The sequence below is a fragment of the Coloeus monedula genome, assembly GCF_965178545.1.
Source record: "Coloeus monedula genome assembly, chromosome: 14".
Classification (NCBI taxonomy): domain Eukaryota; kingdom Metazoa; phylum Chordata; class Aves; order Passeriformes; family Corvidae; genus Coloeus; species Coloeus monedula.
The window spans coordinates 11,582,427-11,653,430 of record NC_138794.1 but is presented as its reverse complement, the minus strand read 5'-3'; the positions used below and the strand labels follow the sequence as shown (position 1 = coordinate 11,653,430).

General features: G+C 50.6%; 1 protein-coding gene across 2 annotated transcripts; it reads right to left on the bottom strand.

The window, feature by feature from the left end:
- Positions 1-18,289: 18,289 nt before the first annotated feature.
- Positions 18,290-57,069, bottom strand: SMAD6 (SMAD family member 6). Of its 2 annotated transcripts, none has more exons than XM_082290976.1 (4): positions 55,650-57,069; positions 52,948-53,004; positions 51,129-51,239; positions 18,290-19,116 (listed from the first exon to the last, which is right to left on the bottom strand). In XM_082290976.1, the coding sequence occupies exons 1-4, from the start codon at positions 56,404-56,406 to the stop codon at positions 18,575-18,577; spliced, it is 1,467 nt and encodes a 488-aa protein (XP_082147102.1). In that variant the 5' UTR covers positions 56,407-57,069; the 3' UTR covers positions 18,290-18,574. The 2 variants fall into 2 exon arrangements, with proteins under 2 accessions (XP_082147102.1, XP_082147103.1); XM_082290977.1 differs by having other exon boundaries at positions 51,162-51,239.
- Positions 57,070-71,004: the final 13,935 nt, after the last annotated feature.

The following is a 71,004-nucleotide window of genomic DNA, read 5'->3' as shown; positions in this document are numbered from 1 at the left end:
GCCAGGCCTGTGAAGAACAAACCGGGGTTTCAGAGCCCAGCCTAGACAGGAAGATAAAACCAGTTTTCAAAAGCAAGATACCCTCTCCATGAAGAGCTCTGGGACCATGTAACATCACTGATCCCGTCTAAACCCATCAAACTCCTGCACAGCCCTCTTATCCCTGGCCAGCTCCAGCCTGGTGTGACCTGGCAGCAATTCCATTGTGGTGTCTGCCCTGGCATCCCTGGAAAACCTGCACAACTCCAACCCCAGCTGTTCCAGCAGCTAGCAACAAGAGCAGAGTCTGGAGCAACTCAGCTCCAGAGTGTTCCAGCAGGGAGGAGAGCCCACCCTTGCCTGGCATCTGCTGGAACTGCCAAGTGGGGAGGGCAGTGAGCAGGACCCTTTCCCCTGCACAGGGAGAACCACAGGTGTGCTCTCAGTCTGCCCCGTGCTGTGGGAACACGGGATGGACACCATGGGAATGATCAGCCCAGGAGCAGGACACAGCTGGGGTGGACACAGCAGCCAGGTGATTCTGAGGAGAAGGTGGTTGCTCGGGTTAAGCTCCTGATTCCCAATTAATTCTTCTGTGCATTGCTCAGAACACCTCTCCCTCTGCTCTTGGAAAAACGGCAGCATCAGATTTTCCAGCAGGACAAGCCCTGTGTGTCAGGAACGTTTTCTTTCAGCAATGTGCTAAAGAAGTGCAAAGGGTCACGGGAGCTCTGGGATGACATCAGCCTCTTTACTATTAATCCTGTGTTGAATATTATCCAGGAGAGAGTAATTTTTAATGGGGCCCTGGTTTGTCTTGTTTAAACTTGCACATACCTGAGTTACTTTTAGGCCTAAACCCACAGAAAAGAAAATAATGCAGTTTGGCTTTAGTACAAGCAAGAGAAGTGCTAATTCCACCTTCTTTTATCTCCACATTTACTCAGTAGTACAGAGTAAATAGACCAAAATGGAGATTGTTACGTTAAGGCACACCTAATAATACTACACCGTCCTTAATGCCAATTAACTCTGGGGCCTTTCAACACTGCACTCAGAGCACACTTCAGATAATACAGCTGATAGAGGAGGTGAAAAAAGTGGCGTGATCAGCAGCAGCAGGGGAATCTGAGCTTCTAGGAGTGGAATGAAAGTGTTTCTCCTAGCTGCACATGAAATTTTTGTCCTGCAGGTCTTCAGGGCTTTATCAATCTCTAACCCATTTCCAACCCCGCCACACTCTTATTAAATACAAGAGATGAGCCCCAAGCAGCAGGAAAGGAATTCAGAATGCAGTTTTGGTGCTAACCCCAGATTTACAAATAAAACTGGGTGTAAAGGAGCTGAGCAACTGTGCTAGGCTTGCCCAGAGAGTCACAGAATCAGAGAGTGGTTTGGGGTGGAGGGGACCTCAATAACTGGCTCATTCCACTCTCCTATGGTGGGCAGGGACAACTTCCACTGCCTCAGGTTGCTCCAAGCCTTCTGCAACCTGGCCTCTCACCCAGCAGTGAGGAAAGGAGGGAATCAGGCATCCTATCCCCAGCATAGCCCAGAGCTCTTAATCCATAGGAGCAGAAACTGCCAAAGGAGCCACAGCCATTTGTGTGAGCAAAGGACCAAACTCCAGCCCATGTAAAGGACACCAGGGATGGATTTTCCCTGCCAGGATGGAGGTTACCCAGCTTTCCAGCCCATTTATTAGCAATGGGCCAACAGCTCTCTGATGGTGCCCCAGGAAAGCCTATGGGAAATGTAAAGTTGTATTAATAATCCAAAGAGATTTAAAAAGGATTTTTGTTTTTTAGAACCATCTGTCTGCTAAAAATGGCAGAGTCCCCCATGGAGTCCAGCTCTGATGCCCAGTTACACAGCTGGACACCAGCAGGAGTGCCAGCAGTGCCAGCAGAGGAGACTCTGGTCCCCATGGTCCCTTCCTCACATTCCTGCTCCCAGATAACTCACAGGATGCCCAGAGCTGACCAAGAGGAACCTACAGCCAAGTGGGGAAACCATGGCTGACAAACAGGAGGCTGCGGGGCCTGAATGCTCCACAGTTGGAGAGCGAATTTTTAATTTTCATGCTCTAAAATAAGTCATCATCGGTTATTTCTGAGATGGAAGGTATGATCTCCCTTTCTAAATATACACCTGGAAGGCTGCCAGGGAAACACGGGCCTCCAAAACCAACAGGAATCCAGCCTGGAGACCTCAGGAGCTGCTGGAAAGGTCTTTTCCACAGCAGGGAGAGGAAGCCTTGGTCGAATGGAGGATCAGGAGAGCCCAGGGTCCTGAGGCAGAGCAGCAGAGCCCTCAGGGCAGGGAGGAGCTGAGGAGGCACAGCAGCCCCGCAATTCAAAGGAGCCGCAGAGCCCTGGATCCAGAAGGCTCCAGGGGGGGACGGGAGGAGCCCTGAGGGCTCTCACACCTCACATGGGATGAGATCAGCTCCTTCTAAACCTGCTCACGGTAGGGCTGCCGCTGGCATTGACTCCCCAGGGGGACAGGAGCTGTCAGACAGACTCCAGGCTGTGACAAAACCCACAGGATGAGGGCCTGGGATCCTCACAAGGGTGGGAGATCCACCACACCAGGGGCAAGGCAGTGTTGTAGGCATTGCAGGAGGCCTCACAAAACAAAACTCCCAACCATTTCCTTGCCCATCAAGCCTAAAGAGTGATAATTAATTAGGAGAATGAGTACTAAGGAAAACACTTGGGCACTGGTACCACCCAGAGCACCAGAGGAAGACAAAGGTGAAACCCTCAACAAGGAATTCTTCTCACACAGCCAAGAGGGACATCAGCCCATGGGACAGGAGCTGCCTCCAAAAGGCCTTTCGAGCTTCATAAAAATTCCAGCTTCCAAAGTCACTCCGTCTCTTGCCCTTGCCCCAAAAATCCAAGGTTTCCAAATCTTGAGTAACTCGAAATTTTCTACTGGGAATCATAGACTTAAGGCTGGAAAAGATCTCCAGGATCAATTCCAACCATTAACTAAATGGTTAATGGTTTAGTTCCACCACTAAACCATATCCCAAAGCATCAAAAAACATTTAGGGAAAAAAACCCCCAAAATGAGGATTATTGAAAAAAAGCATTTGATGGGGTGGGGGAAGTGGCCTGTGACACTGATGCCAGGCACAGAACTGGCTCAGAGTTCACAATCAAGCTTTTAGGAGTCACTAAATTTAAGAAAACACCTTGTAACAAGTTATAAAGGCAATTGATTAAATCACAGAACCTGACACTGTGGAAAAATCGCGAATTGCTCTAAGGGGAGGGGAAGAATTTTTTTTCAGATGCAAATAAAACCAGGCTGATTTGTGCCAAGGAATTTTTGATTTCCAACCTGCACTGTTTGTTCTGTGGCACAGACCAGGGAAATCTGGTTCCAGCCCATATTTGTGTTTGGTGTAGCACCGAGGCTCAGGAGGGAAGGGCTGGACCAGGGGATGCCACCCCACAGAGCACGGTGTAAACCAGGCCTGTGCAACCAGAGCAGCAGGAAATCCATTTTTACCTGGATTAGCACGTCGGACAAAGGCAATCCAACTCATTGCACCAGGATTTTCCCAGTTGCCTGTGTTTTATAGGGAAAGGAGCCTACCAGCAGGAGACACAAGTTAGAAGAGCAATACCTGTGAATTTTAAAGCCATCTGTGCTGCCTTTTATCTATATGTTGCTGAAAACATGAGCAGGATGATGGCAAATCAGGTCATTTCACACCACAGAGCCAAAAATGGCTTTCTGGGTGTTATTGCTCCAGTTAGAGCTGGTTCAGGCAGAGCAGAGGGACAATCCACCAGCCCTTCCCAGTGCTAATCACAAACAGCCCCATCCAAATGGGAGGCTCAAACCAGTCCCTGGGGCTGCTTTGCTGAAGGAGCAAAGCCCATCTGCAGGTTTCAAGTGAATTTTTCACCTTTTCTATCAGGCTGGATCTAATTAGGAAAGGAACAGCACCAGCAAAAAGGCTAAAATTGAAGTGTCCCTCAAGTGGTGGAATGTTACTGGGAAAGGGGAACCTCAAGCCACCCGTTTGTGTCCATTTCTTTGGCTTGGCTCTCCAGGAGCACCAGGCACTCCCCCACTTCGTACCTGGATGATAATTTAATCAAATCAGGATTTCAGCAACAAAATTGGTAACTTTCTGGAAAATGCAGGAGCAGGGACAGTGCATGGGGCACTGCCCTACAGCCAGAGCTGCTCCTTCTCCAAGAGATGAAGGAGGAAGGTGTGGATGTGGCACTTGGGGACACAAATCAGTGTTGAGCTTGGCAGTGCTGGGGGAACAGTTGGACTTGCTGATCTTAGAGCTCTTTTCCAACTCAATGATTCCAAGATCCTGAGGGATATAAAAGGATTGCTGGCCGTGCCAGTGCTCCTCTAGGCATGAGGAAGAAGAGCCAGTCTGGACCCAAAGCACCCTCTCCCACCTTACCCCAGGAAGGAACCTACCAGTTCCATGATAAAATCGTGGCGATTTCACCCAAACCCACTACAGTCATGACAAGAGGCTGAACAGGTTTAATCACAGCTCCTGGATTTGTCTGGTGCTGCCAACTCCTCAATCCTGCAGACACAAGTTCATCTCCACAGTGCTCATGAACATCAAAAGGCTGAAGGTGCCAGGGAAAGCTGGGGATTCTGATGCAAATACATCCAGAGCCCCTTCCAGAGCTCCAAAGCAAAGCTCAACCAGAAATGCAGCTTCTTCAGACCAGGATCCCTTGCAACAGCCAAGCTTTCCTTCTTCTAGTAAGATCTGAAATTGCCCTGGAAGTGCCTTTCTGAGGATAGTTCAGAAAACCTTTTTATAGACTTCTCCAGACACACATCTCCAAAGAAGGGCACAGGAGACATCCCATCACCAACCTCTCCTTCCTTCCCCAAATAAGAATCCCCTCCAGATATGCTTGTCCCCAGGCAGGAATCATCATGGGAATCCTACAGAGATCATGAAATTCCAAGTATCATCTTCATTCTACAATTCCTTAAAAAGAAGGGACTTGCCTGAAAGCAGACTTAGGATTTGGACCATAACCCATTAGTTCCCAGTTTACCAAACTGAGGCATGGCTCACTCCAGATTTCCTATCACAAACAGCAGCTCCCTCCATTCATGCTGAAAAAAATTTCTCCTCAATGTTTGAAAATGAGTTACTGTAATGAAGAACGTGTCCATATTTCCATAAAAAAACCCCTATTCTTCCAAAAGATGGCTGGATTTATAAAAAATGGCCCCAAACATGGGTAAGAGACAGGGCCATTCCTGCTCTCTGCTAATGGGGTGTTAAATTATCCCAATTACAAGTGTTGCAATGTCACATCTTTAGCTCTGTAACAAGCAGTAAAATCTTGGCAGAGCTTTTGGCCAAAGGCAATTGCTTATCAAACCCAGTGCCAGAGAAAAATGATAACTATTTCCTAGTGCATCAGAGGAATGCTGCAGTGGGATGCAGAGCTTCATTAGCCAGAGACAAGCCCATTGTGGTGGCGTGGTTTTCATCGTGGCAGGGAGGTCTGCGGGAAGAGGCTCCTGTTGGAAACGAGATGAGCAGAGCCCAGCCAGGGCCACGTGCACTGGGGTGTGTTAATTCATTCCCTGCTTCTTCTGATTTATTTAGAAAGCTTTGGTTTTGTATTCACTGAGCTGAATTCAGAGAGAGGCCGCCAGCAGCAGCATGGAGAGGGTTTCTAAGTGGAGCATTTATGGAATCACAGAATCCTTTAAGCTGCAAAAGACGCCCAAGGCCAAGTCCAACCATTAACTAATGGCAGCAAAAGCAGCCTGGCTGCTGATTCCTCAATCAGCAAAGCTGGGGTGGGTGTCCCAAGGGCTGTTGCCTCCAGCAATCCTACAGCACCAAGCTCAGCCCCATCCCTTCCAAGCACCACCTGAGAAAGGAGGGCTACAGATCCGCTACCCCGAGCAACATCCAGGTCTTTGTAGGATACACAACACACAAATTTATCCTGTTTGGAGAGCCAGGAGCACATCAAGACTGCCCTAAGTCCCACACACTCTCAGATTTAGGTTAGGTTTGGCAATCCTACAGCAACAGCTACAGCACTCCAGCAGCTCTGCATCCCAATCCTGCCGGAACCTGGATGAGTAAAGCCTGCACTGAAGGGAAAAATAACACGGGGGGGGGGGGGGGGGGGGGAAGAAGAAAGTCAGCTGAACTTTGTTTAACCCCACAATGAGAGCAAAGGGATTTCTTATTTTCTTCCCTCTGGTTTGTCCATCCCTAATTAGTATCTCAGAGAAAGCCATGTCAGAGTTTCGTAACCCCACCAGAGCAGGGAGGCTCAGCCAGGACTGCCTGGGGTTGCAGAAATTCAGAGTTTATCGTCTGTCCTCCCAGCACTTCTCCCAGGCCAGACCATGGGGTGTGCCAGGGGCCAAACTGCCAGACATCACAGCACTCTTTGGCCCAAAAAGTCCTCAAAAGGCAACCAAAACAGGATCTGTGAGGTGGAGCTCCCTGGCCTGAAACCAGCACTAGGAACATGCTGGATTGGACAGGCATGGAGGTATAAGGACTTCACCACCCAAAGACTGGCCCAGAAAAGACATAACTATGGCCTGCAGCTCCCAGTGGGGACAATTCCCCTACATTTTGTCCATTTAATCTCAAGGGTGAGGAGCTCAGCTTTGGAAGTTGCATCCACCTGAGACACAGCTCCTTGAGGTACAGGAGCAAGAATGCAACCCCCTCTCCATTCCAAAACTCCAGGGCCAGCAGCTGTCTCAGGGAATGCAAACACTTCTACCATCAACCACTAAAACTCAGGATTTCTCATCCCAATGGGTATTTATAGATGCTTCCCAGGAGCACTGAGGCAGGGAGCCATGGACACAGCCTGGAAAGCTTGGGGAGGGCTGAGGCACACTGAGCTGCAGTCAGGTTTTGAGGGCTATTTCCTGGCAATGGGTGTGTCAGGATTATTCATTCGTAACAGCCAATTCACACCAAAAATCCCAGACTTGCCATTAGATGTCCACAACAGAAGGCAGGGCTAAGAGCTCAACCAGGCCAGGGAACAAGATCAGTGCTAAATGATCCATTATCCAGCCAAGGGAGTTAACTAAAACCACCATGACTTCCTAACAAGCCAAAATATGAGACTGCTCATGTAGAAACCTTTGATTCTAGAGGACAACAAATGCTTAAAAGGAATCTCATCCATTCACCAATTCCTCCCACTCATGGGCTACCAAACCTGGCCAGGACATTCCTTTGTGGAGAGATGAAAATTTTACACCAGATGTTGGAGATTCATCTTCAGAGCACCAGCAGGGCTTTAACAACAATCAGAGCCTGGCTCTCCAGGACACTGTGCTGCCTGGAAGGTTCCAGGGGTGTCCCCAATCCATGTCACCCCCCAGAGCACACCCACCTCAACAGAGCTCACGGCTGGCTCCTCCTGGAGCCATGAACAGCCAGAGGAGGGGGCTCCATGGGAGGGATTTACTCCAAAGGAGACACATCCTTCCTGATAATGGGTTCCAGCTTCCTTTTCCCTATTCACATCTGGGGTGTATTTCTAGGTAGCCAATTTAGCTCCATGGTTCCACACATGGTACCGCAGCATTGCCTTCCCCACTCAGAGAAAAACCTTCCTCTGCTGAGAAACCACCCCCAGCAGTTTATAAAGCTCGACAAGGAGTGGCCAACATGAAGAAACAACAGAGGAGGGGAAAAAAAAAAAAAAAGGAATAAAACACTGAATAAAGCAGTGCGACAGCTCTGGAAAAAACCAAGCAGAAATTATCCCATTTGTATAAGATATTCCGAGAGCCGGTGTCAGTCCATCATGGTTTGTATTAAACCCAGATGGAGATCATCTCCTCTTCAAAGAGAAGTGGCTGTAGTTGTTACAGTCGGCCAGCTGGTTTTAAGCTCCCCTTTTCCCTGCAGTGTAATATATCCCGTGCTCGTTGGAGCTCACGTCCCATGGAATATCTGTGCAATTTGTAACCAGCACACAATGCGGCTCAGCTGTAATTCCATAAATCACCCCGCAGCCTCCGTTTAACAATAAATCTTCTGATAGCTCTGGACTGCAAAGGACCAAGTGAAGGTTTGAAAGGGTTTTGGGTTTTTTTTTTTCCTTGCTTTTCAAAGAGAAAAAAGAGATTCAAAGACATTTGCAAAATCCACAAGGGGTCAGTGTCTTGGCAGAAATCCTCCGCCAGCGCTGAGGAGCACAGGCATGGCCTCAGCTCCAGGATGTTTTTAATACTCCAAGACAAGGGCAGGATTTGTGGGGGCAGGGGGTTGATTTTGATGTTTCTCCCTGCCTCCCTTTTTAATGAAAAAAAGCAAGTCAAGCAGCAATTCTGCTTTGCTGCACTGTTTTTCTGCTTCGGCACGAGTGACCTCTGAGGAGTGGGAGAGCCCTGGAGGGGGATGCTGACCTTGGACCTGCCTTGCTCAACCAGGGTGGATGCTGGGGCCGGGCAGGGAGGGGGCTCAGCCCCAGCAGCTTTCCCAGTGCTCAGAAACATCCCCTGTGGGCGAGGGCAGTGCCACAAAGGGACAGTGGGATCACAGCCCCTTGGATTCACTCAGTCTCTCCATACTGGTGCAGCTCCATGGTGAGCTCAAGGCTCTCCATGGTTCCCTCGTGCTCCCCAGTTTGGTGGTGTCACCCCCACCGTGCCTGGGGACATCAGCCAGCCTGGGCATGGGGCAGGATGGGGCAAGGCGAGGCTGCACAGACAAATGGAAAAGGGTCAGAACACCCCAAACCTCAGCCCAAACCCACATCCCACTGTGAGGCCAGTGTTGCACTGAGCTTGTGCACACACAAAGCCTCAGAGCCTTAAATAAAGTCCAATCCCCCCATCCGTCCCTCTCCTGATCCACCTGAGGAGTTTGATACCAACACCAGGTCTAAAGGAGGGGATGGAAACTACAGCATCTTTAAGGTCCCTTCCAACCCAACCCGTCCTATGGGGGAACTGAGCATTTCCCAGCCCATCTCAGAACAATGGCCCCAGAGGTGTTTCTGAAATAAATGAACATGTCCTCCAGTGTTGCTGCAGAAGTTTTCATTCTCTACCATGTAAGAAGTAGGCTGAGCTTTCCAAGTCCATCTGCTGCATTTTCCTGCCCACATGGAGGATTCAGAGTTGTTTTGCTGATTTTCCATTGGCTCAGGAGCTGCTGCTCCAAGAGGTGATGCCCAGAGGCCTCATGAGCCTTGACTTGGTCTTCCTTTCTCAGGTGTGTGGCACCAAATCAGCCCCAACCCCCAGGAGGGGTCTCTGAGGGGCAACTGTAGGTTGGTGAGAGAGGAAGGATTGCCCAAGTGTTACTCAAGGAGCAGCTCTGACCTCCCTCCCATCACTTATCTTGGAGGAAACATTTCACATCATCACATTAAAAAATGTGCTTTTTTTTCAGCACTTTCTTTTATATTTAATAAACTAAAGTTTATTACCATTAAGCTGCTATCAAAAGCCTTCTGGAAACCTCATCTCAGCTTCTCTAATTTCAGGCTAAAAAGCTCCAACCATGTTGGTTAACTCCAAAAATCACCACGCAACCCCTTTCATCTTGCTTGATCCCAACCCACGTGCACATTTTTGTGAGACGTTTCCTGAGCAGGAATTAGAGGGTATCAAGTTTTTTTAAGGGAAGAGCAATAGTGAGCTCAGTTCCCATCAGGGCACCACACACTCAAAGCCACTGCAGGTGCTGGGAGACCCCTGCCCAAGTTCCTACACGTGCACTGCAGTTCCACGGGTTACTGATCCCAACAGCAACACAAATCCTGCTTGTCTAACCCCAGCACAGGGGACAGCTCTGAGCCAGCTGGGTGATATCTCTGATTTCAGGGATAGGTAAAACTGGGAAGCGGAAAGAAGTTCTCCCATCACATCCCCACAGATGGAGGGCAGTGTCAGAGGCTCCTTGCAGCCACTTTCTGCAGCAGAGCATGGATCCTATCGGGGATTTCTCTGCCAACACAACCAGCTGGAGGAGGGGAGGATTTGCCCTCGTGAAGCAGCAGAAGCCACGACCAGAGGGGATCTCATGAAGCAGAAACAGAGCTCAGCAGGGACTTTCCTGGTGGGAGATTCTGAGAGCAAAGTAGAACATCCTTTGTGACCACCCTCATGCTCCTGCAAGGGCTGCAAAGAGATCTCCTGCAGACCCAGCACCAAACCTCACATCCAGGAATTCACAAGTTGGGCAGCTCCAAGAAGCAATAATGGGTTAATTATGGACTTGCCAAAGCTATTTCTAAACTACTGCTGTGACACAAGAGCTGCACAAGCTGTTCCAGCACCAGCTTCCCTGGACTGATGGTCCCACTCAATCCCCACCATGAGAGCTGCACCATGGGCTGGCTTACAGAGTCCTCAGAAGAAAGAGAGAAACATGCTGAATTCCCCAGCATTTGAATCACGGAAGTGTTTGCCAAGAATGGGCCTCCCTCGTTACAGTTTCATAGCTCTTCAGTGCTCTCAGCCCCGCTCAGACCCCGTTTGGGTAATAATTAACTGTTCCCAGCGCTCGGCGCCTGCTCCATGCAGCCCTGCGTGCTCCGGCTTGGCACTCAGACCTTCAAAATTAACAGCACTGAGAAGTTTATTTCTGTTAATTATGCTATTTTGGAAAGAGAAGAGGAAGGAAAGCAATTTCCAGAGACACGTGGGGGGTTTCTTCTCACCCTTCCCCCCAGCATCCTCCAGGAGAAGGCACTTCACACCCACCATGGAGCTCCCCCAGAAATGGGTTGTGGTTTCAATTCTGCATCCCCAAAGTGAACACAGATCCCTGCTGCCAGGGGAGGAGGCCCAGCACTGCTCCACACAGAGCCCACGGGGGGTGGTGAGTCAGTTCCCTTCTCACAAGGGTTTGTGCCACCAGCCTGGAGAGCCTCATGTCCCAAATGCCACCCACAACCTGACTCACCCAGTGCTGAGACTGAGACCATCAGAGATGGACAATGACTGAGGATGTTGGATGGAAGAGACCAGCAGGGACAAGGTGCAGAATCTTCTCCCTCCAAAACCTGCAAGGGAAGGTCTGGGGACTCTTCCCTTTGCTTCCATCCCTGTTCTCTCCCACTGCACATGCTCTTCCCTGGGATGCCAGGCTGGAGGGCACAGAGCCAGGCTGTGACCTGCTGCCACTGCTGCAGAGTGACACAGGCAAGTCATCAAAAATGTTCTGTGGCCATTTTATTTGGTTCCTGCCCCATCATGGGGTGCAGAGACACTGGGGACCGAGCAAGTGCCACTGTCTCCTGCACCACTATCACACGTTCTATGGCACTGGCAATTTCAAACCCCATCTTGGACATTCTGGGAAGAGGCAAGAGGTCAGAGACACTTTATTATTAAAAGAAAATTTAAAAATCAATCAATAAAGGAGTTTCTGCAAGTGTTTCACATGGAGAGAATGATCTCCTTTCCTCTTTCCTGTGTCACAGGTTGATGTCCACTCTCTGTCAGCACAGTGGAGCATCCAGACAGTCCCACCACACCTGGCACAAGGCCACCAGCTTCTCACCCAACCCAAACTGGCAGCTGGAGGGTGCTGAGGCCAGCACTGCCAGGGCTGTGGAGGGAAGGAGCTGGGAAGCACCAACACACAGAGGAGGAACCTCTGAGGAAACTCCTGGCAGCAGTTTTAAAGCAACAAGGAAACCATAAGCTCTGGGGTTCCTTTCCGTGACCACAGGACAGGGAGATGCCACCAGTCCATGGCCCTGGCACTCCCAGACCACCTCCCAGTGCCAGTGCTAACCCCTCCCACAGATGTGATCACACCAAACACAATCCCATAAACAGCATCCAGATGTGATCTGGGAGGCTCCATAAACCTTCTCCCGACAATGGTGCCCAGAAGGATTTGGAAAGCTGACAGATAGCTTTGAAGTTTTATGCAATGTGCTTTGGACATCCACAGCAACAGCTCCATCATCCCATCCCACCAGGCTGAGCACCCTTCCCACATCCCAAGTGCTGCTAGGACAGGAAACATGAGCCTGACATTTGCTGCGTTCGGGAACTGGGGAGCTTGGAGGCTGCTCCGCCCTTTATCTCCATCCTGGGGGGCTGGAAATCACCCTGGCATTACCCGAGGAAGGCAGCACTTAGGACATTTCCTCCACATCCCTGTCCAGGCTGAAAATACTGTGGGAAAAATTATTCCCAGAAAAAAATTGGTAGCTCCAAGCCTGGCCCGGCAGCGAGTGAAAAGCGAGAGGCAGGAAAAGCAGCGGAGCAGCCCTTCCCAAATCCAGAGCGGAGCTCGGGGGGGGGTCATTTCTCAGCTGAGTTTCCTTAGGAAACATGGGAACGAGCCACCCTGCCTGTCCATCCCCACAATTCCTGAACCACTGCCTTGCTTTTAACCAAAACTGTGTGAGGATGAGCCGTTGCCAGAGACATTCCATGGGGTCTGACGTGCCATCCCACACCCCCTTCCTGTCCCTGTGCAGGGAGAGGCAGCAGCAGGAACAAAATCCTGCTTTAAAAAGGAACTGCAAGAGATGTCCCAGCCCCAAAGCCCATAACCAGAGCCTCCATCTTCTCAGGCAAGCAGGAAAATCCAACCTCCAGGTGCAATTCCATGGCAGCTGGAGCCCCCAAGCCCCTCCTCAACAAACACCTTTATTTTCTCCGACGCTTTGCCTCTCCGTCAGCCTCCACAAGTGGGATGCACTTCCCACCACCCTCCCAGAGCTCCATCCCACTTCTCCAAGGTCCATTTTCAGCTTCATCCCCCTCTGCCCCGTGTCCCCCTGAGCCAGGGCTGGAGGGAGGCTGAGAGAGTCACATTTCCCCAAGAAATTCCGGGAAAAGCGCTCCTGCTTTTAATGAGAAGATTTTTTTTTTCTCTGCTCTCTTCCATAGCCAAGCTAATAAAAATGGAAAGCAATAAAAAATTCCAGCAGAAGGGAGGTGCAGGGGAGGAGCAAAGGGAAGATACCACTCATTGAAACCTATCCTAAACAGAAGATAATTAGCCACATATATTCCAGAAAGAATAGGAACAGTATATGCAATTATTGGGAATGCACACTTTAAGAGCATTTGCCAAAAATGCCTGTTTTTATTAAAAAGGAATGGTTTCACAAAGGCCCAACTGTAAGAAAGGTTGTAATTTGCCCAAATAAAACTTAATTTGATCCATGAAATAGCTGTGGTTTATTGTGTAATATATGTGCTATGTGTTTTAATTTAATAGAATCCAATATAATTGTAAGCCAGTCGAGTTTCAGAGCAATTTTGGGTTGTTCCCACAGTGTGCAGAGCACAGATGCCACTTTGTGCATCGCACCAGCACATCCATAAATCAGGAATATAGGAAGGATTATCCACAAAGCAGCAAGTAATGCCTCATCACACTCCAGACAGAAAATAAGACCTTTGAGGGAAGCAAAAGGAGTTATTTACAGGAAGTAACTCGGGATGCTCTGCACTCCACCAGGCTCCAGGATGCAGTTTCAGGGTGCTGGACCAGCCCCAGATGTCACCCAGCAGCCTGTGGTGCTGTGGGCCCCCCATTGCAGAGCCAGGTACCCCCAGCCCACTTCAAGTGAGGGGAGATGAAGGTGAATCCTTATTTTTGCTTTCTAGGAAGCTCGTGGTCCATGTTGCCTATCAAGGAGACCAGATCTGTGTTCTCCCACCAGGCAGTTCCTGCTCCCAAACAGCTCAGGACAGGAGGGACACGCTGGGAGGACGCACCAGGACCTCTCATCCCCCAGCACAGCTCTGCAGCTACCCAGCTCCCATTTCCTTACAAAGCTGAGCTTAAAGCAGTCAGGGAGCAGCAGATTCAGCACCAGCCACTCTCCCCAAGCCCCCCAGGCCATGCCCTGCACAAGCAGCAGTTCCCCACAGCCCTGTCCCCACAGCCAGCTCCTGCCACAGGGCATTTAGCTGGACAAGACATTTTGTCCTGGTGTTTGTCAGGGAAAATCCCCACAACCTGCTCTGGCTCCTGAGGCTCATCCCACACCCCTCAGAGGCACCAGCAGCTGCATCCCCTGACCCAGGACCAGCCCGTTAAAGTTCTTCCTCCACTCCAATCCCACCCCAGAGCAGGCAGAGCCTGAGCCTGGAGGGCCATAGGTTTGGGAAGCACAGGTAGGTGTGTGAGCAGCTCTGCTGCTCTGTTAAAGGCATTAACCCACATCCCAAAGAGCTGGAGACATTCCACCACTCACAGCCCATGAGGCCAAGCAGCATCACACCCCCCAGCAAACCTCCACCTCCTTCCTCCCCACCAACGACTGTTTTCTTTTCCCTTGGCAGCCCACACGTGGGGGGCAATATCCAGTTTTGAATTATGCATTGAACAAGCCCCTCTGCTTTTACAGGAGATAAAGCCCTGAGAAGAAGGATTATGGCCTGAAGACTGGCAGCCCCTGTAAAACTGCAGCTAAACCTGTGCCACAAAGGGATCTCAGCCTCTCTTTTTAAGAAGAGCTGAGAGTGGGTGAATTTAGCATTAATTTCTTTTCCATTCTGGCTGGTGGAAAGCATTTCTCAGTCACAGCAGCAATGAAAGTCAAGGACAGGGATGATGAATGTCGGCTCACAGGAGGAGCAGCAGCCTCTGGGACCCAGCAGCAACTGGCTGCTCCTCCCCAGCCCGGTGCACAGTTTTAAAACCCATTATTGCTAAATTAAGAGGATCTTATCAAATAAACACACTCTATACACCAAAGTCTGCAAGGACTCAGGTCCAATACTAGAATTATTAATTCAGGACTTCCACTGGAGCGGATATGGGGCGTATTTGGCACAGGGAAGCCACAAACTGTGCAGCCTTCAGCCCCTTGCTTGCACCCATAACACCAGGAGAATCCAGCTGACGCCTCCACCAAAGCCTTGGCACTCACAGAAAAAGGTGTCCAGCGAGTTTCACTGCTTCAGCACCACCTCGGAACATCTCCCTGTCCCACCACCCCCACAGATGATCCATAAAGCAGCCAGGTGAGTCAGGCCACACATCCCAGGCTTTGCTGCAGCATCAAGATCTGACTCCTCACTGCCAAGGCAATCTGAGGGCTGTGGTCTGGGGCAGCTCCACCTGAGGAGTCACTGCCTTGGAGGGGTGACTCTCACCAGCCAGAGCCCAGCTGAGGCACCAAACCCACACAGCAGCCCTGTCCTGCAACAAACCATCACCTCTGCACAGCCACTAATAAGCCAGAGCAGCTCCGGGGTCAGTGCCTGGCTGGGGCCCTTCAGCACAAGGACAAAGATGTGTTTGCTCAGGGATTCACTGCCCTGGGTCTGAGTGGTGCTCCAGACACCCAGCCTTGGCACTAAAGAGCAGTAGAGGCAGCTCCCTGAGCTCAGTCCGACCCCTGGGTGCAGCACAATTGGTGTTCCAGCACTGCTACTGAGAAAAAAACCCTCACTTCCCCGCTGCACTGCCCAAAACATCCCTCCAAAAAAGCCCTTGGGGATTTGTAACCACAGGGGTGACCCAACAGCCTTCTCAGGACAACGCCGAGCCAGCTCCAGCTGAGGAGCCACACAAACCCTACAGCAGCTCCCCAGCCCCGAGGCACCCACAGCAGCCTCAGGAGCTTGGATCAAGCACAGCCCAGCAGCCTCCTGCCAAGGGGGTACCTTAATTTATACCCTTACAATGCTGTAACACCACACAGACCTTAAAGGAACAATGGAGAAAGTGCCACTTACCTCGGGTGTTGGGAGACCACGATTCCTTCAGGAAGTAGGAAAAACCCCACTTGGAGAAGCTTAGGAGGCTGCTCAAGCAAAAGGGGGGGGGGGAATTGTGGCCATCCTGCTTTTATAGGGGCTGGGGCAGATGGGCAAACAGCAGCAGCTGTGGGTGCAGCACAGCAGAGACCCATCAGCTCATTAATCAAACCCAACCACGTCCAGCTGCTCCTGCAAACCGGGCAGGGAATTAACTCCCCTGTCCCCATGGAAGTGCCCTTCACCCACAGCCACCCCAAGGGCTGCTCCAGGTGCCAATTCCCAGCCCCCAGGTCCAAACCCGGTGTGGGGCATGCACAGGGGAGGCTCCAGCTGAGCTCTGAGAGGGTCCAGTGTGAAGTTCAATAGCTTTGAAGTCCTAAAGCTCCTTTAAAGAGTTCCAAGTTTCAGTGATTATAAGGTATTAAAGGGGCAAAATGAGACTGAAAAGGATACTTGATGTCTTATTTCATTGCCTCACCATAAAATCCGTTTTTATTCCCTTTAAAGCCCTGCTGTCAACTGAAATAAAACTCCAGATTTATTCCTGGGGAGGTGCATGAGTAATGAAAAATGGAGAATGAAGCACCATCAGTGGATTGCACAAGGGAAATCCCAGAGTTAACCCTCAAATCCATCCTTGGTGCTATTTCGTCCAAAATATGGATGGGTAGAAAGTGGAAAATGATGGCACTGCTGCACGAGGAGGAGGAGAACAGGGAGCAAAGGTGTGAATGTGGTGGTGGGAAATGCTGGGAAAAAGAAAAGGAAACAAAGGAAACAGGAAGAAGCACCTTTTGCTGGTGCTTCCCAGGTTAACATGAGGACAGCATTAACAAAAATCTCTTTAAAAAGTCCCCAAAACATAAAAATAGCCTCTTGATTGACTGTGTGAAAGCGATACAGTGAGGGAGGTGGGTGGTTTGGCAGGACCCACCAAACCTAAGCCAAAGGGATAAAAAAACCCCTGCAAAGCTCTTGAAAGCTGGTTTAAATGAGAGTGACATGTTTTGACACCGTTCCCGAAGAATGGCTGTAACACAAACAAAAATTAATGATGTCAAGTATTAATACTGATGCTGCAGGAATTCAACCAATGTGGTCCCAATTAAACATCAAATATGGTTATAATTTGAAAAATGACTCCAGGAATGTCATTGCGACATTCCCTGCTCGGGTCTCTCCCAGCATCCGCCCAGGTCGCTGTGTTTCCCTGTGGGATGCAGCCCCCCGCCTTCCTCCATCCCTGGAAGTGTCCAAGGCCAGGCTGGACGGGGCTTGGAGCACCCTGGGATGGTGGAAGGTGTCCCTGCCCATGGCAGGGGGTGGAATGGGATGAGCTTTAAGGTCCTTCTAACTTGAACCATTCCAGGGTTCCAGGATTCTGTGATTTCCCATCCTCACTCATGGCTGTGGCAGGAACACCAAGTCCAGATGCCAAAAAGCATGACTCGCACCAGGAGGGCTTTTGAGTAGTAAATTTAGGTTCTATTTAACTCTTTGATGTCTCATTGCATCTTTTTCTCTGGAAATATGAAGGTGACAAAAATATCCTTTGCAGCCTTGAAAGCTTCCCAATCACTGGGCTCCAGAGGCTGGATTTTTATGGAAATCAGAGGTACAGGGATTTGTAGAACTCTAGGACTTGGCAGGGCTACTCCCTGGCAATAAATAACTTCCTTGACCAAGCAAAGCCTGTGTCCAACCTGCCCCTGCCAGGCCCAGCACAAGTCAGCAGAGGGGCTGATTTTATCCAGGATTTCCAGGGAGAGTAAATCAGCCAGGACAGGAACAACTGACCAGGACATTTTTTTGGCTGCAGCTGCTCCTCAGAGTAAATATATTCTTCCCCAACACTCCTGGATCACTTATTGCCTGGATGACAGACTGGGAGATCTATGGGACAAAGCTGCTCACAACTCCTCCAAGGCACCTCCGCCAAGGCACTGGAGACGTTCCCAAAATCCAGGACACGCTCCAAAGGAGGATCCACCCAACCATGAGTTGCTCAAAACCTCCATTTGTTTCTCAACCATCAAACACATCTGGGACATGCTGGACTCACAGACAACCCCAGGGTAAGGCCGATAATCCAAACTGGTCCTGCTGGGCAGCTTTGTGGCCATGGAATAGTCTGCTTTTCTGATACCCACTGATAAGCACTGATAAAAAATTATTTGTGCAAACATGGACGTGCACCCTCACCATGTTCCCACCACATTTTATGTTATCAGAGAGATCAGAGAGCCCTGAGTGAGAACAGCTATGGGAGAGCTACCTCTCACCTCCTCCCAGTGCTCCCTGGCTCTCCAGCTGGCCTCACTCACCCTCACCTTGGAGCTAGCTGCAGTCTTCCAACTCATTTATTAGTTTTCCAGGGTCCTGGCTGAGATGGGAGACAGCAGCTGCCCTCTGGAACCCCCTGACTGCTGCCAACTTCAGCTGGGGGGGGGAAGAAAAAAGACAATTAAATCCCCCCCCATAATGCGAATACTTTATTATCAATGAGTGACTGGTATTAGCTTTTTGTCTGGGTATTAATAATATTTCAAAAAACCATACATCAAAATTAGGGCTTTCTCCTATTTTTGCTGTATAATTTTTCTTTGTTTTTTTTTTTTTTAAAAATCTGTATTGAAAGAATTATATAAGCCAAAGTGCATTTTCTGTTTTTTGTCCATATACACATTGCACCATACATAAATAATTACATTGTAAAAATGACTCCATAATTACAAGTATAATATATATTTTCATATAATATATAAAACTTTATATTAAATCTAGGTAGATGATATTTGGGATAGTCTGTGTCTTTTTTTTTTTTTTTTTGTGTGTGTGGTTTTTTTTTTGTTGTTCTCCTTTTGCCAGAGGCTGCCCGTTATCGGTTGTTGCTGAGTAAGATCTCCAGCCAACAAGGACACGACGTGATGAACTGTCTGGAATAACACGGCCCCCAGCCCTTGGCGAAGCTGATCCGGACGCTGTTGGGGTCGTAGGGCCCGTCTGCATAATCCAGCTCGGCCGTGTGCTGCAGCAGGCAGGACTTCTCGTAGTCAAACACCTTGATGGAGTAGCCCGGCATCACCTTGCGCACGATCAGAGTCCTACAGTTGGGGATGTCCAGTGTCGGGGAGTTGACAAAGATGGGATGCTCGCTGCGGTTGTAGGCCCACACCCCGTCCGGTTCCTTGCTCAGTAAAATCCCGTAGCCGATTTTACTTCGAGTCCTTCTCACAGTCTCGCTCCTGTTGTCCAGGTTTAGCTGTCCGAGGCAGAAGCCGTTTCCTTGAGGTAGGTCATAGAAGATACTGACAGACTGTTCGTACACTGTGTAGAGGCGGCCCACGCGCGTCCGGTGCTCCCAGTAGGCCACGTTGCACCAATGGCTCCTCTTCACGGCATCGGGCGACGTGCTGGCGTCTGTGGGGAGACAGAGAGAGTCAGGAGTGCTGGGATCACCTGGGAAACGACAGGGATGGAGGCTGGGAAACAGCTCCTCCCACCCATCAGCTTTGCTCAGTGAGAACTGAACTTGTGCTCAACCCAAACCTTGTGTTCAACATAAACTTCATGTTCAACCCAAAGATGGTGCTCAACCCAAACCTTGTGTTCAACACAAACTTCACACTGAACCCAAAATTTGTGTTCAGGCCAAAACTTGTATTCAGCTCCAAACATGTATTTAACCCGAACTTTGTGCTCAACCTAAAACTTGCGTTCAACACAAACTTCACGTTCAACCTAGTATTTGTGTTCAACCCAAAATCTATGCTCAACCCAAAACTTGTGCTCAACACAAATTTCACACTCAACCCAAAATTTGTGTCCAAGCCAGAATCTGTATTTAACCTAAAATTTGTGCTCATCTCAAAAGTTCTATTAACCTGAAATCTGTGCTCAATCCAAAACTTGTGCTCAACCCAAAGTCCATCTTCATCTCAAAGCTTGTGTTCACCCAAATACTGTCTTCAGTTACATCAAATGCCACCAAGACCGACAGATCAAGCCCAGGCTGGAGACCCCACAGGGCGCCCACCATCTCCCATGAGCTCAGCACATCTTCCTCTCTCCAATTTAATGTCCAACCCTGCATCCAGCAGCTGGGCCCCCGTGTCCTCAGGATATCTGCATTCCTCCCACCGGAGCTGGCACAGACACTGCCCCAGTGTTGCTCTGCCAGCCCTGAGCCTGGCGGCTCCCCAGCACCACTGTGCTCCTGTATCCCCACTTTCCAAGCCCAACTTGTGCCGAGCTGACCCCAGGGGGATGTCCAGGACGTGCCTCGATGAGTGACCCGCTGGGTGTCTCTGCTGTGTAATATTCTCTGACAGCGATGCTGATGTTCCCACGGGGAACATGAAATCTGAGGAAGTGCTTCATGCCAAGGGGGAGTAGCTGCTATGAACTATACATGTCCTTCTAAAAACCCATTGGAACTCTCTCCAGACAATGAGAAACGTCTCTTCTTTCTAGGAATTACAGTCAGGGAAGACGGGAGGGACACAGGCTGCCAGAAATCTGTTTAATCTATGATGCCTCCAGAATTTATGATGTCTCCAGAAGGAAGACAGGAAAAGAAGGAGCCCCAAAGAGGGCAAATTAACCACTTGCTGAACATCATTCCTGCTCCTACCACACCGGTTAACAGAAAACTGCCGTGGAATTTCCAGCAAGGAGCTCTGCTCCGAGCCAGCCGCGCTCCGTGGCCGGCATTAAGCTCCTTGACAATCCCTCACGCGCCCGCGGCCTGCTGACCCCGGTGCCTCCGTGCCATCATGTCCCATTAACTTGCCCACGGGGTGATGCCATTATTTTGCTCCAGAGCCCCCATTGACACACCGGATTTCAGGCACAGCCCTCTGGCCCTGCTTCTTTTCAGCTCAAATTACCCCGGAGGGGACCGGGCTCCCCTCCCCATTAACCAGCTTTGAATTAAGCGGCTTTGTTGGAGTTTAACTGGAGTTGTAACTATACAAATTTAAGGGGAGGGCCATGGGGGAGGGGGTGACAGGGCAGGCAGGGAGGCAGCAGGATGCCCTTTGCTGTGGGCAATGCTCATCAGCCTGAACCAACCCCTTCACCCACCACAGGCCACATTTTTGTGGACACCATCTCAGTCCATCCCCCTGCCATCGACAGGGCCAACTTCCACTAAACCAGGGTGCTCAGAGACCCATCCATCTTCCAAAGCATCCAGTTTCCACAGGCATCTCTTCCCTGGAACATCCTGCAGATGCTCCCACTGCCTTTCCAAAGCTCTCCCCAAATGCTGAGTTTTGCTGTTGTCCCATTCAAGTTGGTCTGGGGGCTACAGACCAGCTCAGGGCCTTTCATGTGCCGGGGCTGGAGGCTGGTAGCAATTACTGAGCTCCGCATCTGTTTAACCTCCCAATCTCCTCAAAGCCCTCCATGCCCATTAGCTACGTTGTTTTTGTCATTTCATTTTTGAGAAACTACTGCTCCGCCCCTGCATTTCCCTTACAGATTAAGGATGGGACAGCTCCAAACCTCCAGTGTCCCCAGCAGCTCAATTAATCTGGGGAACAGTCAGCAATAAACATTTAAATAGGAGTTTCCCATGGTTTACTGCAAATTAATATATGAGGTGGGGAAAGCAAAGAAAGCAAAGCCAGGAGGAAAACAGTGCCTATCCTACAAGAATATCATGCTGGAGGTGCCACCAGCCCTGGTGCCATCTCTGCTTTACAGGAACTTGGAATTATCTAGGCAAAATCATCAATGAAAACAGGGGAAGGGCTTTTTACACCTCCTGCTTTCACATGCATCTGAAATAGCCTCATTAAAAGCGCTTCCATGCAACTTATGGCAGGAACTTTACTCCATCCATCCATCCATGAATGCATCCCCCTGCAAATATGCTCCTCATCTCTGTCATCCCACAGCTCCTGCCTGGCAGTGACAGCTCTGCCAACTCAAAGCACTCCTGGAGATGTCCTGTGCTTCTTCAAACAGGTGAGGACATGAGTTTTACGTAGCTGCACCTCAAGAAGTGTGAAGTTTCCTTTCAATCCACTTCTTCTGGCCAGGGGAGAGAAAAGTCTTTAAAATCCAAAAAAAGCAACCCACAGGGAAATAAAGCCCTGAAAGGGGACAGTTACAGGCCCATCTGAGCAGCGCCTGCCCGCAGGAAGCTGTTGCAGGGTCCCTCTCTCAGCACTCCCTGTGCCGTGGTGAGTTCCTCTCCCTCCTTTTATCTCCCAGTGCACTCAACCAAATCCTGCAAAGATGAACTCATCCCGCAGCCCTGACATAAAACAAGCACTTCAGCAAGCCCCCAAATCAGGGGGGCCTGTGCTGTGTCTCATCCCCTGCCAAGTATTACTTTCGCCTCCAGCTATTAGCCACTACCACTCTGCAGAGAGCAGGGGCGGCCGGCACAACACCACCTCCTCCTCTGCCTTTTAAATAAATGCCACTTTTCCCTTCTCTTTTTTTCCATGCTGCCCTTTATGCACAAACAAGAAAATCCATTTTTTTGTTCTGTTTTTTTCCCCTCCCACTTCTGCTGGAACAGAGGCAAGCTTGTTAGCCTTCTTTTTGAAGAAAGGAAAATATTTGAGTCCCGCAGTGGTACAGGACGGGTTTTTAACAACTATCATTGTAGGCAGCTACAACTTGTAGCAGCTCCAGAGGGGCTGGCGTCAGGGCTATCTCCTCCATCGAAGCCACCTTCATCCATCAGATGGAGGGGCTGAAACTCTGCCTCGTGTTTACTCCTTCCTCCACGTCGCTGCTTCCTCCACGGCAGCGATGTCTCGCAGCACATCCCGAAGTAAATTCAAACAATTAGAGATAAAGGAACAAGATAGGAGAATCAAACCCAGAATTTAAAGGGAAAAGCCTCCTGCATGGCTCAGGCAAAAGGAATCTGGATCTGGGAATAAATGCAGAGAGCAAACACTGTAAATCCTCTCAGCGTTAGCAGCACTGCTGCTGTCGCTCCCTGCAGAGTGTGGAGGTAAAGAAAATAACTTGAGGTTTGAGACTGTGATTTGACAGTGTTTTATGCCAGTAAAGTTCAAAGGAGTGCTTTAAAAGAGAAAAGAAAGATGATTTTTTCCAAAACAAAATGCTGCACAGCCCCAATGCTTGATGTTGCGCTTAAAAGCAGGATGGAAAACATGGGCAGATCATGAAACACATGAAATAAATGGCTCTGATTCACTGTTTGGCTTTCCCAAAGCCACCAAACCTCCTCTCAGCAGGTCAAATGGACCCCTCAATACATGGCTGCAAGGAAGAACTTCTCAAAACACATTTAAGAGGTGCCCATAGGGAAGACCATGCACATAAAAAATAAATCACTGCACTCTCCAGATGTGATGGGGACTTGAATGCACATCTGGGCATCTGGAAATGAAGTAGGATATTCAAAAGTCCCCCCACACAGAGCCCACTCCCCATTTCCATGTCCCTCCCTCCTGTACTCCTGTGTCACAGGGCACCCTCACACTCCACTGGCCATGGAGCTCAGTTACCTCCTCTCTCCCCATCTTTCCATTCAGTTTAATTCCACTTTTGGACTATTAGATCCAAGCTCAGTCTTTTTCCTCCCCTCTGCCACAGCACAGATCTAGATTTACACTGCCCAACACACAGGAGCAGGGAAGCAGGAAGGTTACAGCCATACACAGCTCACTGTGCACAAGGTGCAGATAAAAAGCCTAGCACAAAGAACACACACATTTCTCCAAAATCTATTAACAGTTCACTAGGGAGCCATCAGTTAAAATAATCCCCCATTAATACCCCATGAAACAAGCACCAGGGTAAGGAAGGGGTTAAAACTTTCCACAGCAGAAATGGAATTTTTATGGCTCTGCAAAAAAAAAAAAAAGAAAAAAAAAAAAAGAAAAAAAAAAGAAATTAATTGTCAATCTGCCCCAGCAAAGCTCACAACCATTTTCCTTAAGCCAATATACTTAAAATACCTCTGCCTTACAAGTTTCAGCTGGAATGCATCACTGTGCCCCCCAGAGCCCCCCTGCCACCGGCACCGACCCCGGCATGGCCCCTTTGGCAGGGGAGAGGCTGAGAGCCGTCCCCAGCACGGGGGGCCCCTCCAGGGACACAAAGCAGCCACCTTCTGGCTGCCTGTCCTCACTGGGAGTGGCAGGTGGGACTCTGAGGGCACCTTGGAGGGGTTGGTGAGCCCTGTCTTGGCCCACGGGAGTGCCCCAAGGTTGGCCCCAATGTGTGTATTTAAGGCAACATCCTAATCCCAGCAGGGAATGGACACAGGAGGCTGGGCAGGAGCTTCTCCATCCTGGTGAAAATCCTGGTGAGCACAGGCCAGTTCAGTCCCCTTCTCTAACTCCTCCTTGGTTTCTCCAGGGAAGCAGGAAGCTGCTGTTACAGCAGGACAATGGACTCCTGAGGGGAAAAGGCAGGTGGGTGCAAGCAGCAGGATGGGCAGCCCTGGTTTTCCTCCTGGACATTTTCCTAAAGACCAGGACCAACAGAGGATCCTTTAATGTCCCAGCTTTCACCAAGAAAAGATTCTCCCTGGCTCACAGAGACCCCGAAAAGCTGCCACCAGCTGCCCAGCCGATGGCCAAAGTCAGCCACAGGGACAGCCAGCTGGACCTTCCCATGCTGCAGAGCATCAAACTCTCCCAGATTTCTGGTTTACTCCACTGAATGTAAGGATTCAGCCCAGCTCCTATCTCAATTATGAAACAAGAATGTGATTTTATATTGTCATTAATCTGGTGTCACCGCTGCCACTGCGGGGTCCCAACTCCTCCACCCTCACATGGCTGTTGGGCATCCATGGACACCAGTTCAGCTCACTCATCCCACAAAAACCATGGAAAAACAGCTGAGAAGAACCCTCCCTACCACCACATCCACCATCCTCCTCCTCATCTTCTTTCATCCTTTCCCTTGGAGCAGAGCTCTGCTGCTCCCCAGCCTCCTCCACCAGCAGATTGAATTTGTTAACCCAGGAGATGATTAACTCAGAAGAACACTTGCGCTGGGTTAATTAATTAAATTAGTTCAAAAAAAGGGTCTGACGAGCACCAGAGCCCGTGCAAGAGGTGTGTGGAGAGGCCTGGGGGGAAAGGGGGACATTTCCATGGCAACCCAAGAAACAAAAGCAACACAGGACAAGGAGCCAATGCCAAGAATGAGGATGAAAACAATTTTCTCTGCATAAAAGAAACCACTCTGCAAAATCATCAGCTCATGCTAATTTTTTTTTATATCCTTCAAAGCAAAACACATGCCATGTTTAGTTCTGCCCGGAAATTTGGAAGTCATCATCAGTTAGCTTATTTTCAAGCTAAACTCAAGGAGTTTGCTTCTAATGGACCTTCCCTGGCCATTAAATCCACAGTCCAGAACATGAGTTTAAGGTATTTTGGCACTGCTTTTCCCCCAGCTCCCCTGTTTCAGAAAGGACATTTCAGCAAAGGGTGAAAACTGGAAAAACCCAACTCAGGTATTTTTCACTGGCATTTTTATGAGTTACTTCTAAATGCCAAAGTTTTCAGAGATTTAGGGGATGTTTTTAAAATGTTTTTGAGTCCAACAGTCTCCATTAACCTCAGTTTGTCTTGCTCAGAGCTTTCCCAGGCACATCTACGGCTTTTCCAGCTCCTGGGCTGTGCAGGTACCTGCGTTACACCTGGCACGTCCAAGGAACACAACAATGTAAATACAGCTTCAAAAGGAGCCCTGAACGTCACCGCCCACGTTGGCTGCCACTTCTGAAAGCACCAGACCTGTCATCAACCACAGCCTGGCTGGGACTTCTTCCCTCTTGGAAACCAGCCCTGGATAAACCCAAATCCAGCAAAATCCCAGGGTCGTGCTTGGCATCTCTGGGAGCATCCACCCCTGTACCCCAACCAGCTGGAAAATGGGGAGAAAAACGAGCTGATGAAAACCACAGGGGAAAAGGTGGGGAAGGGAAGGTCCCCACTATTGATTTTCTGTAAAATCCAGAGGTTTGATGAAAATCTGAGCATTGTCTGGTTGGGATTGGCTTTTTCCTCTGCCTGCTGCTGCCAGCTGGGCAAGGCACCAGCTCCACAAACAGGGGAGAAGGTTCATTCTCAAGTCCCCTCTGCAGTAGGGTGAGGGAAGCTGGAACAAAACTGGGGGGAAAAACCCCCTTTTTTTCCATTTTTAGGTTGAGAACTTGCACATTTTCAGCTCCTCCACCCAGCCATGTGTGCAATCCTTCTTTTGTTCTCCCAGAGCCTGAAAAACGCTGAGAATCTGGGAGAAATCACCCCATAAATCACTGGATAGCAGAATTCCCTTCCAGCCGCTGCCGTGATGTCCAAGGCTCCCTTCCCTGCGCCGCTCCTGCCTGGCCCTGTGCCCACTGTTCATCAGTCCGGAGGCTGCAATCCCGGCCACGCCAACCACATCCCAGTGGGATGGCCACGGGTTGGGATGGCCAAGTGAGACCTCCTGAGCTCTCATCCGCCTTTGGAAGCCATTCTGGCTTGGCAGAGCAGCTCTAGGTGCTGTCAGAAACCCCTCAGGGAGTGGGACAATCCGCCCAGCAGCCAGAGCTGCGGCACGGCAGAGCATCCTGCGGCGGGGCCGAGGCTCTGGGAAATGGGATAAATATAAATAATCATAGTTTTCGCTCCCAGAGAAGTTTCGGCTGAGCGCTTCAAAGCCTTTTAAAAGCAGAAACTAATTAGTAGGTCCCTCAGAAGAGAAACAGGAATAACACCCCTTCCCTCCTCCATCGTGCCGCTTGGGAAGTGCACGTTGGGTGCTGGAGCCGAGCCTGGGAATCTCCTCAGTGGAGGGGGACGGGCCAGAGGAGAGAGGCTTTGGCTGAACCAAACCAAAGCCTGCTGGTTCACACCAGCACTAATCCCAGAATCATTAATGTTGGAAAAGACCTCCAAGGAAGGGGTGGAGGGGGCACTGAGGTGCTGGAGCTGTTTTGGGAAGCCAGAGGCCAAGTTGGTGAGGATGTCATGAAGAGGCTGCAGAGATGCTGCTGGAGCCTCCTCATTTTCCAAACTTCCTAAGAACATCAGGGTGTCCCCAGCAGCAGCAGGAGCACTGACCCAGCCCTGGATGCTTTTTTTATCCAGTTGTTGGATAATCCATGGGCACCGAGCTCCTCCAAACCAGGAAGGCTGTCCTGTAAAGGCCAGACAGCACATCACCATCTCCTTGAACAGCCCAACCCCAAATTACAGCTCAGCTCCCTCCAGGAACAACCCAAATTTGCCATTTCCAGAGGGGAATGCTCAGCTGCCCCTACATGAGCTTCCCCTCCTTCAGATGTCCCAGCTGATCACAGAAAATCCACTTCCCAGAACACCAGGAAAACAGGAACTTTGGGCTTCAGAGCTCGCACAGGACACAGGACCCTGAGCAGCTGTAGCTGCCGCAGCTTTTTTAGTTTCCTAACCAGAAATGAGCAGAGCTGCCTCCCTGGGAGGAAAACCAAAGCAATACCAAACATTACCATCAGACATATTTTGAGCGCCTGCACTGTGCTCCAGCCCCAGCCATTCCCTTCAGAGCAAGAGCCTCTCCCTGCTCTCACATCTGCATGGGATTTACTCCTGAGAACGAGCTGATGGCTTCCAGAGGTGACATGAGGAGCAGCAAATGGGCTGAAAAAACCCAAGGCCACCCTGATTTCTCAGCAGCCACAGCGGCACCTTCGAGGGCAGACCAAGAGACCGAGTGTCTGTCGGCTCCATGCCAATACCACTGTAAGTATCAAGGACTGAGAAAGCTTTAGGAGTTCATCACAGACCTGGAAAACAACCTGTGACAGAGGAGGCTCCCTAAGGGGGCCACAAGCAGCAGCCCAACAAGTATTTTTCTCCATATAATCTGGGAATGAGCTCCTTTCCTCCTCCTCAGCTGGCTGGGTGTGGAATCTGGTGCCAGGCAGACATGAGACCTCAGCTTGGGAACTCTGGCTTTCAACCCAAACCTGTCCCAGAGGGTTCATCCCAGGCCAGCTGCGGGTCCTCTATTCCAATCCAACCCTCTCTCCAAAAAGGGTCCAGCCAAAGCCTCCCCTGCAATTTCTCCCCTGCAACCCCAAAAAAAGGCGCTCTTTCCAGCATGGTATCAGTGCCCTCACATATAAGGGAAGCAGACAGGGGCTGCGAGTGCAATGGGAATTCAGGCTTTGTTCTCCCTGGCCAGAGCCCAAGATCCTGCTCCTAATAAAGCTCTCCCAAGCCTCTCTGCCTGCGCAGGCAGCTCGAGACGGGAGCCACGGCTCCGGGGCTGCCACCGCGTGTCACGATGCCCATGGCTCCTGCAAGTTCTCGCTCGTGGCAGATTTGCTGGAGTTTTACAGGGAATTAAAGGATTTTGAGTGCCAGCGTGGCCTTTGCAAGGAAACAAATCCCTCCGGTGTGCTGGCCAGCCTGGTCACGCTGAAAGGCTAAACCTGTACGGGGAGGTCTGGGGCTCCCATCTGACAGAGAGGGATTGAAAGCGCTGGGATGGGGTTGGGGTGAGCGGCCCAGGGAAGGGCCCAGCGCAGGAATCCCACCGGGAAGAGATAGAAGGGAGCACAGGAATGGCTCCTGACCTCCTGCTTGCACGCAACACATCCAGGGCTGCGTGGGCACCCACACACGCCAGATTTTCTGATAGCTGCTGCATGTATTGATGTGTAAACATCTGCTGGGGCTGTCACAGCCCTCGCTCCAAGCAGGCAGCTCGCTCCACTCACAACTGCTCGTGGCCAGCATCCACGGGCTCTTACTCCCACTTCAAGCAAAGACTAAACAATGACTTCAGCAACTCAGGATTTAAGCCCCAGGGTTGGTCCCTCACATCCACCGTGGAAGCAGTGAGGATGCCGTGCTGGATGTCCGCAAAGCAGGAGGGTCTGCACTACTGTGAGCACCATGGAAAACATCTCTTGTACCATTTGTGTGCCATGGAGGGGCCCTTCTGGAAAATCCACAAATCAGCAGCTCAGAGAAGTGGATGCACAGAGCACTCGTTTCTGCTAACCTGGAATAAGATCACCCCTGAAGATCAAACATATCTTTTCTCAGAATTATTGAACTGCTACAGCTGTAACTCTAAAATCAGTGAGTCCAACTGTCACATTTTTATACTCCCTAGGATGCTGCTGTAAAATCTACTGCAGTGCACACGAACAGCAAGAAAATTTGTGTGAAGCAGGGGTGGGGGATGAAAATCATTGTATTTGCATGAAACCCACAACACTGAAGAGCATCACTGCAGCCCAGAGACGCAGCAACGTGTGGCCTCTGCAAGTCCCCATCTTTCAATGTCATCTCGCAGATGATCAAATTCCTCACACTGTACTTGCCCAGGGAGACTGGAGGTGACTCACACTAATTACCCTCCCTGGCCAAGAAGGACTTGTTTTCATTTCTACAAACCACAGTTTCTTTTGAAAAAAAGAGGGGGGAAAATAGGAAAATGCCAAAATACACAGAGAGCTCCATGGAATACATCCTGTGCTGCTGCACTAATATGAATCCCAGACAACTCCAGCTTCGCTAGGGATATTCTAGGAGAAAAGGATTAATGAGTTATCACAGAAATAGTTTGGGTTGGAAGGGACCTTAAAGTTCATCCCATTCCGCCCCCTGCCATGGGCAGGGACACCTTCCACTGTCCCAGGGTGCTCCAAGCCCCATCCAACCTGGCCTTGGACACTTCCAGGGATCCAGGGGCAGCCACAGCTTCTCTGGGCACCCTGTGCCAGGGCCTCATCACCCTCACAGGGAGGAATTCGTTTCCAATATCCCATCTATCCCTGCCCTCTGGCAGTGGGAAGCCATTCCTTGTGTCCTGTCCCTCTGTGCTCTGAGTTACAGCATGGACACAGCCAGTGTAACTGTTAGGATGAAAAACTCTCCCACCTTTCTAGGACAAGCTCTCATCTTTGTTGGGAGCTGAATTTTCAAGCTAAAAATAACCTTTTCAGGACTGCTCTCGTGCAGGGTTTCTGGCTGCAACTCCTCCACAAGCTGTTTTGGGGCTGAAAGCAAAGGCTGAATTGTAAATGAAGCACCAAATAAACGACCTTCCCAGGGAGAGGAAAACGGGAAGGAGAGGAAGGGGAGCAGGTCGGGCTCTTTGTACATCAAGGCCAGGGAGATTACAGGAGCACGTGAAGGCATCCTCGGGGATAATGAGTTCAACACTGCACTCCCTCAATTCAGCACTAGAGGAGAAATATCAGATTCTTCCCCTCCCTCCAGGGAAATCAGTCCTAAAAGATAAAGTAAGGAATATTAGGAGAAACACCAGGAATTACACATTAAAAAGGCAGCTTGTCACCAGCCTAAACCAGACCCATTTTTCTTCCTCATTCCATATATATCACACATATAAAAAATCCACATGGATGTAGAGAACTCCCCTGCAAAAACCCTGAAGAATAACTGGTTATAAAACCAGGGTCTGATACTTTTCCAGAAAATTCACAAAGCTCCAATGAGCAGCACAAATTCTCACTTTGGACAATTTTTGCCCATTATTGAAGCATTCCACACTGTTTCTGATGGGGTTGTGGATGATGTGGAAGCCTCATTGTTCAACCCCACTCTTACATGGTACAAACAGATACTGGTGTTATAAACTCTGTCAAGTTCTGCATTAGAATCTTTAAATTGTTAAAAATAGGAAAGAAACTGCACAGTTCACATATTTTATAAAGCTGGGTTAAATCAACATCTGCAAAAAATATCCCCGTTAAACGAAATAGCAGGATTTCATTAAGTAAATTGCAAGTTGGCAAAAATTCTGAAAGAAAGGGAAAAAGCCACAGCCAGCCCTGTAATTTAAACCTTATTTTAACTGTGACAGCATGGCTGTGAGAGGCTGCATTTCCAAAGGAAAAAATAAAATAAAGTTTAAAAAAAGTACCTGTTCCTCCTGTACCTCACCTCAGCGTCTGCAGTTGTCACTCAAACGAGTTTTTCCACAGGGTGATGAAGAGGGAGCAGGACACGCTCCCACCCCTGCATCCTGTGTGTCAGATCTACCAACCTAGGAGCACCCAGATGCTGGTGCGTGATGGGTGAGGGTGTCTGTCAAGCCCTGTGAGCCAAGAGGGCTCAGGGACACCCCAGTGAGGCTGCAGGCCCCCTTCCATCCCTTTCCCTGGAAGCTGAGCAGCTGAAATCTGGGATGAGATGGCTGCGGAGCTGAGAAACAGCTCAGTCTGGGTGACACTTCATCACTTTGTGTGTTTTAAACACATCCTGCTCCCCTCCACGAGTCCAGGGGCCAGGCAAGCCCAGCCTGGGGCTGCGCTGGTGGCACCCACCCCATCCCCTCTGTGGGTGCCTCGGGGACACTGAGTGGCAGGAATTGGGCTCCTGGCTTGTGTATCCCAAAGAAGTGCCTGAAGGCACAGGATGGGCAGTGCTCACCCTGGGGAACTCTTCTGGGCTCTCCTCTGGGAACGCTGTTCTAGGGCGGTTGTGGCCCCATGTGCCCAAATCAAGGGTGCAGCTTTGGGGCACAGCTCAGCCCTGGGGCAGGCAGGGAGTTTCCAGCCAGTTTTCCCAACCTGCCGAGTGCCTTCCCAGCCCGGGGTGACTCAGGCAGGCTGGGCTGGGCCGCGTGGGGAAGCCGAGGTCTTCCCACAGTGCTGGCCAAAGGCCCTGCAGGAGCCATCCCTGCAGGAGCAGGGACAGGGACAGGACACCCCGAGGGCACCGTTCTGGAGCCACCTCCTCCAGGGCAACAGCCAGCATTTGGGGTCTAGATTTGAGCTCCAGAACTCCAGTAATGACAATTTTGCACCCAAAAGCTCTGTGTATCCTAGGGGAATCACCTGCAAGCAGCACTCTGAGAGCAGTAAAACCCCCCCATCTGGCACACACTGGATGTGTTTGCTTTGAGAAGAATTGCAAAACCTCAAAACAAAACGTGGAAAGAGCAGTTCTGATCTGCAAACTTGGAGCTGAAGAGGAGCCCTCTCACATAAAGGCCAATTATTTGCTTACAAGGTTTTGGCTTCGTTGTTTTTCCTGGCACTTACGCCACCGGAGTTATTTTGAAGGGCTGTTTGCTTCAGGAGGAGCCGAGCAAACAGCAATCCCATTTCCTTTCGGATCTAAACATCCGTTTGCCGTGTGAGCAGGAGGAAAAAAATCCAACCCCGAGTGCCTCAGGAAGCGCAAGGAAAGGGGAGGTGGGCGCTGGTGGGGAGGGGAGCACAGCACCCACCCCTGCCATACAAGGGGGTTTCCATTCCCTGCTGGCCTAAAATGAGAGGGAATGGCTATCCAAGGGGTCTGGGATGTTTTCCTTGAAGCAGACCAAGCAAAGGACCAACGGCTGGGCCCTCCCACCTTCCTCAACACACCCATGGGGGTTGGACTAGATGATCTTCACAGGTCCTTTTCCCACCCAAACCAGTCTAGGATTCCACTCTTACAGTGGGATGGAGCAGTTCCTGAGGGGAGAATTCCAGGCAGTATCACAGCCTGGTGCTGGATGAAGCAAGAAATAAAAGCTGCACAGGCTCCTTGTAGCTCCCTGGAGATGCAGCATCGGTGGAGCCTTGCAGAAGGAAATTTGGAAGCAGAAGAAAGGTGGTTGTGCTGGGGCAAGTGCAAGGCAAAGGACACGGAGCTGCTGGAGCAAGTCCAGAGGGAGGCCACAGAGCTGCTCCAAGGGCTGGAGCCCTTTTGCTCTGGAGCCAGCCTGGGAGAGCTGGGAATGTTCACCTGGGGAAGAGAAGGCTCTGGGGAGAGCTCAGAGCCCCTTCCAGGGCCTAAAGGGGCTCCAGGAGAGCTGGAGAGGGACTGGGGACAAGGGATGGAGGGACTGGGAATGGCTTCCCAGTGCCAGAGGGCAGGGATAGATGGGATATTGGGCAGGAATCCTCCCAGCTACGCTTTCCACCCTCCAGTGAGCAAAGGGCCAGCTCGCCGGCATGTTCCTAAATTTCCTGGTTTTTGAGGATACAAGCCAGGTCATTAACATTATTTATAGGTTCCTGTGTATGAGTTTCCATTTGTTTGCCTGCTTAAAACCAGTTAGGTGGAAAAAAAAGCAATTCCTGGAGGTCAGACAGTTAAAAAACGCTCATGTCCATGGTCTGATGGACCCAAAGGATCAGCAGCTCCTTTAGAGGCCTAACTGTTTCCTTAAATGCTTATTGTGTAAATATTTAAGCTACTTTATAAAACTTTTACAATGTACTTAGGAAGCATAAATCTCCCCAGCGGAGCACGGCAGGCCCTGGCCGGCGCACGCTCAGGCAGCTTTGGGAACACAAACAGGGACATTTCCAATGCTAATGCTGCACCCAAGGGGCCCTGAGGTCACAATCTCAGGAAAATCATTACAAAGCTGATCCCCTCGGTTCACCCCAAAAGGGAGCGTGGTTACGTGCACTGAGTCATTGCTACGGTGTGACTTCAGCGTCACTGCTCTTAAAAACAGCCACGGATTGATGGCTAGTGGGTGGTGGTGTGCATGGAGCCCTGAGGTTTTTCTCTTCAAAGTGCAGCTCTTACATGCAAAAAATTATGTAATTCAAAAACAATCCACTAATGCTCACCCATTTTAAGAATGAAATGATTTTTTTTTCAATGCCTGTGGCAGGTTTGAAGTCAAGCCCAACTCGTCAGAGCCCACTCCTTCATCCCTCACCAGTCCAGACTGCAACCAAACCAGTGCCACCAACCCACCCCAGCCTCTCTCGTAGTGCTTTCTGGGGAGATGAACTTCCCAGAGGTGAATATTCCCTTGCATTAGGAAAAACCCCCATGTGCTGACTGACACATCTGTATCCAGGCTGGTTTCCATATGGAAAGCCGTGCAGCTTTATGGGATTTGCTTGGACACAGCATTTCCCTCCTCCAATTTTTCAAATAAATGAGACCTTATTTAACACAGGAAATAACATGTTTAGGATTTTTTCCCAAAAACAGCTTCTCTACTGTAATTTAGGTGCATTTGAGGCAACAACAAACAGAATCAGAGAACTGGAAGTTTATTCCCTTTGCAAAGCACAGCTTGCTGTTGTATATGATGAAGTACATAGAAAATCTGGAGAAAACTTGGATGGGAGTTCAAACACTGATGTTTTAAAGATGAAAGCGTATTCTTCGATTAAATGTTTAAATAAAGTTTTCTGGTACTAAATCATTTAAACATTTTCACATTCCTCACATTTCTAGAAGCGCCATTGGCTTTTATTTATTGTCATAACCCAGTGCCCTTAGCAAGCCGCCAGGGCCACTTGAGGCAACCTGTTTGCCAAAGGGAAAGTTCTTTCAGGATGGTAAAAAATCAAGAAGAAAAGGGGAGACTGAGTCTTATTCTTCACTCCCCATTTACTCCCCAACCTCCATCATATTTTCCTATTTTTTTATATAAGTAAATCCTCCCATGCTTCACATGGGCACAGCCAGGTCCTGCTCCAAATATTGACCAGAAATTCAAAGTAACTCCACTGACATCACCATGGTTGTATTTAGACAGCTGAAACTCAGGGAAGAAATTGGCCTGGGTGTTCAAATTGTCATTTTTAGCAGCTCTTGGGCTGTTCCAGGGTGCTGTCAGTGATGAAGTCAGCCTAACTCATGGGGGAACAGAGCATGGCCCTGACACCAGTGCCTCAAACAGCTCCAAGACGAGGAAAATCTGAAGTCCTTGAGCTTTTTGAGAAGGTACAACTCATGCAACCACCAAGCCCAACACTCCAACCCTGCAATGCAAGGAGCTCTGACCTGGCCTCTCCCAGCTCTGCCACAAAGCTTCAAGGAACTACAGAGAGATCCAGGATAAATGGGGATAAACCTGCCATGAGTCAATTCAGAGTGGAAATGCTGGCAAGGTTTAATTGCAGGACAATGCAGCAGCAGAGGAACAAAAAGCTGAATTCCTCCTAAGACACAGCTCGATAAACAAAACATGGTTTCCAAAGCCAGAAGATAACTGGGCTCAGTCACCCAGTGCGGTGTTACCGACCCTGATGTTCTTATTTCCTTGTAAATCCATCATTAAGGAATTAAAACAACAGCCCAGGCTCAAGGGGACATTCATGAGTCCCGAGTCCTGCTTGGCGCTCCGGGTACCCTGGTGGTTCCATCCCTGCTGCTCTCCACTGAACCTCTCCCCAGGAGCTCCCAGGGCTGTTTGGTTAACATGGCCCAGGATAAAACTCCCTATTTATTTTGGCACCATTCACTCCGAAGGCCCTAAAACCCAAATAAAGTCCATTCCCCTCTGTGTGTATCTCCAGCTATTGACACTGCTCAGGACCAATTTGCAAATCCAAACAAACGTGCGTTGTGTAATGGGGCTGGAAAAACAATCAGGAAGGGGCTGGGGATGTGCTCGAAGGTTCCTGCGGGGAGGGAGGGCTGGAAGGGGTGGCAGCCCAGGCGAAGATTACAAGAAATTCAACTTTACTCTGATAACAACAGGGGCTATTTTCTGCCCACGACATCACGCTCCCAACCCGCCATGAAGCAGCGGAGATGGTGCTGGTGGAAGTCACGGAGGACTTTGCTGGTATTTCCAGTGGCCAACATCCCATCATTCCCTCTTTTAAAAACAGCAATTTTTTTTCTTTTCAAGTGCCTCACAACCACCCAAATCCTCTCTGCTGGCTCAGCTGATCCAAGGATAAGTCGCAGCATCCCAAGTCCATGTGAACAAGCCCAGACCCTCCCACCTGCGCTCCCCAGCAGGGAATGATGCAAACTTTGGGGGCACAACTTATCTGCCCTGTTTTAGCCCTGTTCTGTAGAGAGAAGATGAATTGTGCCCTTCAGCTGAGTCTTTCTCCCTGTTGGCTGCAGTTAAGTATCTAAAAAAACCACCTCAGACATGGACATCTGTATAAATCTAAGATTAAGTGCAAGAATTGCTACCCAAACACCATCCAAATGGCCCAAAGAACAATCAGCTCTTTAATCACATGCAAAAGCAACATCTCACTAAGGGAATTCAAATCTTAAGGGTAATGTGCAGTCTCCTGGATGACTCTGGATAGGAAATGGAGCTGGAAATGGATTGTGAAAATAAATACATTGGTGTATTCTACCTGCAGACACAGAACTGATGTGTAAGTGGTGGCATTAAGCTACCCCCACGTAAGTGAAGGATGTCAGGGGCTGGACAAGCACAATGCTGTGGCGTGCAGGACAGGGTGAAGTTACAACTCTTATTCATGAGCCCATTATTTCAGAATCAATGGTTAAAACTAAGAGCTGCCACAAACTTCCCCTGCAGCTTGAAGGACCCTGTGATGTCCCAACCCAGAGCCCCATCCCAGCCACCACAGGGGCTCTGCTTACAGAAAAAGGCTTTCCTTTCAATGCAATGGAGAAGGCGGAGCAACAGCTCTATTTTAGCCCTGTTGCTATGAAATGTCTACAAAAATAAGTCCTGCTTGTGCCCTCCCTTAGGCACATCCCTGTCCCAGCCAGAGCCCGGCCTTGGCCAAACTCACCTGGTTTCACGTTTCCTGACAAACCCCGAAACATAAATACATCCCTAATTCTGCTGGGGAAGCTGAGCCAAGTTTCTGGCAGGGCTGTGCTTGGGATTGAAACAAGAGGGAAAAAAACCACAGCGGTTTTGACGCAAAACCAGGACTCCCCCCCAAACTTGGCAGTTCCCACTGATTTTTATTTTGACTCAAAACTCAGGCTCCAACACCCCGTTTGGGGAAGTGGGATTTTCAGAGCCCTGCAGGACACCCAGCTCCCTGCCTGACACTGGATATCTTGATGGAAGTGTGCTACAGCTCTCCAGTGCAATCATGAGGAACTCCCAGCTTTCAATGCAGCAGAAACCCCAAAACACGGGAGGCTGTTCCTAAGCCCTTGCTGCAAATCCCATCCATGCCCAGAGTCCAGCACTTGGAGGCTGCACACAAATATAGCTGCAGGCATCTTTCCGAGGGCTGCAGAGGCGAGTTTAAAAGCAGGATGTTTGGCTGAGCTGCTCTTCCCTCAAATAAACACCCACGACCTCACTCAAACAGAGAGGCACTGCTCTGGGAGCACTTGAGTTGCTGCATTTCCAAATAGCCAGCCTTGATTTCCCCCCCGGCTGTGGGAGTGCCACCGTGCTGGGTGGCACCTTGGGAAGGGAGTGATGGCCACAGCTCTCCAAGGGCCACGCTGGAATCCTGACACATGTAGGGAAGTGTTTTCTCATCCCCCCCTTTCTCACAGACCTGCTGGGTTGAGTTAGTCAGGAAAACCCTGTTTCAGAAGCTCTGAAATGCTGAATTGGTGAGAATTTCTTTCTGCATTACAGTCTGCTGCATCATAGCACAGGGAATGAATCCAAGGTATCCACACTGATGCTCCCAGTCTGGGACTGTATCTGCTGCCTTTGCAGTTTGGAGACCACCAAACCTCCAGTGTGTACAACTGCACCACTCACAGCAGGAGCCACAGTCTCATCCGTGTGCCACCACTTAACCCAGGATAAAGACACAGAACTTTGGAAAAACATTTCTGCTGCCTGCACGTTATACACCCTACACACTATTGCAGCTTATTCATGTGACACAAGCATTAAACACAATTTCAAAGGAGAAATAAGGAATAAAAGCCCCAAGATAAGCCTGTGCTGTTTCCCTCAGGTGGCTGCACTTGCCCAGGCACTGGAGAAATGTGCCTTCCCTCTGTTAATGAACCAACCTATGCTCACCCTCACCACTATCCTGGGGCACCTAAGGATGGATGTGAGGAGGAGTTTGGTACTTACTGCAGCTGGCACATGTGAGATTTTACTGGTTGAAATAATTTCATTCACTTGCCTGCCTTGGAAGCATCCCCTGAATGCCTAAAACCTTCCCGGGTGTTTGAACAGGGTGGAAAATGTGACTCTAAATCCCAGTGGATGCTTCCTGTGCTCAACACACACCAAACACTCAGCCCCAGGGACCTGCACCAAGGCAGCCTGACCCACAGAAGAGCTCAAGAAACAAATAAAGCCATGTTTTAACAACCTCTAATCCAAGCAAGGCTGTGCTGTGATGGCTGGAGGTGGCTGGGCTGTGGCAGGGAGCTGGGAAGCCACGTGGCACATCCCAAATCCCGGTGCTCCCTGTGCCGCTCCCCATGGGCACACCGGCAATGCTCGAAGGTGGGATGGCTCCAAAGCCAGCCCCAAATCCCAGGAGTACAAACACCATGTGTGCAGAGAGGACAGAGCCAGGAGGAAAAGTGTTCTGGAGGCTGGGGGAGAGCCAGGCAGCCACGACCCACGGGGCTGAGCCTGCACGGTGCCAACTTCACCCTTGCCCGGCCCCGCTCCGAGGGGAAACACCGCTGGAAGGCAGCTGGTTCTCATTGAGAGCCTCTGCAGCCAGCATGGGGGGAGAGAGCCCGCAGGGAAGGGCAGAGGGAGGAGGAGGGGTGAGAGGATTGGGATTAAAATAATATTGTGTCGAAATATCAATGAGAGGGAGGAAAGGGGGAAGAGGAGAGAAACGAGAACTTTCTGCAAGGCAGAGCCGACGATCCAGCCTCAGGCTGATCTGGGATTATCTGCTGGCTCCCAGCAATATTCTGGTGCTGGTTGGTTTGTCCTCATTTAAACCTGGATTGATCCTACTGCATACACCCAGCCAGGGCAGCTCCTTCCCTCCAGCCCATCAGGCAGCCCAAAGACAGCACTGGAGCACACTGCTGCTCACAACGTGGCCAAGGCACTCGCCGTTCACAAAACCCTTCCACAGCTTTGTCTGGCCACAGAGAGCCCCTCTCTGAGGCAGCCCAAGGCTCTGGGAGGTGGCAGGCCTTCAATGAGCACCTTTTATTTTACAATTTTTGTGCTGCCTCTGTGTTTTAAAGCGATCAGTTCCAAAGTGCAGCCTGCTGGGATGTGTGTGGATATGCCAGGCTGGAGGGGAAAGGACTCCTGCCCCACTCCAACCAAACTTGTTTGGTGACAGACCTCACCTAAACATGCAAAATTCCAGGATGTGAGACAGGTCCTCCCATTTTCCCTTCTGAGATTCGATTTCTTTGACAAAAAAGTAGATTTCAAGCCAAGAATCAGGAAGCTTGACAATATTATTTTTACACTTTTTTTGAATACTAGCTATGGTCCAACTGAAACTCTTGTGTTTGACTTCTGACTGCCAAGATCTCAGCTGAATTTTCTGGGACCAACTATCCCCAATTCTCCAAATACACACAGGTTTCCTCTCACCCACAGGGAAGCGGCAGGGAGAGACCATGATATAGGCTGTACCAATGCAGCTCCAGCACCGGTTTCCTACAGGAATAAGCCCAGGGCATCCAGTTTCCTTGATAGCTTTGAAAAGCCACGCTCAGCTTTTCCTTCCTGCAGGTTTAACATGAGCTGACACTTCCCAGTGAGGCAGCGGAGCTCCGGGGACCGCAGCTCAGCACATAAAACACCCAGAGCTGCAGCCTTTGAAGCAGAGCCCTTCAAAGACAGGCACATACCAAATCTACTGAGGTTTTCTACACAAACAAATTCAGCATGGCAAGAGCAAAACTAATTTGCAAAAATCTTTAATGTTGGAAGTCTCAAATGACCGACCCTTTCAAGCACAGCTGAATCCAATCCGGCTCTGAAGGTCTGTACTGGCGATTCAACATGGAAAAGACACAGATATTTCAAAATACGTGGCTGTAATTACGGGGGAATAAAGAATGACTCCAATTTTCTTGTTTCAGTGATGAAGAAGCTGCCCAGTGAGCTCCTACTCTGCAACCTGTGAAATGTGAGTGACTTTTTTTTTTTAAAACATAATTCTGCTGACATTTCCCTTCCATTCAAATAACTCAGCAATGGGGGAAGAGCAGCTCCCTGTACTCACAGGATCTACCTTATTTTGTACTCTCACAGGAATTTCCTTGTTCTCCTGTGGGAGAACAAGGAAATCTCCCCAGACACACATCCCTTTGTGCAGGCACTGAAACAGGCCCGGTGTAAATGGAGAAGTCAGATGGATTCCCATGCTGGAAACCCCTGTGGTATTTATAGATGGGCCAAAGGAGACAAGGGCCTGTTCTGCAGTCTGGTCCTCCAAACAAGCCAGCACCTGGCTCACTGGGACACTGCCCTGGGGTTTGGTGAGGCTGGGATGTCCCCACCAGAGACAGGAGCAATCCCAGAATGGTTACAGTTAGAAAAAGCCCTCTAAGATCAGCAGCTACAATCAGCACTGCCAAGGCTACCATTTGTCCCCAAGTGCCACATCCACATGGCTTTTAAATCCCTCCAGGGATGGTGACTCCACAACTGCTCTGGGCAGCTGTGCCAGGGCTGGACAGCCCTTTTGTGGAAGAAATTTTCCCAAATATCCATCCTAAACCTCTGCCGGCACAACACTCAACAGCATCCAATCCTCCCTGCAACAGCCCTGCATCGGCACAGCCACACTGACCCAGCTCTTCCCCTGGCATCAGATGCAGGAACAGATCCAAAGTGCCATGGATGCAACTCCCATCCCATGTCCTCACCTGCACACCCACAGGAACCCACCTGAGATGGAGGAGAGAGCACTCAGTCAGGGCCTGCAAACTCCAGAGCTGCCACCCAGCTCAGGCCCCAGCCATAAAACGAGCTCCACAATAGCATTATTTATTTTTTTGGAGTCACAAATGATTTCCAGCAGCAGGAGGGTGAGGGATGCGGCGCTGGACCCGGCACCCGGCCAGTCTCATAAATGGTTGGCAGCCAGCAGAGCAGCAAACCCATTTCTATTGAAATGAGCTTGTTACTACTAATTTTTACTGGCTTCCTGGTCGATTCATAAAGTTTTGTTGGGGTTTCTTTTTTGTTCCGTTGGGGTTTTTTTGCAGATCTCAGAAAGCAATTCCATGACACTTAAGGAAAACTGAGCCCTGGCCTTGCCACCAAGGACTGCTCTGCACCCGGCCCAGGCGCCCACGGCCCTTCTGGAAACAGTGTCGTGTTTTCAGGGCTTCATAAAACCTTAGCAGAAAGAGTTCTTCAGAATAGGCCCAAATCAAAACCTGCTGGCTTCAGTTTTACTGTGATCAGACCTATGGCAGAACAGTTCGAGCCCTCAGTGGAAGCTGCAGACACACAATTTATAGGGAGGGATTGGGTCTGAGACATTAAACTGCCCATTTTCACATCTGCTCCTTCTCTCCACAGCTGGATACCCTGAGTTGCTGCAACAGACAAACCCAACCAGCTCTAATCTTGGAGTCTGAGCTTTTTATAAGCACCAGGGACTGTTTGCTGAGAGATTTAGCAAAGCTTTGCTTATGATGAGGGGATGGATCACAGAATCATGGAACGGTTTGGGTTGGAAGAGACCTTTAAGATCATCCTGTTCCACCCCCTTCCACAGGCAGGGACACCTCCCACCAGACCAGGATGCTCAGAGCTCCATCCAACCTGGCCTTAAACACTTTCAGGGTGAGAGCTCCTGTTGGGTTAATCACAACTTTTGCGGATTTTAAGAAGAATGTTGGAAAAAATTACTTATAGTTCATTTTACCTACAACTCACTGCAGGGCTCAAAGAGCAACAAATACCAAGAAAATAAAAAGGAAAAAAATCAGGGCACAATGACTGTGTTTGCCACAGAGCTTGGGGGAAGATGCAGTGGTGCTTCCAAAGGAGCAACAGTTGCTCAGGAATAAGGGAAAGCAGAGCCATGGGAGCTCCCAGCCACCACAGCCTGTGTTTGCCTTTCCTGTGCAGGACAGGGATGCTCCCAGACCCCACAGCCTCACACAGCGGGGGATGAATCAAGTGCCTCATTCTTCCCCGTGGACAAACTTGGCTTTTCCTGGTGCGAGATCGCACAAACAGGGCCTTGTGTGAGCGCCGCGCCCGCGCTCGGCCCCGGAACAGGCCGGGCTTTGGAGCAGCCAGCAGGGGAAAAGAAAGGCAAGAAAGGGAAGAAAAGAGATGTGCTCTGCACAGCACATCCATCTCTGCAGGAGCCTCCGGAGACAGGTGGAATAAATCTAAAGAGCTCAGCCTTATCAGAGAAACAGAATGGGTTGGAAGGACCGGAAAGCTCATCTCATCCCAACCCCTGCCCCAGGCACAGACACTGTCCCGAAACCAGGCTGCTCCAAGCCCAATCCAACACTTCCAGGGATGGGGCAGCCACAATTTCTCTGGTCAGCCTGTGCCAGGGCCTCATCCACCACTCATCAACCACCACCAAGTGCTACAGCTCCCTGCAGGTACCTCTGGGACTTTTTTCCCCTGATTAAACAGACAACAGGACTCTGCATCACTGTGTGTGAAAGCACAAAGCAGCTGGCATATTTTTTTTAAAGTCTTTAACATTCTTTGGCTTCTCTCATGGAAAAATCTTAGCAAATGAGACCTTAATAAATGGAAAGAGCTGAAAAATAGCCTTTCTGCTGGCAGGTTCTGCTCCTGCTCATGGAATATGCAGATAAAACCAACACGGTTGTGTCACCCGCCCTTCTGTGGAGCCACTGTGAGAAATCCTGCCCAGGTACCCCTGGCATCAAGAGATGCCCCTGCAGCAGCATGAAGACTCCAACTTCTCCAGCCTGGAGGAATGGGCAGCCTGATCCTTCTCAGCTGCTACAAGCACTTAGGAGGAGGAACATCTCCAAAGCCATAAACCAAACACAAGCACAGGAAAGGGAGGGCAGCTCTTCCCAGCTCAGGCGGGGAGATGGCCAAGCTGCAGTGGGTCCAGCTAAGCATCAGTGTCCAGCTGGGACAGCAAATGTGACACGAGGGCACTTCCATGAATTGCCATTTGGGGAGGGATGGCTTTGGTCCAGCTTTTACCCTGGGAACCACACTTGGAGTGGATGGGGAGGGCTGGGGGATGCTGCAGGACAGGAGCACGTGGGCTCTGCTGCAAGGGGTCCTTGAACCCTGAGCAAAGACCTCCTGCATCCCCCAGGCACACAGAACTGCTGTGAAGGGGAAAACAAACTCTCTACAGATCCTTCTCTCTTGCACTGTTGGGAATTTGACTTTTTGGCAGGTTTCATACATGGGCTTTTATAACCTGAAGGGCAAAATGCCGAGGGCAGGGAGCAGCATCCCAGCCTGTGTGTTCCCAGCCAGAGACTACACCCCTGTGGAGAGGTAGGGACAGGCTGTATTTTGTGAGGGTTTTCAGGTCTGAGCATCAGATGCAATACTTATCCATTTAAAGAATAAAAAGAGGAAAATATGGAAAGCAAAAAGAAGGGGAAACCTGGGGTGCAAGGCTGTTTAAGGAGATGCTGGGGCAGGAAAAGGTCTTTGGGTTTAATGCTGTTTATATCCTCTGATGCTAGTGTTTTTTTCCCCACATATTTTCCCATATCCAAAGCCTGGGATGAAGAACCAGCTTCTCACTGAAGGAGAAGCTTCTCTGGGAAAGGGGTGGTGGGACAGCAGCTCAGTCCAGCACTTCAATACTGGAGCCATTTGATCCCTGCTCCAGCCCCAGGAGCTGCAAAGGCCATTACCACTCAGCATTAGCAGCTCTGCAAGAGGTCAGCCAAGACAGGCATTTCCACGTGAAATGTTTTTGTTCTTACAGGAAAAAAAAAACCAAACCCCAAACAGGAATCCAACAGTCCGCAGCATCCCAAGCCCAGACCCCAGTGCTGGAGATGTGCTGCACATCTTCCCCTCAATCTCCGTTCTCCCAGCACTCTGCCCCCGGGGTGATGCTTTTTTCCAGCTAAACACCCATTTTCTGGGACTACAAGAAAACTGGAGAAGGACTTTTGACAAGGTGGGGAGGCCCAGGCACAGGGTGCCCAGAGAAGCTGTGGCTGCCCCTGGATCCCTGGCAGTGTTCAAGGCCAGGCTGGACCAGGAGCAACCTGGGATAGTGGAAGGTGTCCCTGCCCATGGCAGGAGACGAACAGGATGAGCTTTAAGCTCCCTTTCAACCCAAACCAGGATTCAATGAATCAACCAAGTGAAAGGCACAGAGCAGGGGCAGAGCAAGTGCTGGGACAGGCACCATCCAAACTCAGGAGCAAGGTGGGACCTCAGTGAGCCAGTGTCCCTCCTCCTCCATCACCACCCAACACCTGGATCCCCTGCAGCACTCCTCTGCTCCCTCCCAGGGCCCATGGCACTGCAGGACACACGGCAGAGCTGGGAATCACAGCCCCACGTGCCCAATCCTGCCGATCGCAGGCACTCGGGAAGCACAAAGAGCCGAGTCTGCTTTGCCAGTAAATTGAACCTGCGGTTCCAGGGGCTCGGGACACTTCAAAGCCCTCAGCAGCACTGAGGGGATGGACTTTTCAGCTGTTGAGCAGCAAAGCAAAATCCACACAAATAAGCAGTGTTCCAGAAAACCAGGTTTAACCATCAGCAGCTCCCAACGACGGGGGATGTTTTTCCTGAGGGTTTTTTTTTTCCCTCCTCCTTCCAGTTTGCCTTTTTTTTTTTTTTTTTTTTTTCCCCTTTAATTTCTTACTAAAAGCCAGCTCAAGCTCCCACACCACATAGCCCTTTTGGGTCTGAGCATCCTCCAGAGGTAAAATGCTGAGTTAGGTCTTGGAGCCCGGGAAAGGAGGCGCCTTTGATGAATAGCAAATCTCCAGACTTCAATCGCTCTGGTGAGCGCCACACATTTAATAAGTTATTTCCGTGGAAAACCGTGGTAACTCAGTTATGAATCAAGACTATAAACACCTCTCACTCATCAAAGTGCCACAAAAAAATCTATTACTGGGACTGTGAACACAAGCCTCTCTCTACAGGTCCCCTATAAGAAGCCAAAATTCCTCCTTCAAAACATTCACCGTTTTCAAAGGTCATAAATACACTGTGTCCAGTCAGCAAATCCCTTTAAAAAGCAAAACACAGGCACAGGGAAAAAGGAAGGTTCAAAGCCGGATCCATCGGATCCATGCTGGTTAAAGGACACAACCAGAGCTACATCAAAGGAACTTTTACTACCTAGAAAGTCGTATCCAACCCCTAATAGGGTGCAAGAATGTAATGTTTAGGCTACAAAGACTAAACTAATTTACTTTTAAGTAACTTGCTTACTTCCTGATGTTTCCTTTTTTTAAGAGTGATGCCTAGGTGCTTGGAGAAGTGAGGGATGTGATTATTCTGTGATTCAAGGCCAAACATCATAACTACTCAGTGAACCACAGACAAAAACACATTTTATCTGGGTGTTGTACTTTCTCCAAGAACTTCTAGGTTGAAAACATCCAGGCTAGCTGTGAAAATCCATCCCAGTTCCAGGTAAGAGAGGAAGAAAAAGCAACTCTCTCCTTCTCTGCTGGAATCTACTAAGAACTTCAGTGTCTTGCCTCCACGGGAACTACGCTCCCCAAATATTGCCCATGGAACTGTCACTTCAGGGCATCATCCTGCCTGGCTCCATCACAGCAAATTCTCCTTTGGAGTTTGGGAGCTGTGTGTATTCACAGAAATAAAGAGGCATCATCTGCAAAGCAGCTTTAATCCCTGCATCAGGCACAGGGTCCAATATCGGTAAGACCAACGGTCTTCCATGCCTCGTGCAGGCTGTGCCACTCCAGGCAGATGATCCTAAGGCTCTGGAAAGCCAGTTTGGATTTTTTTCCTTCCTTTTTCTGAACAAGGGACAACTCCAGCTGTCCAGATTTTTAAGCTCCGATTGTCCTCATTTCTTAAATGCTGCCTGTTGGATGGTTATAGCAACAAAGGGACATTTCCACCTCCCATTCCAGGAGACACCTTCCCTCCTGTCAGACCATTTTTGGAGGCTGCTGCTCCTTGCTGCACAGGATGCAAAGCCTCAGAGGATCCTTGATGTCCCTCCTCAGGAGACCTTCAGCACATACCACCTCTCTTCCCACCTCCAGCAAATTCCTCAGTGGTCCCTCAGCCTTCACAAAATTAATTTCCCCTCCCTATATCACACTCCTGGCTGAGCTCTGCACTGATCCCAAGACCAAAAGCCCTGCACTACAAGCCCATAGCGATGGGATATTTCATACAAACAGGTGTCACTTGCTTTAGAAACACCTCTACAGCTGCACAGCCACTGCTGGAGCTCAATCCTCCTTCCAGAGCCCCATGCTCTGCACGGACAGAGCCACAGGCACCTCTCCACAGGAGACACTGCATACAGGTGGAACCATGAAGGTCTACTGCCACCACAGCGTGGTCACCCACCAGCTCTGTGGGAGCCTGCTCAGGTAGAGCTCAATGCTCCAGCTGTTGGTTTGGTGGCCCAACATGAGTTATCCCACAGGGTTTTAATGGAAAAACAACCACATGGAGTCAATATTTCCCTCCAGCTTTGCTCTAGGGTGCTTCTCTTCCATTGCCAAGTCATTTAACTTTTCTATTTTAAATTTTTCTTAAATTGCTGCTTGCTCAATGCTCGGAACAACTTCTTCATCTGCTTATTATTTTCCCAGGTGGAACACTCTGCTGGGTTACTCTGCTTATGGATGAAACACTGCTATCATCAGGCTTTAGACACAACGAGGAGCCCACCTGGCTACAGAATCAATGATCCCTTCCCTTCACCTTCTGCTCCCAAGGAATGTCTGAACTCCAGGAGCTGCCACCAGAGCCACCACCCTGGTGAGCACAAATGGGATGCAGAAAAACACACTGCCCTCCACAAAAAGAAAGACATCTTTATATAAAACAAAGGAGCACACCTGCACCTCTGTGAAAGGGACAGCACTGAAAGCCCAGGCATCGGCTCCCAGAGCTTCCCTACCTTCCCTTTCAGGGATTAACTCCATGATTCACCCTGCACTTGGAGAAGTTGCCTTTGATGTCAGCCCCAGGCAGGGCCAGGAGCTGCACATGAGCAAACCCCCAGGGAGAGCAGGTTATTGCTCTGATGCTCTCCCAGCCATCCCATGGGGATTCCAGCATCCATGGCCATCCACAGCCATGTGGGAAAAACCTCCACAGTGAGCAAATTGCTCTCTGGTGCACACTGGAAAATAGATGCACTTTATTTCCCATTGGCAAACTGAAATTACGGAGGAAAACTGTTTAATATAAAAACATCTGACAAAGCACCTCGAGGATGTATTTTTTTGCATCAAAGAAGTAGCTCTTGGCAACAGGCTCATTCCTCCGACCAGGAGAGGTTTTAGCCAAACACTGATTGTTCTAGACTGCACAGGGGAAGACAAGCCAGCAAACCTAAAGTTAAATATGAAAGAAAAAAAGAAACCAAAACCATTACTGGCCCAAACAAACATCTGTCTGTGATTAAACTGGACGCACAGACATGTTGTGCCTTTTTTAAAGGATTTGTTTCTACAGGAGGGGGGGAAGAAGGGATGAAAAGGCTCCAGGGTGGTGCTGGGTCAGACCCAGCCTGCAGCCCCCAGCCAGCACTGAGACACACCAAAGCCAGAGCCCACCCTCAAAACCCAACATTTCTCCCCCCAGAAGAAACTGCTGCCCTATTAATGAGAAAAAACCCTTTTTTTCTATTAACAGGTAATTCCAGAATCTCTCCCCCAGCCTGGAAAGGGCAATGTTTGCCCAGTTGCCACACACATCCGCCTGACAGATTTAATGGGCTTTTTTTTTCCTACTCCTAACACACGGGATCTTAATAAATTTCCTTGTTAGCATAAATCCTGCAGCCTGTTATTTCTGGGGGGAGAGGAAGGGAGATGTTAACTTTCTCCATTTGGTGGGTTTTAAAACATGCTTCCTTAAGTTCACCCTAAATATTCTGGGAGCAGAAAAAACCTCTGGCTCTTGCATGGAGCCGTGGCATCGCCTCAGCAGGGCTGAGTCACCAGCTGAGATGGATGCTCCTGCCTTCTTCCTCCCTTTGGTGGTACAGGGACCCTGCTCCCCAAATCCAATGCCCCCAGCCCCACTACTGCCCTGCAAAGACTTCCCCATCTTCCCAGGCCTTAAAAAAAAAAAAAAATCAGAAATAATTTAAATAAGCTCCAGCCCATTCAGTGTCTGTGTTTCTTCTCTCTGTTAATTCACAGATTTCCTCCACCATCATCAATCACCAAGCAGAGCTCATCTCCATGTGGAGCCCATCACCTTCTGGACATCAGCAGAGCTGCTGGGAATAAACTCATGCCTGTGCTTCCACTTTCAGGTGGAAAACACTTTCCTGCTGCTTTGGAGCACAGACAGGAATTCACTCCTCCTCTAACAAACCACCAATCCAACATTTCTTCTTTAGGATGCACATTTTCATTTACAAAAGGCTTCACCAGAGCTGAAACTCTTGGAGAGTTTTAGCACATGGGGAGTGATTTTGAAGTTTAAATAAACAATAGAAGTATTTTTGGAAAAAATAGACCAGCATCTTCCCTGGTGATGGTCAGGTCAGCACAGAGACCTGCAGGTGCAAGGCCACCTTTTGCTCTCCTACCTGTCCTCCCCTCCTGCACCATCCTCAGGACCTGAAGAATTTAAAGCCACTACTAGCAAGAACTTTGGTCAATGCTCATCATGGGGCTTTTTCAACAGGAATGGGGATATTCCATGGGTTTTAAAAAAAGGTCCTTCCCAGGGCCAGTGAGGGAGAGCCCTGTGGGATTCAGGGGAAGGCAGGCAATCCCAAAGCCCACAGCAGCTGCTCCAGCACGTCCCCACCATCCCATCCCAGCTCCCGCAGAGTGGCTCAGCCCTCCACACGCCTGGCAAGTCTAACGGGTACAGCAGCTTCTTGGCATGTGCTGGAGGAGCCAAGTCTGAGGGGAAGGGAAAAAAAAAATTGCTACAAATGTTCCACCAATTATGAGTCACGAGGCTGAGCTTTTGTTCCTGCCTTGCTGGATTTTGCCCTTTCCCTGGTATTTCCCCACCTCCGGCTGGGAGCCACAGGGACGCCAGGACTGGCCAAGGCTCTGCCAGCTCCCGGGGGACAGACAGGATCAGCCCAGCCCAGCCCTGGGAGCCACCTGGGTTTACAATACAACTCCCCAAACAGCAGGTTTTCTTCAGCTCTGTTCCCCAGGCAGAAATGAATCTAAGGAGGAAAAGATGGAGCCCCTCTTCGTGCTCTCACAAGCCTGAATGTGGCACTGCTTGAGCTCAAGAGGCAGAAACTTTAAGGTCAAACATCTCCAAGTGCCTTTTCCCACCCACCCAGATCTTCCCAGGCCATGGCACCTCACTGAGAAAACAGGAGCATCCCCATTCCAAGGGAAAAGCTGTGGCGGGACACTGATCCTTGGACAAAAAACTTCATTCCAAGACCCAAATGCTTTGAACATGAGATGAAGAGGGCTCTGGGGTATCATCCATGGATCCAGGTCATATCCACCCAGCTATACACAACTTGTGCTTCCAGTTAGCACTGACTGTTCCGCTGAACTTTACAGTGAGCCTGCTACTTCACTGAAGACTTTCCCTCTTTTTAAGGGCAATATTATAGCCATGAAAGGTTCTACTTCAAAAAGAGGGTTTGGTTTTTTTTTTTAAATTTACACATATGACAGAGATCATCTTCTGCCTTCATGCTATAACCTCCTGTTTAGAAGTTCATCAAATAAAGGAGCAACAGGAGAAGAATGGTTCTCTTTGTTACCCAAAATTGAATTTTGTGGTTTTAGTAGGAAAAGCCTTTTTGATGATCAAAGCTGAAGCAATAAATAGTAGTGGCTTGATGCTAGATCCAAAACGTACTTATTTTTGGAAGACAAGTTAGATGCACACTGTGCTCCCGCAGTACGCAAGAGGAGGCAGGGTGCTTTGTGTATCACTCCCACAGACCCACACTTCAAGCAGAGCTATTAAATGAGTTGAAATGGAGAATAAACAAACTAAAATGTGGCAGGTAGACTGGAGCCTAAGTGGGTTTTTCCCTTGTACTTCCCCGTGATGACATGTATGGGTTAACTTCAGCAGGGCTCTTATCCTCTTTCAGCAATTGTGAGCACTGGGGAAAAATAAATCACCCAGCCCCAGACTCTTATTAAAAGTTACACCATTGGAAACGGCACAGGGGGAGAGGAGGGATCCGGTTTCAGCACAATCTCAGTCACATGTTATCATTGTATCGTTCAAGGAAAAGTTAAAATCTCTCTTCTCTTCCAGCAAACCCACCAGATGTCCCATAAAGACTGAGCAATGAGAGAAGCGAAACCATTACATCCTTAGGAACCCCAGTTTTCCAACTCGGCTGCTGTAATTAATGCCAATTACCAAGTTACAACAAAAGCCACAGGCATGGGGAGCTTTAGAGACGTGTATCCAGCCCCAGGAATGTTTGCTAGGAATTGCAAACACATATTTATTAGAGCACAAGGCTGAATGATCCAAGTCCTGGCTATCAATTGCTCCCCTGCTCTGGACACTTGGCAGCACAACAAAAGCCTGTGGGCTGGCACACGCCGGATCCGGCACGCGGCAACCGCGGCACCGCCAGCCGGCCACTGCAGGGGGACCTGAAAGGACAAGGAGAAGGGAAAATCCCCAGAGGGAAATGTGCCACCGTGCCACGATACAGACCCTGTGCTGTTTGAACACCCTTTGGAGCTGGCATCAGTCTAAACATCCCAAGGAAGGCACAAGTCTCATCGAACTGGCTGTAAACTCTTGCAGGGAAAGAAAATTAAGAGAAAAGCCACGACCAAGGGACCAGTACCCTCAAGATCGCCTCCAACAGCTCCCCTGACTCACAGCATCACCCCCAAGAGAGCAGCAGATTCTATCCACGTACTCAGCAACCCAACAATGAGGCTTCTGAGGTGCCCAAGCCCCATCCCACCCCGGCTGCTGAAGGAGGTACGTGGGGCTCCACCAGGACCCACATTTGTCTGCCTTCACCCCAGTTCTCAGACCACGAACTAGGCAAAGAAGTTAAACCTGGTCCTATAGCCAGGCCCCTCCTGTCCCACACACAGTCAGCCTGCAGCCCGGGATGAGACACCAAGGAGAAAGATGTGGAATAATCGCTGCAGCCAGAGCTCAGTGCAGGGCCAAGGAAAGCCCCAACTCTACCTGCTGTCAGGTAAAACCACCCCAGGCCTTGCAGAGCCCCATTAAGTGAATGAAAGGTTGCAGGGTGGGGCAGAGCAAAAACCAGGACCTAATTAAGCCAAGCTTTGTTCAGGATCTTCAATGGCTCCGTAGCTGGGAGCCTGCTCATGAAAGCAGGGATTGCAGCCTGGGGCCAGGGCCCAACAGGTAACACCAGCCCAACGGACCCGGCTGGAACCACCACAGAGCAGCAGCACTGGAATGGCCTCACTGCCCCTGCCATGGAAATGGAGAGGGTCCACAGCCCTCCCCCACAGCAGCCCATGGCCCTGGAGCCTGGGATAGGTCCGGGTAGCATCCACACGGGACACACATGGCCCTGTGGCCACCTCCCAAATACCCCTGCTCATCCCACAAACAGCATCTTATCACAACATGCACAGCACAGACTTCTTTGAAAAACCAACTCAAAAACTGCTCTTTTTTCCCTTCTCTTCACACCAAGAGCACAAACCAAGAGCAGGACCAGGACCCCCGTCCCCTCCTGCTGTCCTGCCCCACCACCAGCCCCCAGCACGGACCTCGCAGGCGGGAAGGCACAAACAGCTGCCAACCTGAGAAATCTCCGGGCGTGACGTTGGGAGAGTTTGTAGCCTCTGTTTCAGTGTAAGACAACGTGGAATCTGATAGATCTGGAAAAAAAAAAGAAAAGAAAGCACTTTTAGTCCTGCTGCATTTGCCAGTGCTACATGAGCACCCCTGGCTCCTCAGCTTCCCACCACCTCCCTGAGACAAACTCTCCACAGAGCCAGAAAGCAGCGATTAACTTTGTAGCTCCACCACGCAAATGCAAAGCTTGAATTGCCTCGACCACAAAAATAACTCCAGTTAAGTTGATCAAACAAGTAGGAACTTGGTGCTTACTGGATAAAGTTACATTAAGCCTCTAAACAAGTCAGAGTTACTATACTTAATTATCACCATTAAAATTCTTGAAGCTGTTTATTCTTGCTTCCTTCCTTCCTTCCTCTTTGCTGAAGCGAAGGAAACTTTGTTTTAACAAGTTAAGAGTCTTTGTTATTCTCTCTTGCTTACACCCCTCTAATTAAGTGCTCAACTGTTTGCTCACAGATTAACTATTATTTTTCCAATCAAACAAGCCAGTGAAGCAAATTTCAATCCCTGGCTGTTGTTTTAATAAAGTCACGTGTCGCTCACCATCATCTCTTCCTGCAGCACAGCAGTTTCTAAAGGGAATTAACTTGGAAGGGGGAGCACGGGGAGGGAAAACTCCTCTTTTTTTGCCTCCACACCTAACAAAAAACCAGAAAAAAAGCCACCAGCAGCCAATTTGGCTTTGCAGGCCACTCTGGTCACAGCCCTGTGGCGATGAAGGCGCCAGGCAGAAAGGTGCACACATGGCTGAGCCGCCAGCAGTTCCCAGGCCTGGCAGGGCAGGGACTCACCTTTGGCAGGGGCAGCTCCCACCTTCCCCCGGGGCTGGGTGGGACAGGCAGGCACTGCTGTCCCCTCCTATCGCCTGCCGTCTGCCTCCTCCCTGTCCCTGCCCCATTCCCTGTCCATGCCCCATTCAAGCAAAAGTGGCTCCCGTTGGTCATTAACCCCAGTAAATCACTGACTATGGGATAGGGATAAAGGGAGAAAGCCCCCAGCTGCACAGATCCCAGCAAGAAATCCAAGAGGGATGTGGGATTCCTCCCTTCCATTCCATGTCTTTGCTTCCCATTTAATTGAGCAAGAAGGGCTGAGAAAGGATGGTGAGGATGCAGCTATGCCAGCTCAAAACACCTGCAGGCCAATGTGCAGCACACAGGACCAGGATCCAAGGCTGCCAGGCTCTCCAGCACCCTGCACTCCACACCAGCCTACCCACCCCAGCTGCTTTCACCAGTTTTGTTTGGAAAACCTTTTATAATTCCCCAGGAAAAGTGACAGCCCATCCAGAAATGACACAGCACCGAGCTTCAAAGACTTTCCATCTCATTGCAAGGAGCAGAGGAAGGGTAATAGCTGGTTCCTCCATGGAGCAGCACAGCCAGGCCTTTATGGAAATGGCACCCAGGAGCTCCCACTCCCGCAGATTACACACGCAGACAAAACATGACGTCTGGTAACCTTTCATTATGCCTTCATTAAAAATAGAGCTTCATATTATTTTGGAAAATATGCATGTGTCTACATGGTAATTTGGTAGGATAAACCGGCATCCATTTACTTCTTAAAACCCATCAGCTGACGCTTGCTCAGAAATAATGAGCAGCCATAAAACCCCGACTTGTTGGCTTTTGCCTGACGTGCCAGGTAGGGCTGTCTCAGAACCAGCACCAGGGCTGCACCATGAAAGAGTTCCCGGGAGATCAAAAGAGACAAAACACATACCCAGTGGCTTTTGCTCATCATTAGGAGACAGCCGAGAGTAGGGAGGCGGTGGAGACTCTGGAAAAACAAAACTTTAGGTTAGTGCTGTGTTCAGTTCATCAACAAACCCTCTCGCTTTCTCTTTTGGGGTAGGAACTCTTCCAAGGTTATAAACACCCAGTGGAAAACAAAACACTTGGAAGTAACTGGAGACCAAGGTTTTCCCAATTTTTGAAGAATGGGAGTTCCACCTTGAACTTTCAAAGTGGACTTTGCTACTGAAAATGCTGCACTCCTCTGTCCCATATCTGTGCCTGGACACTCAACAGCTTGAGCCACACAAAACATCACATTATTCCCAAAGAACTACATTTCCATCATCTGCACTGGGGAACAACCTTCCATCCATGACTCCAACACACATGGCTTAATAAGTGCTCCACAAACACTTCGCAAGTACTGAAAAGAGAGGTTGGGTGATGAAAAGACTCCTCTTGGCACACAGGGCTGACACGAGAGCCAGGCTGGCTTCAGCCACCAAGCCACCCAAGTAACTACGGTCCATCCCAACAAAGGCCTCGGCCCAGAAGCAGCTCAGGAGCAGAGGCCACCATGATCCTGCTCACCCTGAATCCACCCCACAAAGCTCCTGAGCTCGGCTTTAAGCAGCAGGACTGAGCAGTCATGTGCTCCAAGTTCAGCAAGTCCTCAGACGTGCTTTGCTGAATCAGGTCATTCAACCAGCTCTCGCTGTCCTTGAAAGGGTCAAGACCATGCAGAAGGCTGATGAAGGTCCTTCATCAACTCCATGCCATGATTGGAGGGGTTTCTTTTCCCCTTCCAAAATATGACAGTGATGTTTCTTGAATTACAACTTGCCAAAACTGAGTGTGCAGCCAGCTGGGCTGTATCAAGGCATCAGCATTGAGCAGGCACCGACTTCAGTGAGAAACTGTACTGTGAAGTCAATCAGCAGCACCGCACAGAGCACGGAAACAGGGGTGTGCTCCTCAGCTCCCACCTGCACCTGGCAGCACTCAGCCAGCAACTGCAGCTCAGCTTGGCTGAGTTCATCAAAAAGAACCTCAGCATCCCCCGTGTGATGGCTCTGGGCTCACCTAATGCTTCTCAGAAAAGGTTCCCCATTTCCCCTAATGGGGCAGGGTACTTATGGATCTCAAAATAAAAAAAAAAAAAATAGAGGTGCCAATGTCCCCATGTGGATGTAACTGCCCAACCTGGCTGTGCTGGTCCCATGCCAGAGCCAGACCTACTGTCACCAGGGGCTCGTTTGAAGCACCCCAGCACTTCCACACCCCTCAGCTACGTCACCCCACAGTAAACTGGGTGGGAAACACCAACACGATGATCTCTGTAGGGAGCCACTTGTGGAAAAGGGCATCAAGGCCTTTTCTTGGCTCCTGTTACCAGCGCCCAGTCGGCGCGGGTGGGGTCCTGGCACAGTCACCCATTATCAAAGTGATAAGGAGCCACTTGATAACAGCTCTGCTTTCTACTACTCCCAGCACAGGGCTGGCAGCCGCTCACCGCTGGGAAAACCACCACCGCTGCAGGAAAGAGACTGGGAAGCTTCTCCCGTTTCTAAAATAAATGCCCCGTTCCTAAAAACGCAGCTCAACTCCAACTGGAATAAAAAAGCTGCCTCCAGCCTCTAGCGATCTTCGGGAGAAGCACGCCCAGAAGAGAAGTTTCTTTGAAAGAAGTGATGCAAAGCGAGGCAGAAGCCCAGATTGCAAAAGAAATAATAAAATCAAAGCTCTTGCCAAAAAAAGGGGCAGTCAGCATAGATTCATAGGATGGTTTGGGTTGGAAGAGCTATTAAAGATCATCTCGTTCCATCCCCTGCCATGAGCAGGGACACCTTCCACTATCCCAGGCTTCTCCAAGCCCCGTCCAACCTGGCCTTGGACATTTCCAGGGATCCAGGGGCAGCCACAGCTTCTCTGGGCAGCCTGTGCCAGGGCCCCACCACCCTCACAAGGAAGGATTTCTTTCCAATATCCCATCTAACCCTGCCTTCTGGCAGTGGGAATCCAGCTGTCCAGTGTCATTGAAGTTTTTGTACAGCCTGTTAAGTATTATTTCGATTTCTGCACCTCAAACTCTAACATGTCTCTGCTCCGTGTAACTATTCCCTGCTGACACGGACACACGATCGAGTATTGCTGAAAGAAACAAAAAACTCAAGAAAACCAAACCCAGCCTTGAAAATGCTCACCTCTGCCCACGGTAAAAAATGCGAAACCCCCGAGAAATGCAGGAGCCCCAGGTGTCCCTGCGGGTTCGGAGATCCCCACGGCGGGGACATCCCCGCAGCCCCCCCGAAGCGCCTGCGGCTTTAAGCCGGCGGCGGTGACCGCCCGGCTCCGATACGAGCGAGCCAGGCTGGCGCCAGCGGGATGGAGCCGCCGATTATCGCCCCTTCGGCTCCCAGAGAGCGGGGAAACTCCGCGGGAAGGGAAAAAAAATTGAAGAGAAAGGGCTTTTCACGCACAACTGGAACCGCTGGTTCCAAGAGAGGGGGGATGCCCGGCGGGGACCCCGGGCCAGGCGAGTTCCCGCCCGGGCATCCCCGCAACACCGCGGGGCCGGGGCAGCGCTGCGCACGAGGCTTAGGATAAACCCAGGAAAGGGTCAGAAATCCCGAATCCCCAAATTGGTGGGTGTTTGTGGCGGGGGGAACCCAACTCGCCGCTGCTCACCTGGCCCACAGAGGCGGCTGAAGTGGTAGGGGTTGCAGCAGACCGTGGGTCCGTCGGCGACGCCGAAGCTCTGGCACTCGCAGAGGGGCTTCAGCTCGGCGGGGTGCTGCAGGTCGGGCCAGCGGAACAGCTTGCCCAGGAGGAGGTGCGGGGGCGCCGCCAGGCCCCCCAGGCGCACCTCGGTGCGGGCCACCAGGACGCAGCCGCCGGGCATCCCCCCGCGGGACTCCACCGCCTCCAGCAGGCTGTCCAGCGAGCGCTCCTTCAGCCGCTTCAGCAGCGAGTAGGTGACGGCCTTCAGCTCCTGCTCCAGCAGCAGCAGCCGCGCCCGCGCCTCCCGGCCCCGCCGCTCCGGGGAGCCGCCGTCGGCCGCGCCGTCGGGGCCGGGGGCGGCGGCGGGGGGACGCTGGGGGCCGCCCGGCTCCCGCTCCGAAAAGAGGCAGCAGGTCACGGTCCGGCCGTCGCTCTCCGGCGCGGAGCCGGGGGCGCGGAGCCGGGCCCCGCGCCGCTCTGCCATGGGGTCCCCGCGCGGCGCCGCCTCGCCCGCCGCCCCGCGCCGCTCCTCCGCCTCCCGCAGCAGCAGGCTGCGCGCTACCGCGCGGAGCTCCGCCGAGGGGCTTTTCTCCGTGATCTTGCAGCTGCCGGTGGCTCCGAGGTCGTGGCCGCTCCTGGCGCTCCCATCTCCGCCGTCCCTGTCCGGAATGACGCGGCTCCTCCAAAGTCGCCGCACCAGCCCTGAGCGTTTGGACCTGAACATACGACCCGCGGGCGGCCGGGGGTCGCGTCGCTCTCCGCCGCCCCCCGCCCTCCTCCGCGGGGCTCCTCGCTCCGCCGCCGGCTCTATCTCATCGCAGCCCCGGAGCAGCCCGGACTCCCCGCGGCGCAGCTGCCCAGCGGATCTCCGACGGCCCGCGGCGGGGCCGCACCATGGGGGGGGCGGCGGGGCGGCGCGGGCATAGACGGCGCCGCGGGGGCCGCTCCCGTGGCGGCGCTGGGGCTCGGGCGCGCCGCGCCGTACCCTACATCGGCTGCCAACGCGGGGCCGGGCGGGGAGCGGCGGGGGCGAGGGCCGGGGGGAGCCCGGGGCAGCGCTCGGCTGCGCCCCGCGGCCGCTCCACCATACAAGGTGGGGAGGAGTGGGGAAGCGCGCCCGGCGCGGGGGTGCCGCCCGGCGGGGAACCGGCGCCGGGGGCCGGTCGGAGGCGTCGGATCCCTTCAGCCAAAAATAGTATTAAAAAAAAAAAAAAGTAAAAAAAAAAATTTAAAAATTAAAAGGGTAAAAATTAAAAATCAAATCAGAAACGCGAAGAAGCAGCAGCAGAGCCCGCAGCGCAGGCCGGTGTCAGCGCGTCCCTTGTCCGCATCGCAGGGCGCGGCCCCGGTCCGGCGGGTCCCCGCGCTCCGTGCGCGGCTCCCGGGGCCGCCGCCGCCGCCCGCTCGCGCCCGCCCGCCCCTCGCCGGCTTTTGTGTGGCCGGGGCGCGCGCGCGGGGCCCCTCGCGAGCGGCGCCGCCATTGGCTGCCGCCCATCATGTGCCAGTCTAGACACTCCGGCGGCTCCGCGCGGCACCGGCCCTTGCGCAAACACCGGCTCGGGTTTCCGACCTCTTAAAGGGACACGCGCCCCGCTGCCCCGCGCCCGCCGCCCCGCGCCTCCCCGCCGCCGCAAGCCCCGCATACCCCCGCGCTGCCAGCGGGCGGGAGGGGGGGATCGCCCCGCGGGGAGCGGGAGAGCGGGACGGGGGCGGTGGGAAAGCGGTACGGTGTGAAAGTAGGTCATGGCGGCGCGGGGGTTAACGCGCTCCCCCCGCGGGCCGCGCGCCGGACACACCCCCGCGATGTATCAACTTGTCCGCCGTGGCAAAAGTTCAGGCCCGGCGCGCTCCCATTGGCCCGCGGCCGCGTGACGCGCGGCGCCGCCACCTGCCATTGGCCGGCGCGCAGCGCGCGCCCCGCCCCGCTCCCACCCCGGCGTGCCCGTGAATGAACGGCAGCCCCGGGGCCGCGCGGTCCCAGCGCCCGCCGCCGCCACCGCGGGGCCGCGAACGGGGACCGGGGGGAGCGGGCACCGGCCCGGAGGCATCGGCAGCGCCGCCGGCAGCGGAGGGAGCGGTGGCCTCGTGTCCCACCCCACGCGGCCACGGCGACAGGGTGCCTGTGGGGAGCGCGTTCCTCCTTGTCGTCCCCCCCCCGCCCCCCCCCCCCCCAAAGAATCCTTCCCCAAATACAGAATAAATAAATAAACTCCTCTAAAATAGCGATTCCCGCCCCCCGCGCGCAAATCCCGCGGGCACAGCATCCCCGGGACACGTGCCTGGAGAATCGAATCCGGGGGTTCGGAGCTGGGGGGCTTTGCCCAGCCTCACTCCATCCCCAGGGAGATTTTCCCCCACCCTTGGATGGATCGGTGGGAACCTGCTGGAGAAAAAGTTTGGGACCAGCTTAAGGACCTCACTAATGAGCAAAAATTAATCTGGGCAGTTAATCCCCCAGAAGTTGGGCAGTTAAGGGAAAAACACCCTAAACCAAACCAATGAAATGATTTCAGCCAACAAACCCTGTGCAACCTGAATGTTCATAGTTTTGCTCTTAGAATCTTTTGGGTGGCTTTTTCTGTACCTGAAGGCTTCTGTCCAAATTTCTGTCCACGTTTACCCAAACCTGCCGTAATCCACTCAAGAACATAATTTAAATGCACTGGATAAAGACAGTACCATTGTTTTACAGCAAACTTAATCAGTGTAACATCAAATACTCCATTTAAAATCCATAGGTGTGTGCCACCGACGTTTGCACCAATACAAACACAGAATGTTTTGATTTTGGGGTTGCTTTTGACCTGTAGGACCAGGGGCAAAGCTCCTTGTCCCCTGCCATTTTGAGGTGGGGTTTAGGAAATGTGCAGCTTGCCTGGTTAAAAATATAAAAACTCATATAAAACCTGTGAGGGACCTGGTGCCTCTGACACTGCTCAGCTCTCAGCCACCTGCAAGCAGCTGCATTTCACACCTGTACCATGGTTTGGACTAAAGTCACCCAACACCCCAATGTGGTAGGGAAATGCCTTTTTTTCACAGTGAAAAGGCACAAAAGGCACCAAAAAAAAAAAAAAATTCAGCTTCAGACATGGAAGTAGCAACTGGGATTTCCTGGATCTCATGGAATCATGGAATGGTTTGGGTTGGAAGGGACCTTAAAGCCCATTTGGTTTCACCCCTGCCATGGGCAGGGACACCTTCCACTATCCCAGGTTGCTCCAAGCCCTGTCCAGCCTGGCCTTGGACACTTCCAGGGACAGGTCTCCAACCCTGGCGGGATCCCTGCCCGTCCTGAGGCTGCTCCAGAGGTTCCAACGCTTGTTTAAAGTCCACATGGATCACCCTGTCCTGCATGACCCCAAGATTCACCTCCCTCAACAGAGCTGATGCTTTTCTTTCCAACACCGCCTTTCCAAACTGTCACCCAAATTACAATATGTCCCAAATGTGCAATTACCAACATTTAAATATATATAAATCTTAAATATAGCACTGCTAAAGCTAAGAATAGGTTATTATTCCAACAAGCAACGTCTCACCGCTTATCCAACGCTCTATAATCATGGAGTGTGCAATATGGCAGGAAGAACAATGGGGCTTTCATGGGATCTGGAGCAGCCGAGCATCTCCACGGGCACAGGTATGCAGGAGCAGCCCCGATTCCACCCGGAATGCCATCCATCCCAGCTCCTGCAACAACAGCACATTGTTCCTGCCCTAACGTGGGCAGCAAAAACAGAGCCCTCAATTGTGCTTGTCACAATGCACATATAATTTATAGTAATGTTGGTTATTAAAGGATTTCTAGTGATTAACAGCAATGTGCTCTTTCACTGCCTCCCCCCCCGCCCCCCACCTTTTTTTTTTTTTGTCAGTCATAATAACAAACATTCCTGGGAGATGCTCTGGAACACATCCTATAGGTCTTGGCAGAAAAGCTGGAGAGAAGCTTTTGAAAGCCTGCCAGTGTTATCTGACATGGATCTCCCAGGTATGATAGAAAGCCAAATCCTCCTGGGTCCAAGAGGACTGTGGGTGGCCAGGAGGGCACCAACCTCTTCCCAAAGCCAAACTAGAGCCGGGATGGGGAAGAAAGGGGGAGAGGGACCAGCCCTGCCATTGCAGCACCCTCAAAGGCATTAGTAGAGCCCAAAACCAGACTGTGGCACTCCAGGTGTTCAGTAAAGGAAATTAATCTCATTGTTTTCTGCTTTTTTTCTGATCTCTAGTATTTGATACATTCCTGGTAAAAAAGAAGAATGCAGGGGTAAAAATCACAAAAGGAATAATTGCCACTTAAATAATGTTGTAAGAGCTCGACTTGTAGGTTATTTCAATGCCTTGAAAATGGGGGGGAAATGGGGACCCCCAAGGGGTGGTGGGGGCTGGGGGACACATTGCATCTCCTTTTCCCCCCAGAAATGGGGGCTCGGAGTGTCTGAGCACAACCAGAGAAAACACCACAAACCTGCTGCTCCAGAGCCAGGGGCTCTGCCAAAAACTAAAATGCCTCATAAAATCCTGCTGGTTTTGCTAGAAGCTGATTTTGAAAGGAACCAGAGAAAAAAGGTTTTGACAACATCAGAATGTCCCGTTTCCTTTGTTTTCATGACATTGCCATGATTTTCCAGTTCAAACTGACTTTTCATTTTACTCTTGCAAATGTTATACCCTGAGTGGTAACACACTGTGATAGGACCTTGGACCCTCTTCAAAATGGAAAAAGCTAAAATCAGAATGAGGCATTTTGATAAATCCACAGTATAAAAAAAAATTATGTTTCAAGAATTTTCCTCCATGGAGAATTTCCCAACTGTTGGACTCCACACTCCCAGACCTCCTTGGCATCTTGAAACCCTTTGGGGCAGAGATGTGATCTCACCTCAGGACCTCAGCCTGTGCTCCTATCCTGGAGGAGCTGCAGCCTTGGCAAAAACCACCCTTCCCATGGGATGTAACCACATTTTGCCAACTCTCCTGGGGCATAAAATTGTACGTTTGGCTTGGAAGGAACCTTAAAGTTCATCCCATTCCAGCCCTGCCATGGGCAGGGACACCTTCCACTATCCCAGGTTGCTCCAAGCCCTGTCCGACCTGGCCTTGGACACTTCCAGGGATCCAGGGGCAGCCACAGCTTCTCTGGGCACCCTGTGCCAGGGCCTCACCACCCTCCCAGGGAACAATTCCTTCCCAATATCCCATCCATCCCTGCCCTCTGGCAGTGGGAAGCCATTCCCTGTGTCCTGTCCCTCCATTCCTGGTCCCAAATCCCTCTCCAGCTCTCCTGGAGCCCCTTTAGGCCCTGGAAGGGGCTCTGAGGTTTCCTTGGAGCCTTCTCCTCTCCAGGTGAACAACCCCAGCCCTGTCCTGCTCAGGGCAGTCCCAGTGTGTGACAACCCTGCAGTGAACCTGGGACAGCAGTGCAGGACCTTCTGCCTTGCCAGGGGATGCCCAGGTCAGTGCATTTACATCCCAGCCCAGTGGTCACTTTTGCACTTTCTTCCAATTGGGATCAAAGTTTCACCATCCTTCAATCCCATCCAAATCCCACCGGATCCAGTGGCACCATGGTGAGGCTGCACCTGCTGCCCCTGGGGCTCAGGGGTGGGGGGCAAATCGGGGCCACAGCAGCCAAATTGCTTAGGGATGGATTGAAATTAAATATCCTCCAAAATTTATCATAGTCGGGAAGGAGGAAAAAAGAGGCAAAATCCAACAGAAATTCACCAAATACTGCATTTCACCAGAAATAATTGTGAATGGGTTAATGGAAACTCCGCAAGGCAGGAGCTGCTGAGTTTCCAGGCTTTTCAAGGCCCTTCCCACGAGTATCTGCTGTGGGTGGGGACAAGCTGACTCACAATTTCCAGGGCTGTAGTAACATTTCAACACCCCGGCACTCCAGCCTTGGGGACTGATGGCAAAGAGCACATTCCCAGCAGAGTGGTTGGGAAGCTTTTTGACAGAATGTTTTCTTGGGTCAGAAAATGTCACTTCGGCAAAACCAGAATTTTTTGGGTTTTTTTTTGCTTTTTTGGTGGCAAACTACCAGTTTCCACGAAAAGTTGCTTGGAAAAGTTTTCTGGGAGCAAGCCTGGATTTCTAGTCAAACCCACAGAGGTAAAATCATCTCCCCAAAGGTCCTCGGGGTGGGTGATGGCACCCACCTGTGGTGGTCCCCATCCCAGAAAGGTCCCTTGCTTGGAGCAGGTACATGGACTTCTTTAAATCCCTTCTGGGTGGAGCTGGGCCAATTTGTGAAAAATAATTAAGCAGTTACACAAGGAGAAGGAGATCTGAGATAGGGAGTGTTGGATTCAGTTCCCTGGCTTGGCTCTGGACAAACAAGGATTGAACCACAAGTCAGGCCAGTGCCACGAGTACAGGATTATCCCCTGTGCTGCTGCTTTCATTTTTTAGGAAAACAAACTCAAGCCATCCCAGAAAAGCCCTGCTGCAATCCAAGGAAAGCACTGGTGTCTCATGTTTTGTAGGACAGGAAGAGTGCCTTCATCCAAACACAATGCCAGCCTCCACGGAGGAGAGAAAAATGGGCCTTTTCTCCTGAAGGAAAGATTAATTTCCATTTTTCCCATGGCAGAACAAGCCAGATGCACACCTTGGCTCTTGCTCAGTCACAGGGTGAAACATGAAGCAGGAGAAGCATCTTCTCCTGTAATTCCCAGTGGTGCTGAAAATCCCATCTGGGAAGACCAATTCTCTCCAAGCAGCCTCGGATACCTTCAGAAAATGCAGAGTCAGCTCAGCAAAGCAGAAAAGGATGAAGGGCCCCAGGAAGTGTGCCCAGGCTTCCCTTTGCCGGTGGCATGGGAAGGTGATCTGTGAGCATGTGCCACTGGCACGGGGCTGCTGTCAGACCTGCCCCTGTCCCTCCTGCTGCCGCTGACTGGGGCTCTCTGTGGCCTTTTGAATGGATGAGAAAATGAGGCATGTGGGTGGAGAGGATGGAGACCTTGATTGCTGAGCCTCAATCTAGTGCTTTATCCAGGAGGACTTCCTGCCTCGTGGTGCATTGGAATGTCCAGAGGATCCCACAGTGGTGTGAGCACAGGGATTGCTCCTGGGATTCACATGAGGAGGGGACAGTGCAAGATCCTCCCAGTACCTGCAGGGAGCCTACAGGAAAGATGGAGAGGGACTTCTTACAGGGACCTGGAGTGACAGGACAAGGGGAAACGGATTCAAACTGACAGTGAGTAGGGTTAGATGGGATATTAGGAGGAAGTTCTTTGCTGTCAAGGTGGGGAGGCCCTGGCACAGGGTGCCCAGAGAAGCTGTGGCTGCCCCTGGATCCCTGGAAGTGTCCGAGGCCAGATTGGACAGGGCTTGGAGCAACCTGGGATAGTGGAAGGTGTCCCTGCTCATGGCAGGTGGTGGAACAAGATAAGATCCATTCCAACCCAAACCATTCTGGGATTCTGTAAGATGAAGAAGGGGATGGGGAGGAAACATCACCTTCAGCCACTCCAAAAATGGTGCAGCCTCTGAGGCTCCTGCAGGAGAGAGATGCACATGCTGAGTCCAGCCACTGCTCACATGGCAATTTGGGAATTTGTCCCATCTGCCTCAGCCTCAATCCTTCCTTCCCCAGCCTCAGAAGGACCAGCAGCCCCTAAACCTTTCCTGTCCTCCTCCGGCTACAGGACCCCAGTTCTGTCACATGAACCAGCTGCTCTGCTCAGATGGGAAAGGAATTACAACCAGAGGACTCATCTAGAAATCACACCCCTGTAACAAACACACAGGAGTTTGTCCTTTTATCAGCATTTATTCAGCAGCCTGCGGAGACAGTCTGCCTTTCTGGAGTCTTTTCCAAGCAGATAACACCCAGTCCTGAAACTGCCCTTTATGTTCTTGTTGGCTTGGCTTTGGTGAATTGTCATTTTCGAGCTGGAAAGGGACTATTTGAGTAAGAAAACCAGCTCTGTTTGCTGCCACCATGCTGATCCAGCAACAAACTGTGTAACATGCCAAGCCCAGTGTCCTTAAAAAAAATAAATCTACCCCTCTCCATGTTTACCCACACAATTTGCAAACACAAAACTGGAAGTTCCCCGGGGGGTAGGATTATAAAAAGGATTATTCTATTTGGAGCTGGTCCAGAAAGCAAAGGGAGTATATATAAATGTATATGTTTATGTCCAAAATGGATTTTAATTGAGGTTTGTTGTGTCCAGTGGTGCTCTGCTAGAAGCAGGAGCTAAAAACACAGTGGGGCTGGACGAGAAGGAAGTTTGAGGAAGACATCAAAGCAGATCTGAGAAAGGTCATCCCTAAATGGCAACCTGTCCATTTCTGCAATAGTTTGCTCTCCTATTTATGATGGTATTTTCTGGGAAGAGCTGGTCAGAGCCAACTAGGGCAGGCTTGTAAAAAGATAATTTTTCTCCCTTAGAAAACACAAAGACAGACAGACTGGGCTGCTGGCTTTTCTCCCTGCCCAAGATCTGCTGCCCTGGGCAATTTGTTCTGTTGCAGCAGCTTTTTGCTGGAGTGAGTGGCGTCTGGGCAGCTTCAGAGCAGACGCCAGTCACTCCAGTAAAGAGCTGCTTACCACAGCTTTGGTAAATATTTTCTGCAGTGGTGCAGCAGTGTCTCACAGAGCAGCACTGTTATTTCGTAGGCATCTCCAATAATAACTCCGAGAGAAGCAGCCACAAGACATTAGCAAAAGCTGCTGCCACTGACCAAAACTTTGGAGAAGCAGGAACAGAAGTGGGCAGAGAATAGAAATAGGGACTGAGTCACTGGCTGGAGAGACAGCAAGGGAAAATTGGAAAAGGCAGGCTTCAAAAGCTGGTCCTGGGACACAGCTGCAGGATCAGCACACACTGGGCTGATGCTTCCCCAAATTTCTCACAACCTCTAAATGGGGATATGAAAATCATTATGGGAAAAAGAGAATATTGTCTTCCCTGTTTTGAATCTGGACCAAAGGTAGCCAGAGGCACTCATTGCTGAAGTACCAAAGCTACATCTCTTTTTCTGTTGAAACAGCATTTTGAGTGTCCCTGCTGGCAGCTGGCTGTGGGATCTCCAGGGCTGCTTTTCCAATAGAAAGCAGGATTTGAGAGGAAAGGAGTTGACCCTGAAGTCACTGGCACCACTGGGTGTTACTGAGAGCAAATCACCCTTAAATAGACACCAGGACACAGCAGGACGCAGTTTTGTCCAGCAGTGGCACAGCTGCTTCTTAAACACCCAGCACAGGAGCAGGCTCTGCTGAGAGGGCAGATGGTGGTTGGAAGCCAGTCAGGTCTCCAGGGGATCTTCTCCATCCCATGGAATGAGAAAACCCCTCCCTGGCTGGCAACCCCCAGGGTTAGTCCTTCTGTTCCTCAAACTGTGCTGGGAGCCCACCTCTGTCCAGGAAAATGCTGGCTCTGACATTCCAGGCTGTTGGGAGATGATCAGGAGCAGCAGCTCCTTCCCCAAGGCTCTGTGGGTGCCAGCAGCACCTCTTCCTGCTGCACAGGGATCCTGGCCACCAGCACGGCCACTCACAGGCATGTCAGGCAGCTCTGGGGTGCATGTGCCCTCTGCAGACCCCTTTCCATCCTCTTGGAGCCACGACTGGGGTTTTCCAGAGCTGGACATGCATTTCTGACACTAAACCCTTTCACCAGTGTTTTGGTGAGCCAAGCCCCCAGAGGGCGTGAGCTGGTGCAGCTGTCACCTTCCCCAGACAGGTCCCAGCCAAATTCTGACCTTTATTTACCTTCTGAGGTGGGCTACGGCCTGGAACACCTCACTGCCCAGCCTGACCCGGCACGCTTGCTCCTGCCCACCTTTCCTGAAATCCAGGGATGCAAAACTGACCTGCTGTCTGCAAACAGCTTCCCACGGCCTGCCAGGGCATCCTGGGATGAGAACGAGAGGATGGAGCACTGACTGGAGAAGGGACTCAATAGAAAACAAATTTTAGGGAAATGAGTGGGGTTTAGCTCCCAGCCTCTTTTCATTCAGCTGGTAAATGATTGATGCACAGTGACCAGATGTGGTGAACCGAGACCAGAACAGCAACGAGAGAAGAGGAGTGTGGAAGAGCTCGGCAGAGGGATTGGGTGCTGGATCTGCAGGAACCAAATCCCAGCAATTCTTGTCCCACTTTTCATGGGACCATCCCTTTCTTCACTGAGCTTCACCCAGCCCTGGGGTATGCACAGCAGCTGGTCAGCACCAGCTCAGGACAAGGGAGAAAAGACGACTCTCAAAGCCACGTTAGGAGAAAATTTTTGGCTGCAAGACCTGCCAACACCTCCCGAAGCCACCCTCAGCTGAGAGCTGTGCCTGTGACAGTGACAATGACCCAGCTCCCAGTGCCACCCCCATTCCTGTACTCTCCAAGCAGGTGGGATGTGCAGGAGGACAGACGGACATCGGCCATCCCAACAGGAGCTGTTCCCATCATCACTACCCAGACAACAAACGCTCCTCATGTGGCCATAAAGCCAGGGTGGCATTTTTATTAGCTGAGGTTTCCTCTTTTTTTTTTTTTTCTCTCCTTTTTTATGGCCTTATCCACAAATGCCGAGAGCCAGAGGGAATTATTTGTTACTTACATTAAAGCAAGAAGCCCTCAGACCACAGTGCTACAACCACTCCCCATATCATTATTTTCTTCTTTTTGGATTTATATGAAGCTCATTATTAAACCTGAGCTAACACAGACATCCTAACAAGGCACCCAGTGCTAATAACTGCTAAACAGCATTATTAATTATTGTAATTACAGCATTTAATTGATGATATTAAAGAGAATACTTGCCTACTTTTCCAACCCCCAAAAAATCCACAAATGTAGCTTATTAACACTAATTCTATTCTTATTGGTAAAACTATTGTTAGATTTCAAAGACAGCAAGTTTGGCCCCTAAAAAAATGGCTCATGCTGGGATGGTGGGGCATATTCCCAGACTCTGGTGTCACTTAGCTGGGATGGAGTGAGTTCAGCAAAATGAGGAATTCTGTCCCTGAAACCCGACAGCAGCAGTGCCAGGGGCCTTTAGGAGGGGCACAAATCTGTATACCCACTTAAAAGTTACATCTCTCCTCACATCCCCTCTCAATTTGATTGCAGGGGTGCAGGCGGATCCATAAAGGCTTGGGGAGCCAGGATCCCCTCTCCAAAGGGTAGTTCTGTGCAGTAAGTGGGAATGGGAATGTCAGGAAGCAGGGCTCCCCTGTGGTGAGTTGTGGGTGCAATATAGGGCTGGGATCCTGTGACAGCCTCTCTCCTCACTGCCCCTTGTAACGTTCAGTGGAATTATTCATGCTGAGCCCAGTCACCCAAACGGCCACATAAACACCGAGCTGCACTTTAATTAAAGATGTGCCGAGATAAAAAGCTACACAAACCAATTTTAAACAATTAAAAATAATATTAGAGGCGTTTGTCTCCCCAGTCTGCATGTGTCCTGAGCAGCTAGGGAGCCTTGCTGCGTTTTTACCGCTGTCAGGACTTTTTGCAGCGATTCCCTGAGCAAGGATGAGCCTGCGTCCAGACGTCTCTTTGCTCCAAAGAGTTAAGATTTTGCTTGTCAGGCTGTTTTTGTTTCTATTCACATGTCAGTGCCTGTCATTTATTTAGTCAATGGGACATGTCCAAGGGATGGAGACAGACTGGGTTAGTCATTCTGACCGTGGGTCGCCAGTCACTGCGAACTGCCTGAGGTCATTTCCAAAAGCGTCAGGAACAATGAGAGGGAAGCTGGGCCCGGGAGACCTGCAGGAAACGCCGCGGAGATTAAAGACAGAGATAGTCCTTTGCAAAAGTACACTGGAGGAATGTTCCCTATGTTCTGTCAACAGAGTTTCTTCCTCGCTCAAGACTGTCTATTTTAAGTCTGAGCTCGCACCAAAAATGGAAATCCTTGCTCAATGGCTATCAGTGGATCTTGGGTTTCTGGGGCTGCCTCAGCCGAGGAAATGAACCCTCCAGCTCGGCTGGAGCAGCTTCAAACGATCCCTCCTTGCAGCAGCTCCGTGCCTGGCTGAAGGATGGAGCTGGAGCCATGGTACTGCCCTATTGTCCATGAGCATCATCCCCATGGGGTCCCCACAGTGTCCAGAATCACAGAATGGGTCAGGTTGGAAGGGATCCCCCTCATCTGATCCAACATCCGTGCTCAGGCAGGGTCATCCCAGAGCACCTGGCCCGGGACTGCATCCAGAGCTGGGGCACATGGGTGCTGGGAATTGCATCCCAGCCCTCATGGCAGCATTGAGCCAAGCAGGACTGGCAGGGCCACAGCTCAGGCTCCATCCACGCCTCCAGGATACTCTCCTGCTTTAGGGAAGGGACTGGAAAAGAAGCTCTGAAACACAACCATAAATATTTGCTGCAGCATCTTGGGCTGAACTCAAGCCCCGTGACTGCAGATTTGGGGGAACGGGAAATTCCTCTGGCAGCCAGCTGGGCCTCAGTGCAGGGCTAAAACACAAGAGCAGTTTGAGGTGCAGAGATGCACTTTTTGCTTTTTAAGCAGAATAGGCCAGGCCACCCTTACTTAACACATAAGATTCCTCTGGGTGTTTTGGAAAACACTAACAACAACCACATGATTGGTGTAAAACGCTGCCTTTTCCGTCCAGACACACTATTGTTTGCAGATAAATACATTCCATCGAGCTTTTTTTCTATCCTGACTTTCTGCATGTGGTTTCTGCATCTCAGGAAGATGGGAATGGGGCTTTGACCATGGTAGTGGCCCAGGAGGAGCCACCACAACCTGCTGGCCTGGGAATTGGTGATGGGGACTCAACCCTGCCCTCAGTGAGGGTACAACAGCCAGAGCTATGGGACAGGGATGGAAGGAAGGGTCAGGGAAAGGAGCTGCACAGTAGATCTGAGCTGCTCTGCAGAGATAGGGGAAAGCAGAAAATGTATTTTTTAGAATACAAACATCCCTCCCGGACACACAAACATGAGAAAATCCAAATTCCTCAGCGTGGTATTTATGAAGCCAGTCAGAGACACGATACAGGCCAGCTCCGGTAGATTTCTCCACGTGTCGTTAAAGATTCAAATTACAGAGTAATTTTCAGCCTTTGAAGGCATTGGAGTGGGTATGGTGAGCCCGGGGGCTGCTCGGGGCAGGGTCTGTCTGTGCTGCAGACGGAGATAACGCAGAGCCACCGGTGCAGCGAGCCCGGAGTCAGGAGCCAGCCAGGAATGACGGAGGCACTGGGGGAATTGGCTCTGCCTGCAGATAAGGGAAGCATCCTGCTTGAAGCATGGGGTAAACAACTTTTCATACACAAGTGACTTATCTGGAGAGTCCCACGGGAGGAAGCGGCTCTGGCCGAGGCTCTGCAGGCACATCTCTGCGGTGTGACATGGTGGGGATGGCGGCCCAGCCATGGCACCCAGGGGTTTTGGGGAGCCCAGGGGATTTGGGGAGCCTGGCTGCTCATGGGTGCTGGGGGTAAGGCTCAACCAGCTTGCAGAAGGGAATGCAGATTGATGGATTTGTCTCCAGGAGGGGGACCAGGGCCCCTGGTCCAGAGGTGGCCTCATGGTTGCACAGGTATGGATTGAGCCACCCAAATGAAAAATCCCAGAACAGTTGGGCAAAATCAGAAAGACTTCAAAAAGAGACTTAAACGCTCTTTTTAAGTACAAAGCTGCCAACACCAATTGTTGTCCCCACTAATGACACAGAATACTGGATAAAATTCAGGTGTATTTTCATTGATAAGGCCAGGAAAGCACTCTCAAGCTGGAGACAACAATCCCCAGTTGTTTCATCACAGCTGAAGAAGGCCGGTTGTTTCATCATGGCAGGATAAGATTTGAGAGAAAGAAGGAGATCACAGCCACTCCCTCGTGCTCCCTGTGTAGCTGCAGGGTTCATCTCTGAGCTCTGACACCTTGCTGAGCATCATTCCCACGTGGCACCCGGGGGGAGCCGGCCACAACCTCAGCCCTTTGTGTTTTTTTGGGGAGAGGAGATGGAGCCAGGAGGGAGCAGGAGGAGCTGCTCTCCAGTTCAGAGCCTGATTTATGGCTGAGGCCTCAGGCAAATCCCTTACTGGCTTTGTGGTTTCATTTCCCCATCTCTACAATCTCTTTCACGGGTCATGTGTGAGGGGGAATTAACAGTCAAACTTTGTTTTTAATAAATATTTGAAGATTTGTCTCGTGTTTTATGAATATTTCTGAATGATCTTCCTGCCCTTGCATAAGGGTCTCTCCCTGCCAGCTCTTTAATCCCAGCTCCTCTCCCTGGCGTGGAGCGATGCCTCTGCTGCAGATTTGGGCTTTCATTGAGCGACAATTAAGCTGCCTCAGTTAAATGTAAAGGCATGTGGAGAAAGTTTTCTGCTGCCAGTTAAGTGCTGGGTGCCAGCAGCAACCACCTAACTTAAGGGTTCCTCTGCGAAAACTCAGCCAAAGCAGCACCCAGCACCCAGCACCCAGCACCGAGCTTTGAGTGACCCTCAGCACTCCAAAATTCCCCATTTATGTGTGAAGCATGAGTAAAACTCTGTTTTCATCAACACAGCATGATTTGGAAGTGAAAGCATGGGTTTGAAGCTCCTCTGAGCTGAGGCCAGTGGAAATTCAGTGTGGGTTTGACCCCAGCACTGTGCACGCTTTAGTCTCTGCCTGTTTATTGTTAAACTCATTAAAACCATCAGGGTTTTTGCATCTTAAAAGTGTTTTCTGACTTCATAAAATATGTGAATGCTTAAGAAAGAATCTGTGTGCAACTGTGTAAATAGTGACTAAGGAGGAGGAATTCTGTGGTGTTCAAAGGGAGTGAAAGGAGCTGAGAGCCTGTGGTGTAATGAGTTAATTTGCCTCCAGCCTACCTGGTGCCCAGCTCAGCCTCCCTCAGATGTGGCTGCTGATGGGCCTCGTGCTACTCCACCCAGATGCTTGATTTTAAGCTAAAGATTCTAAATTAGCTGTCTCGGACGTGCCCCAGCCCAAGGTCAGTCACTTCCTTTCAATATGGATGTGGAATTTCCATGAGAAGAAATTTGAAGAATTTCAGAATGAAGCGTTTTGACTCTTGAGTTGAAATCATCTCCGTTTCTAACCGACACTTCATTCTAATTTTAAAGTGCTGTAAAGTTTGGAAAGCAACTCCAGCCATGCATTCAACCAACATTTTTGTTCAAGTCCTCATTTCCCAGAAAATAGTTTGGTTTATTCAGAACTAGAACAAAAATTTGCAACTGCCAATAAACCATTTCCATCCCAGATTTAATGTAATAAACTTTCTGGAACTGCTAGAAGTTGAAGATGTCATTAAATGGATACCTTGTACTGTCACCAAGATTCATGGAA

Bases quoted from the DNA above. Each gene is read 5' to 3' on its own strand.
- SMAD6 (XM_082290976.1), bottom strand. From the start codon at position 56,406: ATGTTCAGGTCCAAACGCTCAGGGCTGGTGCGGCGACTTTGGAGGAGC. The intron at 53,005-55,649 runs GTGAGCAGCGGC...TTGTTTTTCCAG, and splicing joins CAGCCGCCTCTGTGGGCCAG to AGTCTCCACCGCCTCCCTAC. The intron at 19,117-51,128 runs GTCCGTGCTGGG...GTCTCCCCACAG, and splicing joins TGTGCCTTCCCGCCTGCGAG to ACGCCAGCACGTCGCCCGAT.